The sequence below is a fragment of the Balaenoptera musculus genome, chromosome 16, assembly GCF_009873245.2.
Source record: "Balaenoptera musculus isolate JJ_BM4_2016_0621 chromosome 16, mBalMus1.pri.v3, whole genome shotgun sequence".
NCBI lineage: Eukaryota > Metazoa > Chordata > Mammalia > Artiodactyla > Balaenopteridae > Balaenoptera > Balaenoptera musculus.
The window spans coordinates 9,428,449-9,490,527 of NC_045800.1; the positions used below are offsets into that span (position 1 = coordinate 9,428,449).

The window sequence follows — 62,079 nt, forward strand, 5'->3', positions numbered from 1 at the left end:
CTGCCAAGAGCAGCCCGCGCAGGTGTGCACGAGGGGGCTGGCCCTGAGAAGTCTGCACGGTCGCTCGGTGACAGGGCCAGACTGCCCCGAGGCTGGAGGCTTCAGCAGCTGTCTCAGTACCAGCAATTCATGCAAGACTTCCTTCAGATAAAAGAGAGCTTTGCACTGATTTTCTTATCCAGCACTGCAGTCTGTGCATTCCAGGATAAGCCCAGCAACTGGCTTCTCCTGCCAGGTTCAAGTCCTAGAACCTCAGAGAGAGAAGGTCTTTAAGAGGGACTATTCCAGTGGGTCCCAAGCCTTGTTGCATGTTAGGATCATTGGGAGTGCTTTAATAAAATTCTTAGGACAAGACCCCATCCCAGACCAATTGAATCAGAATCTCTGGCAATGAGGAATTGACCTTAGTATTATTTATTTCTTTTTTCTTTTGTTTTGTTTTGAAGTATAACTTAAATATAGTGTTATGGGCTGAATGTGTCCCCCCCAAAATTATATGTTGAAGCCCCCATTCCCAACGTGACTATATTTGGAGATAGGGTTTTTACAGAGGTAATTAAGATTAAATGAGGCCATAGAAGTGGGGCCCTGATCCAATAGCATTAGTGTCCATACAAGAAGAGACACCAGAGATCCCACCTCCCCAAAATGTGAAGACTCAGCACAAAGGTGGCCATCTGCAAGTCAGGTAGAGAGCCATCACTAGGAATGGAATCAGCCAGCACCTTGATCTTGGACTTCCAGCCTCCAGAACTGAGAGAAATCAATTTCTGTTTAAGCCACCCAGTCTGTGCGGTATTTTGTTACAGCAGCTGGAGCTAAGACACATAGTAAAGTCTACAGCTCTTAAATATAAAGGCCAATAAGCTGTGTAAGCACGATCCACATCAAGATACATTTCTCACACCCCAAAAGTCTTCCTGTGCCAGCCAGACGTAACCACTGCTTGATTTCTATCACCATAGATTAGTTTTGCCTGTTCTTGAATTTCATGTAATTGTAATTACACACCATATTGTATACTCTTTGGGGTCTAACTTCTTCTGCTCAACATTGTGTTTGTTTTTGTGTTTGAGATTTATCTATGTCATTGGGTGTTGTAACAATTTGTTCTTTTATTGCTGTGTAACATTTCATTTTGCGAATAAAGCACAATTTATCTATTCTATAGGTGGCCATTTTGGTTGTTTCCCCTCCTATTTCTTTTTCCATGTTGCTCCCTGTGCCCAGAGTGGCTTTTCCCTCCAGCTCCATTTGGCCCCCTGATCTCTTACAAATAAAACTTGCCTACCACTAAGACCCCAGTCGAAACTCATGGTCTCTTAGAATCTCTCTGACCTTTCATAGAGAAATGACCCTCTCTCCTCTGTGACCCCACTGCTCCACAGGTTGAAATTATAGGGGCATCTCTGTCAAGGGACCATGATTTCCTCAAGTGCAGGGACCATGTCTTAATTATCTCTATAGTCTCAGCACAGTGCCCTGGAGATAGGAGGGGTTCAAGAAATAATGGCTGACATAACACTGTAAATTAATTAATTAATTAATTTTAAATTAAATTAATTAAAGAAAGAAAGAAAGAAGGCAGAAAGAAAGAGTGGCTGGTTTCTGGGAGGCAGGCCCCCTACCAGGGACGGTGGGGACACCTGGGGGCAGATCTGGCTTTGGGAAGGGAGGCCCGCAGAAACTAAGCAGGTTCCAGGCCTAGAAATGGCCCAGAGACCACGAAAGACACCTGACAGGAAGTCCAGTGGGACAGACTGGGTGTGAGCACAGCATGCAGCTGCCCAGGGCTCACACCCAGTAGCGGCCCCAGTGTCCTAATTCCAAGCCCCAGGCTTAGCTCTGGATGCTGAGCCCCACGCGGCACCTGTGGAGATGGGCTCAGGAGGCTGGGAGAATGGAGCCCTTAGGCAGGGTATCAGTGGGCCCAGCCAGCTCCAAGGGACTGGGAGCTCCTAAGTCCTGACATGGCCCGGAGCTCTGTCTTAAGAACTGCCACATGGCCCTTGATCCCTCATGATTGCCACTCCCCTTCCAGTGGGACATTTGGAGTTACCCAGGAAGCTGGGTTAGAGGAGCTGGGTTAGTGGGATTCATTGGATTTGCTGCTGCAGGATTCCTTTTTCTGATTTCTCTCTTGTCCTTCATTTAAGTCACTTACATAAGGCCACCAATACAGTTCTCAATCCAGTATGGCAACTCAACAGCACTACTTAGAAAGCTCAGCCTCTGAATTAACAGCTCTTCGACAATTCATGCTTTTTGTCACAGAAAGATGATTAGCATTGTTTAGAAAACCTGCTTTCACAAAGGCTTAAATGATTGCATGTCTTAAAATGATTAGCTCACTAATGGTTTATAATTTTATGTCCTTCACATGTCTGTGATCTAAGTTTTTGACCCACGATTTTGTTGCAAAGGGATGCTGTTGGTGCCAGACAGACCTGAGTTCGAATCTACCACTTGCTGGCTGTGTAACTGAGCCACTCAATTGCATGTTCTGAGCTTCAGTTTCCTGTTTGCCAAATGATCCCTCTGCTGTGTAGCAGTTGTGAGGATGGGGCTTAGTACATGGCAGGTGCTCAATAACAGCTACCATGATGGTGTCCACCTGGCCATTGAAGAAGGCTCACGCCCCTCCCCTCCTCAGCCCCATCCCTGGATTCATCATTTTTATTTCTAACAACAAACAAGCTTTGCTCTGGAAGCTTTCCTGGTTATCCTGAAATGCCCTCCCCCATTTCATTCTCCTGCCCACATGCTGCCCACCAGACTGTTTGTTTTGGATGCAGGAGGCCAGCCAGGGAGTGGCAGGCCTGCCCATGCAGTTCCTTGAAACCAAAGTTGCTCCCTGAGTCATTGCTGGGAGAAGCCAGTACATCCGAGCACCTACACAGGCATGTCAGAGGTAGGATACCCTGTGGGTGCACAGGCAGAGTTACGGGGGACAGAGGGCCTATAAGCCAAGCACATGGTGTAGGCTTTATCTTGGGAGATTCGGAGAAGGGGCATTGAAAGTTTTTAAATAAGAAAGGGACATGATCAGATTTGTGGGTTAGAAAAGTCCTCCGAACTCTTCGATGACTCTTTCCGGAAGGGAAAACCCCACCTATATTCTAGCATCTTCTTCCTTTGCCCAGTACAGGTTTTCTGCTCTAGCCAACCCCCTACACAGACTCTCTGCACCTCTGCCCCATTGGAGTGCTCTCCACATGGCAACGTTTTCCCTGTACTTCAAGGCCTGGCTTGGTTCTTCCGCCTCCAGAAATCCTTTCCTGCCCCTCAGCACATGTTCACTGCTCCCTTCCCAGAACCCAGGGTTCTTTCCCACACACCCAGCAGCCAGAGCCACTCAGAACTTGCTACTCTATGTGGCTAATTCTTGGTGCACACAATGCTGTGGAAAGAACAAAACTTTGCAGTCAGAAAATCCAAGTTCAAGTTCAGATTCTGTCCTTAGCAGTTTGTGATCTTCAGCCTCTCACTCAGCTTCTCTGAGCCACACTTTGCTCATTTGCTCTATAGGCATCTCCCAGGACTGGGGTAAGTATCAAAAGAATGTAAAAGCACTCTGGAAACAGTGATTTTAAAAATAAATAAATAAATAAAATGATCTTTATTCCTAGATAACATGATCGTCTGTCCACAAAATCCAAAGAAATCTACAAAAAAAGCTAGTAGAATGAGTTTACGGTGGCAGAATACAAGACCAATACCCAAAACCAATTTTATTTCTATATATTAGCAAGTGAGAGAAGCCAGACCCATACGCAAGAAAAACATAAAGAGGAAAAGAACATTACTCTCCCATGAACATCCCCTGGTGGTCCAGTGGTTAGGACTCCACACTTTCACTGCCGAGGGCCCAGGTTCAATTCTTGGTTGGGGAACTAAGATCCCATAAGCCGCGCAGAGCAGCCAAGAAAAAACAAACAAACAAACAAAACACTAGTCTCCCTCCAAAAAACATACTCCATGATTCCTGTTCTACTGTATAAACTGTAGAAAATGCAAATGAATTTATAGTTACAGAGAAATCAGAGGCTGGAAAGGTAAAGAGGGGCAAGAGGAGGGATTACACAGTTTTGGGGGCAATTAAAATGTTTACTATTGTGATTGTGTGGTTGTGTAAACAGTGATGTTAAACAAAAAGGGGAAAAGGCATGGGCTGTAGAGCCAGGGAGACCTGGGGTGGGACCTTGGCTCTGTCTCCCACTGGTTGACTGTCTCTAGGCAGGCCATCCAGTGTCTCTGGGCTAACTAATTTTTCTCCTCTGTAGGTGGGAAGCTTAGTACTTGCCTCCAGGATTAATGTGAGGATCAAATATGTCAAGAGGTCGGCACCTTGCCGGGCACATAGTAGCCTGGCAATGGATGTTAGCGCCCTGCCCTCCTCACTGCCAAGCAACAGTGCTTTGGACATGGGAGTACGGATATGTGTGCTGATTGCCCCGCTGATTTAATTACTGACCAACCAAATAAAGGGATGGATGTATTGGTGGATAGATGGGTGGGTAGATGGATAGATGAGTGGACTGGGAGACAAATATCTAACTGAATCAACAAATAAATCCATGAGTGGATGACCAAATGGATAGCTGAAAAAATCAAGGAGCAAACGAATGCCTGAATGAATGAATAACGAATGGAGTGAGCACATCACTAAATGAGTGACAAGAGGGACATGGCAGTAAATGACTGTTCTCCTTCAGCCCAGAGGCCCACCCTCCCCTCGGCCTTTGTGCTGTGAGTAAGGCATCAGTTACCTTGCAGGCTCTCTCTTAGTGGCAGGCAGATGTCCCTGCCAGGTAACCAGGGTAACCTGGTGCCTGAAGAGGAGCAGCATTTGGCTCCTTGGAAATCCCATCTCGGCCTACCTTGGCAACAAGGACAAACGTTCTGGGACTGCACAGACTGGAGACAGTGCCCCCTCTGAGCGGCCAGTGGCCAAGCTCAGGCCAGGTGCTTGCCCACTTGGGCTGGGGTGGTGTCCTTGGTGGTCACCGACCTCCTGCTGAGGAAGGGGGGCGTCACTTGTTCCACTAGAGAAGATGCAATGGCCTGAGCAAGCTAGGGAGGTGGGTTAGACTCCCAGGAAGGGGGGATCTGCAGAGAGCTGGGGCGTGGCCCCATCCTGCTGATGGTGAGCTTGTGGGTCAGGAGACGGCTCCATCAGTCACAGCATCGCCCCTGGGGCGAGGAGCAAAGACCCATCTGCGAAGGCACCCTGACTGAGAGCCATTCACAGCGCGGGCCTCCTTCTTATAACCTCACTGGGAGGCAGCTGGGCAGCGCTTTCCTCTCCGTCAACCCATTTATAGATAAAGAGGCCCAGATAGGAGAAAAGGCTTGCCCAGGGTGCGAGAGAAACAGCAGAGAATGAAAAAAATTCCAATCTCGATACCTCCACCCTTCTCTACGGGCTACAGGGGACTCAGTTACAAAGGGGGAGGACGACACCCTCTGGCCACCCCAAAGAGGTTGCTTTTTGCTGCTGTTCCTCTAAAACTGTACTGAATCTGTTGCCTGGGTCACTCCCCCAACTAGCTGAGAGCAATCTGTCTCTGAAGTCTCAGGTCACTTTGTTCAAGTCCCTCTTTCCTCCTCCCTGACTTGCAGTTGTTTAAGTCCTGTCTTCTCTGTGCTGCTGGGCGTGAGCACTTCAGTGGAGAGCACGGCCTCTTCCCCCCCCCATCCTCCCCCCACACCTGGCACGTGTAACACGGTCCGCGGTAGCCACCAAAGGTTCCACAGCAAGTTAGGGAAAGAGCTGGGTGGCCCCGAGATATGCAGCCCAACAAGACATAGTCCCTTTTGTCAGGAGGTGAAAACAGAAGACTTCTAGAAACAACAGTGTCTTAACCCAAAAGTACAGATTTCTTTTTTTTTTTTACTTTTATTTGCATTTATTTTTTGCAGCATTTATTCCCAGGCCATAAGTTTTTGTTTCTTCAGTTTCTTCTGGGATAGTTTTTTCTTCTGGGCAACCTCCACTTCTGGTTTAGGAACAATCTGTTCTTTTTCAGTAAGGAGCATCTCAATGTGGCAGAGACAGCTCATGTATGGGTTGATCCGACCATGAGCTCTGTAAGTCCTGCGCCACATCTTGGGGGCTTTGTTCACCTGGATGTGCTCAATGACCGGAGAATCTACATCTAAGCCCTGAAGTTCAGCATTACTCTCTGCATTTTTGAGCATGTGCAGTAAAAAATTCAGCACTCTTTTTGGGCCACCGACCCTGCGTCCAGCCCCACTGTCTGGCCTGGGCACATCTACCAACTCCACCATTGTAACAACAGAATGGCACACATTGCTTCTTTAAAGTGACATCCTTCAGATACTTGGTGGCTTTTTGGATATGCATACCCTTAATGGCCTGGGCAGTTTCACGAGTGTTCTTAAAGTGAACACGAAGATTTGAACCTCTTGACTTGCATGATTTTGTGGGGTTTTCTAGGTCAAGTGAGTAGCGAACCATTTTTAGAGGTCACCTCAGGCCACTTACTGGAAAAAGCCAGATTTCTAAAGGTGGGCTTCTAGGCAGTTGGATGGGCCTGGGGACAGATAATTCGGCCACAGGCTCTTTTCAGAGGTTTCATCACATGGTCATTACTAACTCCGTCCAGGCATAATTCTCCCTCAAGTGTATCACTTTCCATTTGTCTTAGGACAGACATGCTCTTTTCTGTGCTCTATTGGCTTTTCATTCAGGAAGAGAGGGCAAAAATATCCTTTAATTTACCAAAATTGCTTTTTAAATGCATCAGCCAACTCAGGACTATCGGGAAGATAATGGTTCTTTCCCCTCATAATGATGGAGTAAATTTCAGCCAAAATGAATTTAAACATTGTTCGTGGGCTATAGTTTTTTATTAATTTCATCAATCATGAGTAAGCCATTGACCTTCCACGGCTCCAAGCTGTTCTTAGAGCGTCTCTTGCCTTGTTCAAAGCCAGCCTCAAACACAGTTTTCAGCTGGATAACAAGAGGTGGGTCTTTTTCTCCAGCAGGGCAGTGGCTGAGAGCTCTGGAGTCTGACAGTCCCAGGCTCATGTCCTGGCTCTGCTGCTTCTTGGCTCTGTGACTTAGAGATTGCTCTGTGCCTCTCTCCTTCCCTTATTTGTCAAGTGAAGATAAAGATGTTATCTGGAACTTTGCAGGGTTGTTTAAAGATTAAATGAAATGATGTATGTGAGGCACTTATCAAGGGGCTGTCACATAGTAAACTCAATGAATCTTAGTTATTGTTATTATTCTAATACAAACACGGCATTATTTTTATTTTGTTGTCACTAGGTCTCATGGTGTATCTCTCCATCCTTTATCCCTTTATCAAGCCTTTATCTCTTACGGTTTGGCTACTCTCTCCCCACATCTTCCAGTGGTGGTTGGGTTGCTACTGAGGGCAGGAGAACCAGGCAATGTTCCCTGTTGCATAGAATAGGAGGTGCAGCTGGAAGATGGGCTATGGGCCCTGCCAGTGGGCTAAACGGGTGTCCAGCATATCCTGGTGCGTGTGCTTGGAGCTCAATTCCACAGGCGCCCAGTGAGGCCAGGTGCACCCAGCTCGGAGATCCTGCAGGAGAATCCTCCAGTCCCAAGCTTCTCCAACCACTAAGTACATCACTTCCCACCAAGGAGCCGAGGTGGTATGTTGGGATACAGGAAAAACACACAATAAATGTGGTTGCTTTCCCAGAACACTGATGACTCTTAAAAGTTGGGGGGACAAACATAATTATTAATTTTAAAACAAAGGGGCAAAAATGATGGCCTGGAGGGCGGAATGATGATGACTTTTGAAGATATTAACCTGGAGGATTTCAACAACACTGTATGCACATGGGACACTGGCCTCTGTTGTACATCAGGGTAAGGTCCATGAAAGGCCAGTCCGTGAAGCCTCTGCTGGGGCAGGGGGATGAGTTCCAGAAGCGTGGCTCTCCTCCATGCCATCAGGCCAATTCCAGGTCAAGGGGGCACCAGATGACTTTTGATGGGTTGGACCTCATCGCAGCCAGCTAAAGCCATCCTGCCTCTGGAACAAACCTTGCTGAAGCACATAAGCCTTGGTGGGAAGGATGGTTCTGGAGATGGGAGAGCGTGAATGTCCCACAGAGCATGCCCACAGCATTACTTTTGTTAACAGTCTGCGTTAACAGCCCTCCATGTGATCCTGATACGTGCACTCTCAAGTTAGAGAACAACTGCTCGAAGAGAGGTTACTTGTGTGACCCGATTCTTGCTCTAAGTTTCAAGGCGCAGAGGTTATCTTTGACTCGGTGGAGGCCTAAGCCAGGGGATCTTTTCCCCTGATCTAGAAGATAGCATGATGCAGTGGGTAAGGGTGCTTGGAAGCCAGGCAGTCGGCGTTCAAATCCCACCTCCTCCTGGGCAGGGCACTCCGGCTCCTTGAGGTTGGATCTCTGATCTGTAACGTGACATGATGACAATGGAAATAACCTAATTGGGTAATGGGGATAAGCCCTTAGCACTGTGCCTTCCACATGGTAAATGCTCAAGTCATCCTAACTATCAATAGACATTTTGGAAATTAAGGTTTATGCCCACTGGGTTTTCTTATAAGAGCAGCCACGACTTTGGGGCCAGTCTTCATCCTGAGCCTCAGAGCAAATATGGTTATGAAGACTCTTCTTAGGTGAGCCAGCTTCCCTGCCAGGACCTGGGCAGAGGACAGGCCCACACTCACAGTCTTTGAACCAAACCCACCTCCAGTTTCCCCTCTAAGCATGAGTGGCGGCTTTCTCCCTTTCTTGGCAGTGCCAGACAATCAAACCCAACAAAGCCACCTCTGTCTCCTGCCAGGGAGATGGCAGCCCTGGTGACCCTCCGTTTGTTGGAGAACATTCCCTTGGCTCTTGAGCAAGCCCAGAGCGAATAGTAAACCATCTGCACTGCCTTTCTTTTCCCTTTGTCTACTGAGAAAGTCTTTGGCTATAGATTCATATACCAAAGAATAAAAAGCACTTTCAGGATTCGTACCTTAAATAAATGAGCTGTTCAGTAATCTGTACCCTGCACTCCAAGTGTGCAGACATTTATAACCCACCCTCAGTGGGGTATGTGCAGAAACCGAGAGCATTTAGAAACATGTATGGCATGTTAATGTTGTTGGACATGTAAATGCATGGCACTGAGGTTGTATCTTATGAGTCTTTGTTTTTCTAGGCACCCATTTTTCATTGTATATTCTAGAAGTGTCAGTCCCACATGGACTGAGGGAAAAAATAAAATGGGTTCCCACTGCAGGCAAGCATTGCCTCTGAAGGTCTCCGAGAGGCTCAGATCAAGAACGTTTGGCATTTTGACGACTGGCTCCCAACTTCCAGAAGGAGATGACCTTGTATAAAAAAAGGGGTTCTCAGGCTCGCTCCCCTGCCCCTGGCCTCTCGTGGCACCACAAATTTTGAAATTCTAGAATAGCTCAGGATGCCCTGTTCTGAGAATGGTGTTCAGAGGAAAACTCATAGTGATGCTAAGACCCTTTTGTGAGATCTTCCTAAACACCGAGTGACCAGGAGGAACTTTCCAGAGTCTCCTTAACATTTGACTAGAGGAGCCAGCCAAGCTTGAGAAGCGAGAACAGGCAGGGTGGTGGTGAGGACAGAAAGATGTCATCTGTGACAATGCTACAAAACAAGGCTGCAGAGGAGGTGGGGAGAGAAAGACCCTGAAGGAGACACACTTCCCTCTCCCGCCCCAGTCTCTCCAGCCCCTCAGGGAAGAGGAGACTGTAGTGTGGCAGGAGTACCCGGTCGACTCTTGCAGAGCTTTCCACTGACCCTGGCTCAGGCCATCCTGATGGAAAATCACTTCCTGGGCTTCTTGTGCCTTTTCCACTTGGCTAGTTTCTGAGATTTTCCAGCCCACTGAGCAGTGGATTTAGATGTGCAACGAGAAGAAAATATGAGAGAGTGATGGGGCAGAGAGAGCCTGGAGGGATTCAGGAAAGCCACCCTGGGGGTGACCCGGAGCTGAGACCTGAGAAGTAGAGGCCAGCTGTGTGAGGACCCGGGGAAGAATGTTCTAGGCAGAGAACAGAAAGTGCAAGGGCTCAGAGCAGGGATTCAATGTTCAAGCAGCAGGAAGAAGCATGGGGTGGTGGGAGGTGTGGGGAGCAGGTGAGGGCATAACGTGAATCCACCAGGATGGTGAAGCGGGCCCCCCAGGATTGCGGCGGCCAAGGCAAGGAGTTGAGATCGCATTCATCGTATTCGATAAGGGTTACCAGATAAAATATAGGACACCCAGTTAAATTTGAATTTCAGATAAGTTTTATACTAAACAATTATTCATGTGTTATCTGGAATTCAAATTTAACTGGCATCCTGTATTTTTATTTGGGAAATGTATTTCCAAGTCCTATTTGAAAGGCAGTAGAGGGTTTTAAAGCAATGGAATGACAATCTGATCCAATCTATAGCCTAGCTGGGTTGTTGGACCTGCCATGTGGATTGTGGGCTGTGCTGGGGCAGGAGGAGAAGTAGGAATTGCAGATAGGGAGGGAGAAGAGGCTGCCTGAGCAGGCGCCTTGACCCAAGGAATGCAGGTGAGGTGAGTGTACGCTCACAAGGAAGAGGCCCGAGGCCACCCACTTGGGGTTTGTTGACTGAATAATTAAGCAGAGGGGACCCCAATCCTTAGTCCAGCCCCTGGTTGGCAGGGCGCCCTTGCCATCAGATGCAGTGCTGCTGGATTAACAAAACTGTCCGAGACACCTGGAGCATGAGAAGCCTTATGACATCCAGCATCCCGCTCTGCCACCGTGGTGGATGGTTCTCCAAGTGGACTCAGAATGCGTGTGGCCAAGAGGAGGAGGAATTCCCAGAGACTCATACATGAGTTCCAGGGAATAAGCTACGTTATGAAATGTTAGGTGTGGTCACACCTGTGCAGGGAGTGGAGGGGTGGCCGTGAACCAGGTCAGTGGATCTTCCAGGGAACAGGTGTCCCGGAGAGAAACTTTGATGGGTGACAGGAAGGCCAGACAGTAGCCTGAGGGTCCCAAGGCCTCATCAGCGGCGCCATCACACGCTGTCCAAATGCCAAGAGCTGGTGTTCACCACCCCCGCAGGGCTCACTTCATTATTTCTTTGAGGAAGTTTCAGGGGAACTTTGCGTCTTCTGGCTCAAACCTCTTAGTGATGCCTGCTGCCCGCAAGGCCCCAAGGGGGACGTTTCTCCACTGCCACCTGGACAGTCACCCAGGTCGAGGTTGAGATCAGCCAGAGGTCTTGAGCTGCAGGCTTCAGGGTACAGGACATGCCAGGCAGTGTCTCCTGCACTGCAGCCAGGCCATGGTGCGTCTAGAAATGGGGCCAATGCTCCCTACTTCCTCTGTGTCCTGCCTTGTCGCTGGGCCTCAGAGCAGCACAGCGGGTCCCCATGAGGCTCTCTCCAGAGCCTCTCCCCGCTGGCCTGAGGCTCAAATCTGGTGACCAGGCCGGGTCAGGCAGCAGATGTGCTCCAGCCGCCCAGACGCTCACAGCCCTCCAGGGAGGCACGTTCCCTCCCCCAAATAAGCTCATGCAAATAGACACCTGCAGGCCGACACCCTGCTGGCTTATCAGCCACACCCACCGACTTTGGCCTCACCTGCTCTGGCGATATTACAGCAAATCCTTCCATTTGTGGAGGGCTTTATATTTACACATCATCCTGTATTCATTTCCTGTGGCTGCTGTAATAAATTACCACAATCTCAGTGACATAAAACAACACACGTTTATCCTCTTACAGTTATGACGGCCAGTGTCACTGGGGTAAAGTCAAGGTGTCAGCAGGGCTGGTTCTTCCCGAGGGCTCTAGGGAAGAATCTGTCCCTCCCCTCCTCTACCTTCTAGAGGCTGCTGGCATTCCCTGGCTTGTGGGCGCATCACTCCAATCCTGCTTCCACAGTCTCCTCACCTTCCACCTCTCCGACCTGCTGCCTTCCTCTTATAAAGACCCTGATGCCTACTTCAGACCCACCTGGATAATCCAGGATAACCTCACCAGCTCAAAATCCTTCATTTAATCACACCTGCGAAGTTCCTTTTGCCGTGTAAGGTAACATTCAGAGGTTCTGGGGATTAGGACATGGATATCTTTGAGCCATTATTCTGCCTACCACATACCCCCATTCATCATATCATCTCTTCTTCGCAGTGGCTCTGGGAGGATGAAAAACTGAGGCTCAGGAAAGTTAGGTGAGTTGCTGAAAGTCACACAGCTAGAAAGTTGTAGGAAAGGGGAGGTGGAATCCAGGTCTTTGTGATTCTAACTGAATTTAACAGGTTATATCGTCACGTAAGAGGAAAACAAGGCACTTCAACATGAAAGAGGTCTTTGGCTTTTCCCTCTGAGATTTCTGCTGCTCAATGTGCCCGGGCAGGCCTTTGTCCCTCCTTCTTTTTTCAGGGGTTAAGAGTTGAGTGTCTGTCTGAGCACAAAGGGAACACCTGCAGCCTGTCCTAGTTCAGGGAGTGACCCACATTTGAAGAAAGAGCTCAGCAAGCCACAGCTGGGTCTCTGGTCTTTATGGCAGTTCGAGGGTTTCTCGCACGCACGCTCACATGTGGTTTGGTAAATGATTTTCTCAATTAACCCATGAGTTAATAAGCTTCCTGTTACTTAAGGAGATGTCCCAGACCCCAGGGACCTTCAGCCTTGATTCAACGGCCAGGAGAAGGGGGAAAAATGGTGACTCATCTCTTAGGTACTGAACCGGCAGAAAAAAAAGACTCGGGGGCAATATTATTTTATTTTAAGTAAGGCATTATAGATTCAATATTTAGTTGGTGTTAGAGGGGGGACAGCAAGTATTATTCACTCCTTGGGTATCTCAAGGGCGCATAAAGGAACAGTTGCACCTGCCTGCCAGGAAACATGCTCAGGCCACAGTAAGACACTGGGTGACTCATGCAGAGCTTGCTGGGGAAGCCAAGCAGTTGGCCATGCTGTTCAGTGATGCAGAGATAAAGAGAAGTTAATCACTGTGTTCGAGACTCGCTGAGCCCTTTCTGGCGTTCTGGGTGGACACATGACAGCTCCCCTGCCGCCAGCTGCCATCCCATCCCACGCCCATGGGGCCTGGCTTCCTGCCGGTTTTGTGTGACGCTGGGCCCGATGGGTCCCTCTCCTTAAGGGCGTCCAGGAGCCTATCAGGCCCCTTTGTTCGGGTGAGAAATGGGTCAGGGGAAGATGTCTCCGGGTGGCCAAGAAACCAGGAAATCTTGTTCAGTGAAATAAATGTTGAAGCTATCTTTGCTTTAAGTCACATCAGCTCCGAGAATGGATTGACCTGCCTCCCAAACGTGGCTGGCAGGAAGTGACTGGGACACAGAGAAGCAGGAAAGCTCATCACTGCTGGCAGGAAGAAAAACTGTAGCATCCACTTTAGAGAGCGATTTTATGTGATCGAACTGAAGTTGCACATGCCCTTGGACCCACCAATTTCATATTAAAATATATTTAAAATATGCATATTTTAAGGGGATCACACATGCTTTTAGAATTTTTGTTTTTCCAATTATTGGTATATTCTGGAAATCTTGCCACTAGAATGCTTCAACAATAACTTCTCCATGATTGCATAGTGTACAGTATTCTAATTCCTACTGTTGGACAGCTAAGATCATGCTGATGTTTTGCACTATAAACAATGCTGCAGGGCTTCCCTGGTGGCGCAGTGGTTGCGAGTCTGCCTGCCGGTGCGGGGGACACGGGTTCGAGCCCTGATCTGGGAAGATTCCACATGCCACGGAGCAACTAAGCCCGTGCGCCACAACTACTGAGCCCGAGTGCTGCAACTACTGAAGCCCGCACGCCTAGAGCCCGTGCTCCGCAACAAGAGAAGCCACCGCAATGAGAAGCCCGTGTACCGCAACGAAGAGTAGCCTCCACTCGCCGCAACTAGAGAAAGCCCACATGCAGCAATGAAGACCCAACACAGCCAAAAACAAATAAATAGAGTAAATAAATTTAAAAGAAAGAAAAAAACAGCTTTGCTGAGATGTAATTCATGTATCATACAATTCACCCATTTAAGTGTCCAGTTCAATAGTTTTTTAGTGTATTTACAGTTTTGCAACCATCACCATCAGTCAATTTAGAACATTTCCATCATCTCAGACAGAAACCCTGTACCCTTTAGCTGTCACCCTCCCTCTCTCCCCAGCCTCTTCCTCCCTCCAGCCCTAAGCAACCACTAATCTACTTTCTGTCTCTGCATATTTTCCTGTTCTGGACATTTCATATGAAAGGGATCATATAATATGTGGCTTTTTTGTGACTGGCTTCTTTCACTTAACATCATGTTTTCAAGGTTCATCCACCTTATGGCATGTATTGGTACTTCATTCCCTTTTACAGCTGAATAATATTCCATCGTATGGATCTACCACATTTTTTAATCCATTTGTCAGCTGATAGACATTTGGGTTCTTTTCACCTTTTGGCTACTACGAATAGTGAACATTTGTGCCCAAGTTTCTGTATGGACATATGTTTTCGTGTGTCTCAGGGATATACTTGGTGGGATTGCTGGATCATATGGCAACTCTATGTTTAATCATTTGAGGAACTGCCAGACTGTTTTCCAAAGTGGCTGTACCATTTCACAGCATATGAGGGTTCTGATTTCTCTACCCAAACCCATTTTAATTCCACTCATGGGACTCCACTGGTGGTCCAGTGGTTAGGACTCTGCACTTCCATTGCAGGGGGCATGGGTACAATCCCTGGTCGGGGAACTAAGATCCCACAAGCCACGTGGCACGGTGAAAAAAAAAAATCTCACTCATACTTCAGGTCTCAGCTTAAGCACTACTTCCGTGCAGAGAACCCTCCCTGGGCCTTGCACGCCCTCCTGGGGTCTAGGTCAGCTTCTTTGCTTCAAGCTTTCAAAGAACTGGGCTTCCTCGCTTCAGGGCGCTCAAGCATTGCTTAGTGCAATGATTCCATCAACACCTGTCTCTCCCCACGCTGTGGGCTCCGTGAGGGCAGAGGCTGTCTGTGCTGTTCACCTTTGAAGCCCTAACCCACGCCTGGCCCACAGCAGCCAGTCGCCCATGAGAAATCTGTAGAATGAATGAGTCAGGGGCTGAAAGTGCAAAGGGCACGTAACTCATTCAGAGTCACCAAGTGGAGCCATGGGAGCCTTGTGTCCTATGCCACCCTATCCAACTGGTAGCCACCAGCCAAATGTGGCCACCTAACACTTGAAATGTGGCCAATGCCACTGAGAAATTAAGTTGTTGATTTTATTTCACTTTAATAAATTGAAATTTAAATAACTGTCAGTGCAGGTAGGAGTGGGGTAACACTGGTACTCCTGACACAGAGCTGAGTTCTGCTTCCCTGGCATTAGAACCTTCCTTTCCCCCAACATGCTTCTCTCTGCCCCTGAGGAGGTAGCCTTCGCCCAACAGTCCAGGAAAATGTTTGTGTTGACTGCAGGCTGAGCCTCAGGCATGGCCACTGATGCTTCCTTCTCCGGGCTTTGGGGAGGGACTAAAAGACTCAGTACTCTGGAGGGTCTCTAGAAATTGGAAGGTGCCAGTCCTGTTCCGTGGTTGGTACCTTTGCTACCCTGTTCCTTCTACTTGCACTTATGGTGATTTAAATACATTAAGATGAAATAAACTTAAAAACTCAATTTCCTAGTCACACTAGCCACATTTCAGTGCTCAGTGGCTACATGGGGCTAGTGGCCACCATATTGGGCAGGGTGGATAGAGGACATTTCCATCACTGCAGAAAGTTCTACTGGATAGCACTGCCCTAGAGGTTTCCCTACAGAGGCTTCTCTCCTCTCTGTCTCCCCCAGGATACTCTGTCCTCACTGCTTCTCAGCTCTCAAGGCCTCAGATCCTGTGGGCCAGCCTCCAACACATCCTACGCCATCCTCCTGTGTGCAAATGGGACTGGGACTTCCCCCACCCAGTTCCTGGGGAGCCCGTCCTTCTCCCCAGCAGCTTGGCAGGCCCCAGCACATCCCCTTCTCATCTTAGGCTTACAAGAGCAAAAATGTCCTCTCTCATCTGGTACTCTAGTCTCCAGGATACCAAACCCTCTAAAGAAGAGTGAGGAAAAAAGCACCTCTTGCTCTTCCTGATGAGCTCATAGGAAAATAAGACAGTTCATTTCTTCCCCAGGTCCTACTTTTCCTGGTCATAGGCACAAGCCATTCACTTCTGTTCTTCTGCTCTCCTGGAATCAGAGGACTCAATGAATGATTGCAGCTGGGAAGGTCTACCAAGAGTGCCTATCTCAACCTTTCATTTTGCATAAGGGGAAGAAGGCCCAGAAGAGAAAAAGGACTTGCCCAAGATCACAGAGCATCCATCTTGACCTAATAAATACTGAATGACTCCAAATAATGAGGAGGAACAGAGATAAATTGTATCAACCTCCTACTATGTGTCGGGTGCTTTACCAATCACACATCAACTTATTTAACACCACAGGTCTTATGGCCCACTTCAGATTAGACTCTGAGGTTCAGAGAGGTTAGGTGACTTGCCTAAAGCAACACAGCTAGTAAGGGACAGAGCTAGGACTCAAACCCTTGTCTTGCTACTTCATGACCTAAAAGAGTTGCTGGGCCATCTTTGTTGGAGGGGAGGGTCTGGGGAGGTGAGCCAGATGGTGGGTGATAGGAGAAGCAAACACAGAGAAGGTCATGGACATGGCACATAATATGTTAGGCTGACCGACACTCATGGTCACTGCTTTTGGCCTGGTGACTGTGGACTTTTTAAATTCTAGTCTAAGAAGTTCTCACTTGTAAGGAGGGCTTCTAAGATCATCTTAAGAATTTTTGTCTCAAGACTTCTACTTCCCAGGTTCAGAGATTTTGTGATGTGAACACTGTGGATGTTTGAATGACCACAGTCTCATGTGGGATGTAAAAAAAGTTCACTTTGAACCACTAAGCAAGGAAGACTCTGCAAGATGAGCTTTTAAGTTGCAAATTTCTGCCACTGAAATTCTGGTTCCCACTTTTGAGGCAGACCTCGCCCCCTAGTGGAAAGCAGTGGACTCTGCATTATAGTAAAGGGTCCACCCACAGGAGGGTGCCTCCTTAAAGTTCTATATTTCATAATACAGGAAATTTGGTTTTAAAAATAAAATCAGCCAGTGTGGTGAAATAGATTCACAGCTTTGTTGTTGTTATTGGATTTTTTTTTTCACTGGAGAAGAAAGACAGTCGGGTATGTGGGGTACGGTGGAGACCCCTGCTATGGAATCAACATTTTCAGGTCGATCTGAGTTGTTTCTGGGTGTGATCCCAGACCTCCCGCATCACGACCTCCCCAAAGCCTGGGAGTTAAAGTGCAGGTTCCTGGGTGTCTCCTAGGCTGCAAAGTCAGCCTTCACAGCTGGGGGGCCAGGGGTCCATTTGCACCAGCAACCAGGAGATTCTGGTGAAGGTTCAGTCCAAGAGTCCTGGACCTGGACATGAGCCTGCTCTCAGCTGTTTCAGCTTCACCTGTACCATTTCCCAGCATCCCTCCACCTGCAAGGACACTGCTCATCCTCCACGGCCCATTTATGTGCCACCTCCTCAGTGAGGCCACCCTCGCCCTGTCCCAGCGCCCCCAGCGGAATCAAATGTGATTTCCCACGTGACAGCACCCTGCCCAGCACGGCCCAGCATGCCCAGATGCTCCGCACACAGTTCTGTCAGGCATGTAGTAGGTGTTCAATAAATACTTGAATTAAGCACCTTAAAACTTTTCCCCTCTGGACTTCCCTGGTGGCGCAGTGGTTAAGAATCTGCCTGCTGGGCTTCCCTGGTGGCGCAGTGGTTAAGAATCTGCCTGCCAATGCAGGGGACACGGGTTCAAGCCCTGGTCCAGGAAGATCCCACATGCCATGGAGCAACAAAGCCCGTGCACCACAACTACTGAGCCTGCGCTCTAGAGCCCACGTGCCACAACTACTGAGCCCGCGCACCTAGAGCCCGTGCTCTGCAACAAGAGAAGCCACCGCAATGAGAAGCCCGCGCACCGCAATGAAGAGTAGCCCCCGCTCACCGCAACTAGGGAAAGCCCGCGTGCAGCAACAAAGACCCAACGCAGCCATAAATAAATAAATAAATAAATAAATAAATAAACTTTTCCCCTCTTCTCAGTGGCCTGCGGAGGGAAATGGAAACAGGTGAGTCCTGTGGCCAGGCCCGTGGTGGCCCCGGCTCTGCCACTCTGAGGAACCTGGATGTACAACTGCCTTACTCTCTGAAGCTCAGCTGCCACTCTTTTTTAAAATTTAATTAATTAATTAATTAATTATTTTTGGCTGCGTTGGGTCTTCGTTGCTGCGCGTGAGCTTTCTCTAGTTGTGGCGAGCGGGGGCTACTCTTCATTGTGGTGCTCGGGCTTCTCATTGCGGTGGCTTCCCTTGTTGTGGAGCACGGGCTCCAGGCGCGTGGGCTTCATTAGTTGTGGCACATGGGCTCAGTAGTTGTGGCTCATGGGCTTAGTTGCTCCGCGGCATGTGGGATCTTCCTGGACAAGGGCTTGAACCCATGTCCTCTGAATTGGCCGGCGGATTCTTAACCACTGCACCACCAGGGAAGACCTCAGCTGCCACTCCTACTGACGTGGAAAATACACCTATATCACAGGGAGGGGGGGCAGTTGGGAGGATTCAGTGAGAGGGTGGGCGTCAAGTGTAACATCTTTAAACCAGAACTGTCACTCCAGCTCCCTGGGCCTGATTTCCCCCTCTTACAGTAAGGAGGTAGAAATGACATCACCTCCTGTCCCTGACGCCCCGAGTCCTTCTGCCTCGGGTGCCTCCATTCTCTGGCCCTTGAGGCAGGAGACGCAGCCCGGCCCGACAGGCCCTTACCCCATCCTTTCTGGGGTTGCCTTTCTCCTACACCCCCGCCTTTTGGACCCTCACAGTGTGACTGGTCACCTTAGGGAGGCATTTTTGGAATTGCTGTTCTGCCAGTTTTTCCCAATCCTGCAGACTCCGGGAGCTTGACATTGCATATTCCAAATAGCTGAGCCAGGACAGTGGTTTCCCATAGAACGTGGACAGTCATTCACGTTTCAGCAGCGCTTCCAAACAGCCTCTTCTCTCTTGGACATCTATGGACTTGCTTTTCAGAAGTTTTCTGTTCTTATCCTCTCCGTTATCCCCCAGGACCCTGGTGAAATGCCACGAGGCTGCTCTTTCTCCAGAGCCAATAAGTCGAGCCGCACCCCGACATCTGCCCAGGGGCTGCTCACCAAGGGGCCGTTACACGAGTCGTGGCCGCAGGGATCATAGCCCCGAGGGAGGCCGAGGGGCTGCCTTATCCCCTTTTTATAGACAAGGAAGCACAGTTCACAGAGGGGGAAATGACAAGTGACTGTTCCGACTTAGCACCATTAGTTTGGAGGCAAGGCAAATTCATCATCGCCTTCTTCTCCCAAGGTTGTGCTTCTCTGTTAAAAAAAAATCATCTCTCTGGAGAGAGAAAAAAATCAGGTTCTAAGGAAAAACGCATTGCATAATCCCATTTTGAATGGGAAGAAAACTCCAAGTGCATCTAAAGGTAATGCGGGAAGGTCACCTGCCAAACTTCTGAATGATGGGGGTCCCACTGGATTTTATTCTCTTCTTTGAATTTTCTCATTTTTCTTCAACAAGCTTGTTATTATATAGAAGTAACATTTCGTGTCATAAAAGGGGAAACGATCCTGCTTATTTGAAAGCAAACTACTGCTCCCTATGAAGACGTGGATGAATCTCTTAAACATGATGTTGAACCAAAGGATGCAGGCATGGAAGAGAGCAGGCTGCATGATTCTCTTCATTAAATATTCAAACTAAATGGCCATTGTAACGAATGTGATAGTCAGATAGCGTTTACCTTCGAGGAGCAGTGACTGGGAGGGAGTACCAGGCGGGAGGGGGGCATCTGGGTGGTGATCACGCACTTCCTGGTTTTGATCTGGGCACTGGAATATGGGTGTGTTCATCTGTGGTCATTCATCAAATCAACCTACGTCATAGATTTTTGGCATTGATTTTGATTTTTTAAGATAGTCCACTAAAATACTATTTATCTTAATGACGGTGCATTTTGACACAAGGAGAGTGTCTCACTTGCCTTGCCCTGTCCCGGCCCTGCAGGGGTGGCAGGTATAATTGAGGCTGTGTTTTCCAACAGCCTATGCACTGGGTCACGCCTGCCAACCCCTCAGAACCCTTTATATCAGGGACTTGTCTGGAAAGCTTAAAATACTCCAGGGATTTCAAACAGAATAAATATAATATAGAGAACAGATCACACAGATGAAGGAAGACCTGAGAAGGCAAACAGGAGAATGAGGCAACCCAGAGACCGGCAGGAAGTCTTCACCGCCCTGGAGCCGCAGGGATACACAGATGAGGAGGTGTCACCAGAACAGAAGCAGAAGCAGGGCCATTTGATGGATCTGGAACCACGGCAGGAGGCTGCCAGGTAGGAGCTGGGACAGCAGAGCAGAGCTGGAGCCATAGGGGAGACACAGCCACTGCTGGAAAATGCCCTCTGCGGCCGAGAGGGTGAGAAGTCCCCTGGCTTCTCTCAGTCTCTTATTCTCCAAGCTCCCATCACCACTTCCTGTTGGCTGGGCCTGGCCAGATGCAAGCTAGGGAACAGAACTTGCAGGATGGGGGCTGGGACAGACCCAACTCCCAGTTCCTTTGTCCAACTCTTCCACTGGGTCCCCTTGTCACCTTCCCACCAGCCTTCCTCTCTGCCAGGTCACTCTGCACAGGGCATCAGTCCTCTGCTGGGAAGGAGGTTCCCTTAGCCCATGTCTGATTCTAAGGTGATCATTAGACTAAATTTACCCACCTTGTTGTCTATACAGCATCAGCTGATGCTCCATCACTTTCCTAAAGACACTGGATAACAGGCTGTGGTGGACACACCCTAAATAATCACACACCTTGTATAATCCTCTCCCCTTGAGTGTGGGTAGAACATATGACTTACTTCTAGCCCCGAGAACATGGCCAAGGTGATGATATGTCACTCCCAAGATTACCTTGCGTTATGGACGGCTCTGTCTTAGCAGATGACAGTGAGAGAGACTCTCCTGCTGGCCTTGAAGGACAAACAGCCATGCTCTGAAATGTCTATAGAGAGCACCATGTGGCAGGGAACTACAGGGGCCTGTAGAATCTGGGTGGTCTCCTCTCAACAGCCAGTAAGCAGTCAGGCCCTCAGTCATACAGCTGCAAGGAAGTGAATCTGCCAGCAACCTCATGAGCTTGGACGTGGGTTCTCCCCACTTGTGTCTTCAGATGAGAACACAGCCAGCTGCCACTGGATTGTAGACTTGACCCTGGGCAGGGGACCCAGCAAGGCTGCTTGGACTCCTGACCCACAACAACTGTGAAATAATAAGTATGTGTTGTTTAAGCCACTAAACTTTTGGTACTTTGCTACACTGCAATAGAAAACTAATCCACACAGTGGGAAAAAAGACTCTCTTGCCTTGCTTTTTCCAGAACCTAAAGTTCCATTTAAAAAGGTGGGACAGTAAATAAGTCACTCCATACCTTATAACTGTTTACTTCCCTTCCTACCTCTTGTTCTGGCTGAGCCAAAACTGCCAGGGACAATGGCAAGGTGTGTTGTTCTGTGTAGCAAGCAGAGATGTATCACAAAAAGGGGAACGTTGATGCTTCCAGTTGGCGTATGTTGTCACTGCTGGTGCTCCCATAGGAGGGCTTCCGAGAGTGCATCAAGTTAGGGCTGGACTCAGGGAGCTTTGGGGTCAATGATGGCAATGGACTCATGGCTCTGATACTTTCCATCCTCAAATGATATAAATGGGAGTGCTATGGTCTGAATGTGTCTCCCCAGAATTCGTATGTTGAATTCTAACCCCCAAAGGTAATGTCATTAGGAGGTGGGGCCTTTGGGAGGTGATTAGGTCATGAGGGAGAGGCAGGGCCTTCGTAAAATGGATTAGTACCCTTATTAAAAGAGGCCCCAGAGAGCTCCCTGCCCCCTCTACCATGTGAGGACACAGCGAGAAGAAGCCGTCTATGACCCAGAAAGCAGGTTCTCATCAGACACCACGTGGAATCTGCTGGCATCTTGATCTTGGACTTCCAGCCTCCAGAACTGTGAGTAACAAATTTCTGTTGTTTATAAGCCCCTCAGTCTGTGGTGTTTTGTTATAGCAGCCCAACAGACCAAGACAGTGGGCCAAAGTTCTGAGACCATTACTAACTCGGAGAGTCAGCTGAATACTTGAGCAGTCCCTTTCATGTCGTTTTATTTCCTTTTACATGGACCAGTGGAAGAAAAAAAATCCCATAGATTCTTCTGAAAACTGTTAAGATAATGAGAAGACGAATGAAAAACTTGCATAGATTGGGATGCCCACAGTTTGGATTTTCAAGGCCTAAAAGACGAAACAAAACAAAACAAACGGGACTTTCAGGATAAAAGCAATCATCCTCTAGAAGGGGAAAGAGGAAGGCCTAGCAATTGTATAAGATGCTGGTTCTCAACTCTGGATGTACATTAAGAATCATGTAGGGAAGGTTTTTAAAATAAACCTTAGGGGGCTTCCCTGGTGGCGCAGTGGTTGGGAGTCTGCCTGCTAGTGCGGGGGACACAGGTTCGAGCCCTGGTCTGGGAGGATCCCGCATGCCGCGGAGCAACTGGGCCCGTGGGCCACAGCTGCTGAGCCTGCGCGTCTGGAGCCTGTGCTCCGCAACGGGAGAGGCCGCGATAGTGAGAGGCCCGCGCACGCGATGAAGAGTGGCCCCAGCTTGCCACAACTGGAGAGAGCCCTCCGCAGAGATGAGGACCCAACACAGCCAAAGATGAATAAATAAATAAATTTAAAAAAAATAAACCTTAAAAAAATTAAGTATAACTTAAAAAATACAATAAAGTGCCCCAATCTTAAGGATACAGCTTGATGGATTTTCACAAGTAAGCACTGCTGTGTGACCACCACCCTGATCATGATAAAGAACATTTCAGGTACCTCTGAAATCTCCTTCCTATCCCCTCCTGGTCAATATCCCAGCCTCCCCCACTCCCACCTCCACAAGGAAATTGCTATTCTGATTTCTAACATCATACAGAATAATTAGAGGAGTCTTAAAAAATACTGATGCCTGGGTCCCACCACGGAATATCTGGTCTTATCTGGGTGGCTCTCAGGCCTGGGGAGTTTGCAAAGGGCCAGGTGATTCTGATGTGCAGCCAGGACTGAGAATTACTCACTGGTTTAAGGTCAAGTCCCATTTCTGGCAGGGCAACGAGGGTTTAAATTCACAGCCCAAAGAGCTCCTCCCAGCACTGCAGACAGGCTCTCTAGCAATTTCTGGATTGCAGCTGTCAGGAGCCAAGCCAGGTACTGAATCCACCGGGATGCTGTGGTGGCCCACTGAGGCAGATGACCTCAGTTCTCCTTGGACGAGCCAGGGGCGGGTGGGCTGGGCCATGGATTTTGGTGGAAGGTGATGTCCCGGCAAGAAAGGAGGTGTTGGCAGCAAATACGCTCCACCAGACATTCCACCTCCCGCTAAAAGTCCCCTTTGATATTTAGAAAATGATTCTGGTGTGACCCAAATCAGGCAGTCTGGTTTGGCTTATCGTTTTCAGTATGCCCAGATTTCATCCTACAAGGTTTTTCTTTAGCATTATTTGGAGCTGTGAAAATCCTTAAGAAACTGAGCAAATTTCCCCCCGTAGATCACTGGAGCTATAAAATCAGTGATCCCCAAAAAAGTGTGGAGGGGAGAACGAGCAAAAGAGCAATCAAAGAGAAAAGAAAAGGTAAGCACTCACGTGGCTTTTGCAGGACGACTTGACCAGCCCAAACTTTTGCTTGATCTGGTTCGTCGTGAACTCTTGCCACTTGCCGTCCACCAGGGTCTGGGCTCTGATCTCGTACGTCACCAAGCGCTCTGCTCTCAGGCTGATGGGGCTGTGCTCATAGACGGAGGAGGCAAATTCCAAGTCGGTGTGCCTTATTCTCTGCAAGGAGGGTGACCCACCTTAGGTGGAACTGAAACCAGGGTGACCCGGAGTTAGCGAAACCTGGTCCCTGGCGCATCGGGCCTCCTGTCTGATGTGTACAGGGCAGAAGCGTTTCCCCATGGCCCCATTTCCTGCATGCAGCTGCTGCTGAATCGGTTGGCATTTGAACCCTCACCAAACCACTGGCCGACGGACTGGGGTTTGGCCAACTCAGGAAAACGCCATGAAGTCAATCTATATTGAATTGGAAGGTCTTCACATTGCTTTGCCAGAGTTTAAAAAACCAACAGTATTCATATGAGCACTTCGACTCCTGTTGTTACATAATTCATCTCTTCCATCCAGTAAAATCCATTATGTAGGGAAATGCGTGAGTCACTGAAGACCAAGGACTGGCCCAAAGAAGAGATGTGACTCGCTCAAGGACACATAAAGAGGTAGTGGCCAAGCTGGATGAAACCCCAGGTTTCTCATTCATGCATTCATTCATTTATCCACTCATAATACAAACATACCACCCCTATGTTCCTGTACTGTGATTGGCAGTGGTAATAAAAAGATATGGTAATATTAAAGATATGGTTTCTCAAGGAGCTTAAAGTTTTTGAGACTTATAATGAAACCCTAAGTGGAAAGTAGGGGTCCACCATCATAGTTGTCATTATCATCAACATCATCAGGGCCCTGTTCCAAGCCCTTTGCACAATTTAACACATTTAATACTCACAGCAACCTAGGAAGGTAGGTCTTATTACCTTGTCCATCTTAAAGGTCAGAAAGTGGACACAGGGAGGTTCCTGGGCTCACCAAGATCAAACGGCTCACCAGGTGGTTTGAATTCAGAATCTACTCTGAAACCCAGCTCTCCTGCCTCTCCTGAAAGTCCAGCAGGAGCATGGAGGTGAAGGCATCCACCTTCCTGACTCTTCCAGCATCCCGTTCACAGCCTCTGCTTTGCCCCCCTAGAGAAAACCATTGCCTCTGCCTTTATGGGCGCTACGCCTTACTTCCACAGAAGAATGGCCATCTGTAAAGCATCCCCCAGCATGTACAAACTGAAAATGAATTGAGCCCCACATGTGGTTCCGGAGGACTATCATTTAACCTTGGCCTTACCAGTAGAGGCCATACAAACATGAAGACACTCCATTTTGAGATCCTCATCTATTGAATGGGTTAATAGCAGCAACCTCACAATGTGGATGCAAAAATCAAATGACATCACGACCATGAGCATGATTAGCACCAGGCTAACGACACATTACAAATGAATTAGTAATTAATGTTTAATCAATTATTATTAATTCTATATGAATTGATTCTGAATCTCAAAGGCTGTTTCAGAGACATATCTCTCCTGTGCTCTGTCCTTCTTACCTGCATATGAAAACTATATGAAGTAGTATCATGTTTGATTCCCTTTATCTCAAAGAAGAATCCATATATGGCAATCACTTTTGAATGTGTAGTATACTCCTAGACGGGGAAAGATAAGCAACAAAGTGACAGGGGTAAAAATCTTCAGTATTCAAAGGCAAGAAGACATAGCAAAACCAATTCTAGCTACAACTACTAAAGTGACTAATTTGTGATTTAAAACACAACAGCAATGTTAGCCTAGGAAACAAAAGAAAAGACAAACTGTAGTGACTTTACAAATCCTTACAGGTTGGCACTCAGTGGCAATACTGTTTGCTCTGCATGCCCCTTAGTGGGGAGAAGAATGAGTTAGGCATATTCTTAGATGACCCGTGGTCTGCAGACCTTTGAAACAAAGCATTTTGCTCCAATCTGATGGGGCTAAGAGACCCGCCATGCCCACGGTATTGCAGGGTGTCCTGGCCACTGCGGTCTGCAATCTGTCCACTTGGGCAGGTCCCTGCAAGCACAGCCCATTCAGGCCTGACCCAGAGGGGAGTCTCTGATGATAGACTCAGGGCCCCAAGCCCGTAAAACAAGAATTCTTTTGAGATCACTACTGGGGTGGCTTTAGTGATGTTGGAGGATTGCAGTCATTTCTTGAAGAATTGTACCTATCGAGGGAGCCCAAGACAGAGGGCAGGCACCAGCCGCTCAGGCTCCCCTGGTGACTGAGCGCCCAGAGGCTTTGCAGCCGAGCTCCCTAACTCATTGCCGCTTTGATTCTGGGCTCCGTCTAAAGAGCTGCTCAGAATAGTCGCCCTTGCAACCTTAACCATGAGCTCAGAGTGGAATCTCTTCTTGAGCAGTTGGCAGCTCACCGTGTTTGTGGGGAAGAGGATGACCAACTCATCCCAGGTTGCCCAGGCCTTTCCTGGTTTTAGAACAGAAAGGTCCTGCATCCCCAGGAAATACCTCCAACCCTGGAAAGCTGGGACAGTTGGTCACCCTCATGGGAATCGTAGATGTGCCCATCAAGGGACTGAATGGCCTGTCCCAGGGCCCCGTCTTGTGCATTTTACTTCTAAGGGGGTGGCAAGTGTGCAGGAGAGACCCCTGTGATTTCCTCTTCTGCCCCGGCCTTCCTACCACAGGGAGGAAGTGAGCATGGCCCTTGTACAAAGGTCTCTAACCAAGCACGGGACGGGATGGTTCTTCCCCTGGCTCGGGCCCAGCGGTCAGTACCTGGTTAAAGAGCAGCCCGAATCTCACCCCCTGGGTGGTAAGATCTTTCACGTGGGCCATGTCGCCCCCATTCTCCAGCTGAAAGGAAAACACACACCACTTACCAGCGGCCCAATCCCCCAACATCATCTCCACTACATTGATCCCTACACCCCATCGTGCTCGAAAGAGTTCTGTCTCTGGAGCCTCCATTCACCCATGAATCCAGGCCACAGCATTTACTGAAAACCTACTAGCCAGGTACCATGCTCAATGCTTTCAGAAGACGCAAAGATGAGAACAAGAAAAATGCCCCACCATTTTTTTCTTACTTGAGAAATAAAATGTGTACATCAGGAACCTGATCACAAGGCAGAGAATATTCATAGCTATAAAGTCAAGAGCAAGTATGGCCCCATAGTGCAGTCTCCACGTGAGGGCGGGGGCCGGGAGGGAGCAAATTTCAGGAGGATGACATTGGTGTCAGGGGGCAAAGGGCAGGAGGTGGGCAGGGCCAGAAGGACATGAAAAGGGAGGTGGGGGACTTCCTGAGGTGTCCAGCCCCAGCCCCGAGACTGTCCCTCCTCTCTCTATTGCCCCTTCCATCCTCTGCTCTGTTAGAACACGATTTTGAGTTATGTCCCAGAGAAGCACGGCTCCACGGAGTGGTTATCTACTGCGTACGGGGCACTGAGCCCTGTGCTTTGTACATCACAATAGGTATTTGTTGAGCTGAATTTAATTTTAACCAGTGACTCATAAATCTTCAGAACTCAAACACTGCCCTACTTCATCTCTGAAAATGCATGATTGGAAACACATAAGAAGCACAACAGTTTGCACAGACAATTCACAAAGGGGGAAATGCCACATGGAAAAATATTCATATTTACTAGTAACAAAGGGAATGCATATTAAAAAATGAGATGCCATTGTTCACTTCACAATTGACACAAGTGATCTGAAAGGAAAGTGCTCTGTGTTGCTGAGCTTGTTCAAAGAAAGGCACCTCATTTATCGCTGGAGAAGGAGTCATTTGGTCCAAATTTTGCCAATATGTATCAAGAACAAAAGTGCACATTCCTTTTGGGGCCAGTATTTTCTACTCTTCAGATTCTCCTATAAGAAAATAATTCTAAGTATAGTAAAATAAACCATTACGTGCAAATGCATTCACCATGCAGCCTACTTATAATAGTTAACAATTAGAAACACCATGACTTTTCTACAATAAAGGAAAGGCCAAGTAGCATTGTTTGTAGTCTATCCTCTTGGTGGAAGAGTTTGCAGCCAGTAAAAATGGTGATAAGAAGCACATTTCATTAAGTGTATTTTTTTAAAAAAGACCTGAAGGCAATAAAATGAAATGAGATGTTAGCAATGGTTGTTTTGGGGTGATGGGTCTGAGAGTATGTGTCTTCTTTCAGTTTCTCTGAATTTTGAAATTTTTCAATAATGAGCACGTGACATTTGTATCTGTGAGGGGACTCGGTTTGGAGGGCCGTGTGGCCAATTGTCCCCAACTCTCCAGGTCAACAGGGCAGATGTTCTAAACACCTGGGCTCCAAGGAGGGGCCTCCTCTCTCCTCCCCTCCAGGCTTGGCTCTTCCCACTTCCCCTGGGGAAGGATCCAGATACTTCCCGACCTCAGAGGCCCAGAGGTTTCGAATGCAAAACACATCTCCAGAAAAAACAAAGGCAATAAATTTCGATAACTGTTTCCTTGCTGAGCTGGCGACTCACCGCATGGTAATGGTTGGCTATAACCTGGACCAGCCAGGATTCAGGGAAGAAGTTAATGTGCCGTAGCTCCTCCAGATCCTTGCCTGGGAAGAAGCACAAGGGGAACATTCTTATGGATTTATTCACAAGAGAACTGCAAAAATCTCATTTATGGAGGGAAAAAGGAGGAAGTTGGGGGCTGAGGACTGGCGGGCATTCCCGGGCCCCAGGAATTGTTAGATGTGTGGAACCCAAGTGGGACGTCCCACGGCCCTCTCTCCCAAAGGGTCCACAGCCCCTGGCCACAATCCTGCCCAAGGAGGGAGGGTTGAGATCTGATAAACAGTGTCTTTGGAGTGTCTAGAAGCAATTTGGACAAACTATCTGGGCTCCATCAACCATTTGTGGGTTTTGGAGCTACTCATTCTATCTGGATAACTGGAAATGGCTTTGAAAAAGTTCTCAAATATCCTTTCACATGCAAAGCTCTCACTGGTGGCCACCTGGGCTGCCCCAAACACACTCCCCAAGAGTTCCCTCTCTTTCCAAGTCACAGCTGCCTTGTTCTGGGCCCAGAGCATGAGGAAACTCAAGCCTGGAGCACAGACCCACAGTTTTCTCCCAAACTGCCGAGCAAGCGAGCAACCCAGAGGGGACGCCACTCTAAGAGGCAGGGCACGCGGTTAGATGGCAACACGCAGCCCTGGGCACTGAGTACACTTTCATAATCGGTAAGCCCCTTCCATCCATCATCATGTTTTACAGAAGCTCTGATTATCCCCATTTTACAGACAAGGAAACTGAGACCGGGCAGCTAACTGACTTTCCTAAAGTCACACACCTTGGAAATGACAAAGCCAGACCTCAGCTGATTCCTTTGGAAATGTCTGGTGGGGCTTCCTCAGGAGTGGCTGAGGGGTGTGGCAGGTCCCCAACAGCCTCCCCTGGATGCACTCCCACGGGCTGGGGCTTACCTTTGGTGATACCGTGCAGACGCAGGCAAAGGAAGAGCGGCATCCAGTTCTGTCCCACATCCCGGTCCAGAAAGCAACACTTCTTGGGGAAGCTTAGCAGAGGTGCAAAGAGGAATAAAAGGCCTTCAGAACACTCCTTTCTGGAATTGGCTGGGGCTCGTGAAAGTCATGTCAGAGACTAGCGGTTTCACCAGCCAGGGGTAGATGGCGCCTGGTTCTCTCTGGATGGGTGGGGAGTGTGGAAGCAGAGGGCGGCTGCCCCCCGAGGTTGTAATGAGACAAAGGGTTATATTCCACTTGCATCTACCACGTAGTAGCTGCCCGACAAATACTCATTAAATGATGATGGGAACGCATAACTGTACAGAGGATTTCAGGATACGTTTTCTCCCTTGAGTCTCACAAACTTCTCAAGGGGCAGACAGGACAAGTATCATCGGCTCCATTTTACAGATGAAAAGACAACGGCTCAGCCAGGACTTGAACCCAGGGTTTCTGATTCCCCCTCTACACATGCTGCCCTTCGAGTAAGTGGCCAGTTTAGGCACTTCAAAAGCACTTTCTAGTAGAATCAAGAAGAAAGAAAGGTCGGATGAGTGGGTAACTCGTTTTAGCAGCTGGTTCCAGGATCAGTTCTGGACAGTGTTAATACTAAACTCTGGTTAATTTCCACACGTGGCTGAGGTCAGGGATGGGTTGAAATCAGACTCCCCTTGAGAAGACACGTACACACAGGCACACATCCACTCTTGTTTTGAAACAACTTGCTCATAAAATGGTCACTTTTGACAAATGGGGACGACGGGGGATAATTTTTCCAATGACTTTGAAAACACAGTCATTCCCTCAAGTCAGATCCTGTATGAGACCGGCCAAGGGCACTTTTAGAATATTTTTCCATGAATCAAGAGTGATGTCCAAATCACACCCTGTCCCAGCCAGACTGAACACTCCATTGGCCCCGTGTCCCGCCTCTGCTGGGGGTGCCCACCAACCTGCCTGGGGACCATTTGTTTTCACAAGATCTGGGAACTCCTGGGACTCCCCAACTCCTCCTCATGGCAGTGGCCCCAGGAGAGAAGTTTAAGGATTCTGAGGTGTTGTGAGAGGGGAGAGGGGCACGAAGACAAATGAGTGAATTCAAATTCAATGATTATTTATTAGAATCCACTGGGGACCTGTCTCTGGGGGTGGACGGACCAGGCGTAAATAAAGGAGGGCTGATACTTCCAGGAGTGCAGGGCTATTGATCCTGGAACCAGCCCTCCATTACCCAGGGCAGGTGGAGCTGGGCTAGTGTGGGCCGTGCCAGTGCCCTGAGAAACACGGATCTCTTAGCTGGACAAATAACGCTCACTAGACTCCTTTCCCAGACGTGAATGCCTCCTCCTTCCCTGCCTCTCTCTCACCATTTAATGGAAGGATCAGCTAGGTGGCATCATGGCGGGCGCAGGCGTCAAGGAAGAAAGAAGGGGCTGAGGTGGTGCAGAACCCCCAGCCCAGCTGCGTGCTCTGGGGAACGAGCCCGGACCCTCGGCAAGGGCTCCCACAGCCCGGAGTGGCCCCTGAGGAGAGAGAACTTGCTGGAGCTACAGGTTAATACAGTTTCAGCCCAGGAGGGAAAGGACCATCTAGAGGACAGATTTCCCCTCCAGCTCAGAAGCCCCCAGGCGCCAACTCCACAGCTTTGTGGGAAGGATGCTGGGAGAGTAGGAGGGACCCAAGGCCCCTGAGTCTCCCTGTGAGAGGCGCTCAGCCAGACGACCATCAGCCAGGACCTCTCCAGACAGACCTCCTCCCAGAGAAGATTCTAAATGAGCTTTGCTGAGACAGGTGATTGGACTTCATGACCCCTTTGGATGACAGGAAGTGGCACTGATGGTGGCTGATTTGGACAGGTCACAAGTCAGCTCATGCATCGCCCAACCATGCTTGGGGTCCCTGAGCTTGGGCCCTGGAGTCAGACAGACCAGGTTCCAGTCCTGGGCCAGCCGGCCGTCAGCCACGTGACCCAGCCTCCCCAAGCCTCCATCTCCTTTTCTGTCCGGGGGCACAATAGCCACATGTGCTTCCCTGGGTAGTCGGGAGAAGTAAAGGTGACAGAGCTTGTGATACGTCGGGCACAGCTGCTGGTCCTAGCGGTACTCCGGGCTTCACGATTGCCACCATTGTCCTCTCACCCCAAGGAGAGCGACCTGAACTTGAGCCGGTCAAGTGCATGGCCGTGTTCTTGCTGGCGTTCGTTATTGCTGCCACCCTCTAACTCGCTGGAACCATGGGCCACCTCAAAGGAAGTAAACGGGGGGCCTCAGCTGCTGATTTTCTGAAATCTCAAAGCATCTGAGCAGTGTGGTCCAGCGCCTTGAACCAATGGGCGTAACCCTGCCCCTGGAGCCGGGCGGGTGGGTGGCTGCAGAGCTGGGACGCTGCCCGGGCCTCCCGAGAACAGCCCACGTGTCTCCATCTAACCGCTGCTGGGCCGCGGCACCTGGGTTCTCTGGGCCAAGGATGGGCACGCTCACCTGATGTAACATAAAGTGGGGACAGCTGGCTGCTGCGTCGGGACCTCTTTGCACAGCTGTTTGGCGGAAACAAAGGCTGGCATGGCTTCCCCGGGCGCTGAGCTCTGTCTCTGCAAAGACTTTGGGTTTAGCTCTGACTCTTCTGGGACAAGCTTCAGGCCATGGTGTCTACCTCCTAAAGTTCATGGGAAACCCTTGGGGCATGACCCCCTTAGGGAGGACAGTTCATAGGTCCTTGATACTGAAAGATACACCCAGGTCGGCTCTGGGTTCCGCTTGCAAGACCCTGGGGACAAATCCTCCCTTCTGACCTCCTGTAAGGCGGTGCCGGGGACAAGTCTCTGTCAGACTGGCACAGGTTGGCATTTTAGAGCTGCCATCAGCCACGACCTTCTTGCTTCCTCCAGCCTGTCATCTGTCAGAGTCATTTACCCTTTCAGACTCAGAGCCCCATTAGCCCAACACTTCAAATTTTAGCCTGTTAAATGCACACTCTAGAATTCTGACACGTGCTACAGCACAGATGAACCTTGAAGACATTGTGCTAAGTGAATTAAGCCAGACACAAAAGGACAAATACTGTATGATTCCACTTATGTGAGGTTCCTAGAAGAGTCAAATTCACAGAGACGGAGGTAGAAAGTTGGTTGCCAGGGGCGGCGGGGAAGGGCAGAGGGGAAAGGGGATTCATTGTTTAATTTGTATGGAGTTTCAGTTTAGGAAGATGAACAAGTTCTGGACATGGATGGTGGTGATTTTTGCACAACAGTGTGAATGTACTTAATGCCCCTGAGCTGTACACATAAAAATGGTGAAAATGGTCATTTTTATGTTATGTATATTTTACCACAGTAAAAAAATTAGAGTTAAAAATTACTTAGTTTCTATGAAAAATATCTGAAAGAATAGTTTATATTTTGAAGTCAGGTTTGAAAAAAATTACACACTTGGGGGAAGGGAACACGGCTTTTTTCAAAAGGTAACTCGGTGTGGAAGACCTGGATGCCTTCTGAAACCCAAGAAGCAGGAAATGGTCCTCTTGGCTCCTGACACCAAAGTGTGGTAAGGAAACAACAATTCTGAATGTCGCTGCCACCACTATCTCCTAGCAAATGTCACCGCCATTCAGGACGTCCTGCCAAGTGCTGTGCTGGGCCTTTTCTTTGAGTCAGAACGAACCTACGTCAGACCCGACGAGGGGGTATTGTTGACCTCTGCAGCCAGTAAATGGCAGTAGTGGGACTCAGACTCAGGGCCGCTACCTGCTAACACACGCCTCATTTACTGAATGTGTTGTTTGTCTCTGCTTCCTAGATTGTAAACTCTGTGAAGATGGAGATTTTTGTGTGTTTTGTCTCCTCTTGTATTCACAGCACCCTTTACAGTGCCTGGTTCTCAGGCAAGTCAGCTTGCAATAATGTTAAGTGAATTAATTGGATGAATGAGCTGGTCCCTGCCAACTCACCAGCCTCAATCCTACCACCCCATCCCCCTGCTCACCCATACTTCACCTTCTAGGAATGCAGTTCCAGCCCAGTGCATGTGTGGGCAGGCACGCACAGACACACCACACACACACACATACATGCACAGACCAGGCTATCCTATGCCAGTTTTCTTATGCTCACGGGGTCCTGTCTGTTGTTACCACGATTATTTGTCAGGCCAAGTCCTCTGGGTCATTTGTCAAGACCCAGTCAGTGTCATCTTGACTATGAAGATGAAGATGGTCCTGACCTTTGCCCAAAGGCAGAACTGGGTCTAGAAATTCCGTGTAATGATGATGCTACCTGCCCTTTGCAAGAGCCTCCTGCATCCAGACACTCATATTCCTTGTGTTCCTCCAAAGTCTCCACTCGTACCGTTGAAGAAGACGTCTTGGGGCCACCCAATTTGGGTGAAAAGCCAAGAAGCCACATGAGGGAAGTGCAAAGGTAGTAAGGAATAGGAATCAATAATATTTAGGGACCTTGAGAAGAGGGAGATTCAGCTTCCAGGGAGCCAAGCTAAGGGGGATGGGAGCACTGCTGGTCAGAGACAGAGAAGAAGTGAAAACGGCAAGAAACACAAACACAAAAGAAATATATCAACCTCCCTGCACAGGGCTTGGTGGAGAGATTCTGACAGAGAACAACTGAGCCACCCTCATGTCCATGACTCATGGACTACTTCAAAATGAATGTTCTGGTAAAGAGATCAGAGTTGTCACACCAGGGGTGCCCCGTTTCACGATGACTCCGTGGTTATATCTGCAAATGCCATCCATTAATCACAAGAGACACATGCTGTGTGCCCGCCCTGGCACACAGCATCGCAGTGCATTTCCTTCAGACACCTGTGGGCTGGGACGCTCGGAGTGCAGGGCATGGCCGGGCCGCTCTCCTCGGAGGCGCCCCTCATTTTATATATGGGAAGGTGGTGCTGGGTTTGTCGGGCCGGGGCTCACCCACACAGCCGGCACATGCTCTTGTTCTCTCTCCAAGAAGCTCAGAGAAGGAATCTGTCCAGTGCACAGGTGGGATCTAGGAAGGCTTCCTGGAGGAGTCCTTGGCCAGCTCCGTAAAAGCTGGGTCAGATTTGGACGGGGCATAGGAGGGAGGAGACTCTGCTTCAGAGGTCAGGGAAATCTAATAGTTGGGATGGTATGGAAACTGGATTCACTGACTGCTTTCAATGACCTCTTTCTGGTGAGGTTGCTGGAATCCACCTTTGCAGTGTCTGAAAGGGACCCATTTAGGGATTAACAAATCAGCTAAGGACTAGAATTACAGGTCATGACTTGCCCTTAACTCAAAGACCTCAAAGTAAAAGGATGTGTCTGAAGATCTAGGAGCCCCAGGTCCACCCAGCTCCACCACCAATTTGCAAAAGGCTCCCAAGTAAGCCCCTTACCATCCCTGCATGGATTTTACAGACATACTGTTGAGTGAAAAAATCCAGACCTTTAAAAGTCTATGCCATAAGAATCTATTTAAAATTCAGAAGGAGCCAAGACATCTCCACAGTAAAAGAAGCCAGGATACCCATTCACCTTGGTGTGCGAGAGGTAGTGACCGAAATAAGGCACAGCAGGGGGCCGGTCAGGTTCTGTTTCTTGGTCTGGGTGCTGGTTACACAGATGTGTGCACTTTGTGGAAATTCATTGAGCTGTTCACTTAAGGTTTGTGCACTTTGCTGTATGTATTTTATATTTTGATGAAAAATGTACTTTAAAAAAAAGTGCCAGAACTTCCCTGGCAGTCCAGTGGGTAAGACTCCGCCTTCCAATGCAGGGGTTGCAGGTTCGATCCCTGGTCGGGGAGCTAAGATCCCACATGCCTTGGGGCCAAAAAAACAAAACATAAAAAACAGAAGCAATATTGTACCAAATTCAATAAAGACTTTTAAAATGGTCCATATCAAAAAAAAAAACTTTAAAAAAAAGTGGAAAATTTGCCTGTCTCTGGCTCTTCTCCAATTGATGAATTTTTACAGCCCCCCTGGACTTCTCAGACTGCTAAGTGGAACGAAATGATCACTTCCTCTCTGGACGGATGAAGGCAATGGTTTTGCTTACATTTTTTGTTTTTCTTACAAGGAAATGTTCTGGACAGCCTATTTGTATTTCTAAATTAACCACTGCCAGGAAAACAGGCTGTGGGTGCTGAGGTGTGTGTGTGTGTGTGTGTGTGTGTGTGTGTGTGTGTGTGTATACACACATGCATGTTCCCTTTCTGTATTGATGTATTTAGACAACAATGAAAATAAGCTTTGAAGATGTTCTTAAACATGGAGCTAGGCAGAGAAACTGCCCCTTTCACTGTCCATCGGTGCCCCTGGCATAGAGCATATGTTCAATAACTATTTGTTGAATGAATGAAAAAAGAAATCAATGAATAAAAGAACACAGATGAGAAGAAAAGGCTTGGACATATGTCTTTACTTGCAGGTACAGCGGTGCTGAAGGAGTTAACTGTTCAAATACCTTCCCTCCTAGCTCAAGACGTTGCTAAGACAGCTGAGAAAAGGAGTATCTGATCTATTTTACTCAATTGCTGCTCTAAACCCTCCTTTTTGGATGCTGGGCCAGCCAAGGCCACACCCAGAGCTGCAGCTCAGCCTCATTCCTGGCCGGTCTAACATTCCGGCAGCTTGTCGCGCTGCTGCCACATTATGAAAGCACAATCCCATTTTGGAGGTCCCCATATTGTGATGGTCCACTCTGACCTCTGTTCCCCCACCTGGGAGATACCTTATAAACCACACTCTGTCATTTCAATTATTTCATCAACAGATGAAACTTTAAAAATTGGGCCAAACAGCCAACTTCCTTGGTTCTCATACCCAAGACTGTGTACTGTCTCCCAGGGTCTGCTCATCTGCCCCACCTTCTAATGCTCCTGGAATGTCCCTGTCAGTGGCTGTGGAAACTTCCTTGACTAGCTGTTCCCTCTGTCTTCACTGAACTGTGGAGCTCAGCTCCTCTGGTGACTCAGTTCCGGCCCGGGCTGACCGTGACTTCCCACACTTCCACCACTTCCACCCCTTCCACCACTGGAGCAGAGATGCCTTCTTGCAGCCCAAGCCCTCAGGCCAGCAACTCTGAGGCTCAGCCCCAGGGATCCTCAGGCCAACACAGAGCCTGGGCACCACCGCTGCCCCCTCCCATGTCTAGGTTAGGCATCGCCTAACTATCGAGACATTATTTCTCACTGAGCCTCTAGAAAGCCTTAGATCTCTTCCTAGTCTAGCCCACCAAACAGGCCCTACCCATCAGTAAAAATGGAAACTTGTCTGCCATCCCTCCTATTTCGAGCTGCCACAGACATGGAGTTCTCTGAATTTGGCATTAGCATGGCAAGACCCATTTCTCAGCTGGGGCAACCCAGCTCTATAGAAATGGTTGATGGAATTTCATCATTCCATAAGCTGTTATATGCTCAGCACGGTGCCAGGTGAGCTGAGGATGCAATAAAGGATCGTAAACCCTTCCTACAAGCTGCTCACGACGTACCCAGGGAGACAGAACGTATGCACCCACCAAGGTGTTCGTAAGGGCCTGGTTGGCAAGGCTCCTGGGGAGGCCCCGCCGTGGATGGACTGAGAAGAGGAGGCAGAGCAGGCTGGGGTCAGGGGAGCTGGGGCAGCAAGTGCTGATCCCTCAGCTAAGGAGTCCCTCAGGGACTCAGGGGACAAGCACTTGGGAGGTGGAGGCCATTGACCAGGGAGCACCTTATGGGTGCCACTGTTCTGGGGCAGAAGAGTGAGCTGGGACGGGAGGCGAACCACCCGCAATCCTAAAAATGGACCACGGACCTCAAAGTCGGGGGTGAGCCTGGGTGACCACGGAGGGGAAGAGCATCTGAGTTCCAGACTGTCTCATCTTTTCTCCCAAGGGGACACCAAGCCTGCTGGAGGGAGGGAGAGGGAGTGAGGGAAGGAGGGACGCAGGGCAGGACTCAGAGAACACGGCTCCAGGTAGAGGACACCATCCCAGCTGCTCAGGTTGGGCAGTGAGACCATTTGGAGACACACGAATGGTTTCCAACAAGGGAAACCTTGCAGGCTCATGGGGGCTTGGGGAAATGCGTGTGGAGGGCTGAGGTTTGGGGTCAAAATGGAATCAACGTCGATTCAGGAGTAATGCAGAAGCTATGATGGTAAGAAACACCCGAGGATGGGAGGAGCCTTGGAGACCCCAGCTCAGGCAGCCCCAGGAAACCCTGCTTTCAGGGCCACACGCCTTCGCTCTCTCACTCCCACTTGTTTCTCTCACAGTAAAAACACAGTTCCAATGAATCACCCCCATTCTAGCTCATTTCCTATCTCCCAGTTCTAGACATTTCCAGTAGGAGGGCTAACCTGGTGCCAAACAGCGACTTTTCCTGGTGTGCATGACTCAACAGAAAAAGTGTCTCTTGGGCTATTAAAAGAGTGGGAGAGGGCGGATCTAAGACATTTGGGTTCAAAGCAAATTATATAGAAACTAAGCAAGGACATGTCATTCTGGCAATGAACATTGCTTTCCCCAAATAACGAGACAGGAAAAAGGGGCTCTTTACTTGACATGGTGCACAGATGTTCCAGAAAAGGATTAACTGCTTCAGAACAATGCAAGCGAAAGTTGGCTTAAACAGGTTGATGTGCTGATGAACATGTGGAAGATGTGTTTATCCGTTAAACTCACATGTGCAAAAGAAAAGGAATCTCTTGACTTCCTTGAATGCACCTTATCTTGCTTGGAAGCCCCCGTCCCTGCTGATATGGGGACAGAACGTAAATCTGATCATGAAGGTAAGCCTGCCCATCTAGGGCAGATCCTCCTGGTACTGTCTTTGGCTACAGGGCCATCACACTCTGCAACCAGCTTGGATGATGCGAGTGTATTTACAAAGTTTTAATAGAAGCTAAAGAGACACCAGATGGATTACTGTTTTCACCCTCAACCCCACTCTGTCCCCCAGTCCCAGGCTGCCACAGCTGACATTGCCAGTGGGGTTGAACAGACAGAAAACACAGGCAGAGGAGGACACGGGGAGGGGAAGAAGATGCACTGCCAGGCAATTTTAGAAGTAACTGGCTAACAACAACACTGAACCTAGAGGCAGCCTCAGGATCTTTCTAGACACCATGCCCAGGGATTCACGACTGAACCAGCTGCAGCGGGCACAAGAGAGGAACCCTCCCTGCCATCCCAGGAATGGGCAGCAAAGCGTCTTGGGATTTGGCAGGTCTGGGTTCAAGTCAGGCTCCATCCCTTATCACTTGTATGATCTCTGACAAGGTATTCATCTCTACTTCAATTTCCTCACCTGTAAAATGGGAATAATAAAACCAGCCCCTGAGTACTAGGTAGATTAAATGAGATTACAAATAGAAAGTGTTTATCAGAATTATTGCATTTAGTAAGCATAATTAAATGGTGCCCATTCTTATACTGTAATTGTTATTTTTCACTTAAATGTTGAGATATATAACTTTTAGAATTTATAAATTTAGAGATTCTAAGAGACTGGATTAGTGCTATGAAATCTTTGTACATTCAAATGCTTTTTCATTTGTCCAGAAAATTCAGAACGTTATATGCTAACTAGTGAAATATAAATGAGAATGATCTGGGCTGATTTAGGTACATTTTAAGTATGAAATTTTTAAGGCCAGTACGGTATGGTAATTTTCCTGAATAAAAAGCATACCTTTTGCATCAGGTCTTTTACTGGACACAGAACACGTGCTCAAAGGCACATGACTATCTCATATTATAACACCTATTATTCACTTTTTCAAGTAATCTAGTGGTTCAAAGTTATCCCATAATCTTAGATCCCATAAGAAAACTGCATTTTATGCACTCTGAATAATGCTATGAAAAATAATATCACTGATGCTTTCCCCCATGATATTATGAGCAAACAAATAGTGTATGTACTATTCATCAATCAACACTAAGTCACGTTACCTGCTAAAAAATGAGAGCACAGTTTCGTACATCGGAATTGTCTGAGCTTTGTTGTTTAGTTGCAAGTAGACCCACAAAAGAAGTGTTTTCAGAAGGTGAAACTCGCTAAAAGTAAACAACCTGGCCAAAATAAAAGATTGAGAAGTAATTTTAGGAACAGCCAAAACCACACTGTGTGTAAAAAACTGAAAAATTAAAAGTGAGTTTAGGAAGGAGGCGATACCACCCTGAGTCTGTAGGTGCACTCACATACAGAGATATCGAGTGACTTGCTCAGGGTCACTCAGCTGGTAACCTGCATGGCTGGACCGTGAACCTCAAGTCACCTGTCGCCACCAGAGCCTGTGTTTTCACCCACTGGCTGTGCTGCTGTTAAACAATGGCCATCACTGAATGAGCTCCTACTAGGAGACAGTGTTCCCAAGGCGTTTCCGCACTTTTAAAATTTAATTCCACACAGCAACCCTGCAGTTGGGATATATTCCTTACTTTTATAGATGTGGAAATTGGACTGACCCTACGTTTATTTAAAAATTTAATGTTTTGTTCATCATGGGTTTTTTTTTGCATTAATTCTCACTGTAAAATATTGCATTAAAATACATTTTATCTCAATGACTGAGGTTTTTCATGCCCCTTAAATTTTGCACCTGAGGTGAGTGCCTCACTGGTCATATTCCAGTGCTGGCCCTGATTGAGGGCTGAAATGTGAATAACTTATCCAAAGTCACATAATTCTGAGGTCAGACCTGGGCAGGGGTCAGTTCTGCCCCAAACTGGCTGTGGAACCTCCTGCAGGCTGCTTACTGGCCCTGCAGCTGCAATACCCTCATCTGTAACATAGTGATTATAGCAGTTGCTCAGAGGATACTGTGACGGCTATGTGAGGTGACACGTCATATGATTTTTCTATTGCTGCTGTAACAAATTGCCACAAACCGAGTGGCTTAAAACAACACAAATTTACTATCTTATTGTTCCAGAAGTCCTAAGTATAAAATGGATCTCACTGGGCTAACATCAAGGTGTGGGCAGGGCCGTGCTCCTTCCTGAGGGTCTAGGGGAGAATCATTTCTTTGCCTTTTCCAGCTTCTAGAAGCCACTGGCATCTCTTGGCTTGTGGCCCCTTCCTTCATCTTTGAGCCAGCGGCACACCATCTTCAAACCTCTCTCTGGTTCTGACTCTTCCTCTTGCCTCTCCCACATTGAAGAATCCTGTGATTACATTGGGCCCACAAGGATTATCCAAGATAACCTCCCCATGCCAAGCTCATTCAATTAGCAACCTTAGTTCCATCTGAAAACTCAATTCCCCTTTGCCGTGCAACCTAACGTATTCGCAGGTTCCAGGGCTTGGGATGTCGACATCTTTGGGGGACCATTATTGAGCTGACCACACATAGAGCAGTGCCTGGGCACAGTAATGGGCTCAGGGGGGCAGCAGCTCTGACTCCTGGGTGGCAGGGCTCCGAGTGGCCCACCGAGAGGTCTGGGTCCTGGCTCCAGAGCCCACACTGTGCCTGCAGCAGCAGGAGACATCTCATCAAGGAAGAAGGGATGAGGAGGAGTGGGGGCTGCTCTCCACGGAATCAGCTCTGTAAAGGATGTTTCCCAAACAGGTCCTCTAAGAGCCACCGATGACTTGGTTCTCTGAGTCATTTCAATGTTTCTTAAACCCATTGATATTTTCTGTCTCTGACCACGGAGATGCACCCTGGCTTCAAAATATATCACAGCCTCTTCAACCACCACTTTAGTGGTCACGGTGGGTGGAAGCCAAGCTAAACCGTGACTCAAAGAGCAATGGGAATGTCACCCTCCTGCCCCTCTCGCTATTTCTGGACACAGTAGAACGGTCTCTTTCCTCTTATTTTTTTTAGGCACCTACAATGCGTGGGCGTTGACTCTGGCCAGACAGTGACCAAATTTGTCACTGTCTGGGCAATAACAGTGAGCCAAGAGGGGAGACGTCACAGAACCACTTGGTATGATGTCCCCACAAGGAACTCTTCAACTGCTGGGCTGGGGAGCTACGTGTCTTCTGGTGCAGAACCCACGCTTGAGGTCCTCAAGCCCAGAAGGTTCTTTGAGATCTTACCAAAGAGGAGCTTACCAACACAAGGGGAGTAATTGGGAGCTCCATGAATCAGAACCCTGGTTTTACTTTTATGATGAAGGGTAATTATTGAAATAAAGCCCTCTGTCTTTAGGCCAAGTATTAGTACCCTAAAGTATGAGTTCCTACAGGAAATAATCACGCTGAGGACATTCAAACATATTTTCATTTACCTAAGAGCTCTGATGATCTGAATCAAGATGGAACTCAGAGAGATCCTAAACTTCCCTCCAACACAGGCGAACATCTGGGCTGTTCTACATGTGTTTATTGGGGCTCACAAGTAGCCACTGGGATGTAACTGGTGTAAAAATGCCTTTAACAAGACATTGTCCTCTATCTTTATTGAGAAAACTGTGTATAAACAATAAAGATCTCCTTTTGAACACAGACCACAGAGAAAGCCGTGCCCAAGTGAACAAGAAAATATGAACAAGGATGTCCACTGCAGCTCTGATTGTCATCGCAAAAATGAAGCAAAATAAAACAAAAGGCCATTAGGAAGGGAATGAAAATACTGTTGTCTATTCATTCATCAGAGCCCTGTACAACAATTAAAATTTAAGATGCTAATTAGGTACATACATATCAATACGGCGAGAACACATCGCGTGATGTTAGTGAACAAAGTAAGTTGCAGGAAGTCACAATCACTGCAATCACTATGAGAAAGTTGATTTGAAATTTAAACCTTTGCAAAACGAGACTGTGCATTATTTTTGCATGTACATGTATGTAACAAGAATAAAATCTCATGGACTGGATTCACACAAATCCTCCACTTTAGGGAGGGAGGGAGGCCAAGAGGAAGGAAGGGGAATAGGGCTGGGCGGGGGGTTGGGCGGAGCACACAGCTGACTTCTGCTTTCTTGGTCATGTTTTATTTCTTAACTTACGACAAAATGCTACCATCTGTTCATTTGGGGAGGTGGGTCCAATTGTGTTTTGCATTATCCTCCTACCTTTGTAACTTTTTTTTATAATCAAAAATATGACCTTCCATGTCCTTATTGATCTTGACCATCAATAAGGAATAAGAAAGCTTGGAGCAGAGCACACCAGTGGGCTGGTAATGACCACGGGCATCGAGGCCACTCAGACCTGGGTTCAATTCCCAACCCTCTTGCTGCGTGGCAGAAGCAATCCTTTCACATCCTATAATCTCCATTCCGCAGGGGAAAACACAAGGAATACCTCCCTGGGTTGCTGTAAGAATTAGACCTGAAAACCCACTCAGCGTGTTCCGTATACCCCAAGTGCTTCATAATTGATAGGTATTGTTATTATTAGCCAGAGAAGCATTAGCTGCAGGAAATACTGTTTGAGAGGGCTGCCCAGTGGTGTTCCAAATGCCGTGGAGGACACGGTGGCTTTTCTCAGGGAATTCCTGAGCCCTCGAGACTCTTTGCATCATAGACAGGAAGCCTGGGGGTGGTGGGACACGTGCCCCCCGGGCTGCAGGGCAGCCTTTCGTGCAGGTAGAACTAGACAGCCCTCTGAGTCCTCCATTCTCCTAAGTCTACAAGGAGCTTGGCTTCCAGAAAAACAGAATTCAGAATGAAGTTTTCATAATATTAGAATGAGTGAAACAGGGTCACTGAGTGGTGACCTTTAAGGAGAAAACTGACTGAAAACCAGAGGCCCAGGAGGTCAGGGAAACTGTGTGTTTTACCACAGGTCATTTACAAGATGGAAAGAAAACCCAAAGGAAGATGAAGTCAAAGGGACTTCGGATGGGGAAGGTAAATGGCCTTGAAGTTGAAGCACCTGCTGAGACAGATGTTGTTCCGACAAGGCTTAGAGACCCAAACACCACGCCCACGAGCGAGGGATGCCTCACAGTCTACGCTAAGTGGGGGCTGAGGGACTCTCCATCCCTGACCCCGGGCTGGCCTTTCCACACAGATGCCCTGGGGCCATGTGACTTCCCCGGACAACCCAGCACTCGCTGAGTTCTGTTTGCTGGGAAACCTGGCCTCTGTTACAAATGAGGAGACGGTGCAGCAGTGAGGGTGGGACCTGGACCTTGGAGCCCGGAGCCCTGAGTTCGAGCCTAGCCCTGTCTTTTATCATTGCTCTTATCTTAGGGACAATAATTGTACCTACCTCACAGCACTGTGGGGATTAAAAGGGACAGTGCACACAGCACAGCACACACCCAGAAGCGCTCAGTAAAAGTTAATTCAGGGCTTCCCTGGTGGCGCAGTGGTTGAGAGTCTGCCTGCCAATGTAGGGGACGCGGGTTCGAGCCCTGGTCTGGGAAGATCCCACATGCCACGGAGCAGCTGGGCCCGTGAGCCACAATTACTGAGCCTGCGCGTCTGGAGCCTGTGCTCCGCAACAAGAGAGGCCGCGACAGTGAGAGGCCCGCGCACCGCGATGAAGAGTGGCCCCCGCTTGCCACAACTAGAGAAAGCCCTCGCACAGAAACGAAGACCCAACACAGCCATAAATAAATAAATTAATTAATTTTTTAAAAAAAGTTAATTCACTCAAAGGTCCTTTCTTAAGCAGGTGTGGTCTGTGGTGTCAGGTCCACCAGCCACTAAGATGAGGAGCCCGAGCCTGGTAAATTTCTAACCATCTCCCCGGGCACTGGGTGTGGCCCAAGGCCCCTCTTTCCATGCCCTCTGTTCCCCTCCTCCCTCCAGCTTCAAGGCAGCTGGACATCAACCAGGCGAGGAGAGTTCACCTCGGAAGACAAGACGGCAGCATGAGGTCCAGGAGCCCAGGGCCTGGTCCCTCCAAGGCACACGCGCTGACGACATGCCTGAGGCCCCACAGGCTCTCCCCTCCCTCCAGGGAGCCCGGCACTGTCTGTGAAGACAGACAGCTCCTGGGGTGGGGCCAGAGGAGCAGGACCCCGGGTCCACATCAGTCATGTCTCCCCAAACTTGTGAGTCTAGACGCTTGACACGTAATGTTCTTGACCTCTTTTCCTGCCCAGCCAGCCTTTTCTAGGGCGTATCCCATCGCTAACATTCTGGTTGTGGTCAGACATTCTTTTTCCCTTCCTTGGTTAAATGTTACCAGGGTGAGACAGCTCAGTCTTTCGAAGGGAGGGACAGTGTCATGAGAAGTCTAAGGGCTGTCATGTTTATCTTTTCTTCAAGGGTTGCACAACCTTTGCTCCACGGAGGGTGGGGAGCTTGCACTTGTGGAAAAGCCATGGAGAGCAGGGCAAAACGACCCTGGGAGCCCCCGGCTCCCCCCTGCCAGGGCCTGGCATTGCTCTTGGGGCCCAAGTTCCTGAGGTCTTCTTAGATAATACAGAGATTAGAGGTCTCCCTCAACACCAGAACCCAGAACGTTGTTCTACCAACCTCATTTCCCTGTAAGTCTGAGGGCATTGCAAGCTACTGAGTCAATTCAAACCAACAGGAGAACAAATCTTTCCAAGTCTAATTCTTGGAATTGGGACGCTTTCCACCACACATGCATGAGGAAACATTTATTTCCTAATATACCATTACAATTTTTCATAGAATTTTGTCTTCATGTTTGTAATTCACCCAAAGGGAATATCATCTTGGTAACTTGGCAGTGGGTATCAAGAACCTTTTAAAAAGTCCCCCAAAGACACAACAATTAAATGCAATACGTGGTCCTAACCTGATCCTGCACTGGAGGAAAAAAGATGCTATAAAGGACAGTGTCGAGTCAATGCATCACACTGTGTAAGGTATCACATCAATGTCAAATTTCCTGAAGTTGTTAACTGCATTGGGATTATATCAGAAAAATCCTCTTTATTAGGAAATATACATTGAAGCATTCAGGGGTAAGGGAACATGATATACGCAACTTGCCCTCAAAGGGTTAAAAAATGTGTGTTAATAGATACACACACAGATGCAAATGATAAAGCAAACAGGACAGAGATTGAACGAAGCAGGGTAAAGGGTACTGAGATATTCTTTGTACTTTTCTTGTTACCTAATTTGTTTGAAATTATTTTCAAATAAAATATTTTTTAAAATAGTAATAAAAACAAAGTCCTTTTGGCTTAGTAATTTCACTTCTAGGAATTCACTGTGGGAAAATAATCTGAGATGAAGATAAACATACGTTGAAGGATGTCAGGAAGGTACTATTTATATCAGTGAAACACTGGAAATAACCCAAAAGGCCAGGCGCTGGCCGGAGTCTAAGGAAAGCCCTGTGGTTGCCACGTGGGTAACACAGAGGAGCCGGATCGGCAGAGCCAAAGCCCCCTGGGTTAAAGATGTGATTGGAAGGGGGTCAGGAGCAGACCAAGACCCTGAGTTAGAGGGCCCTGTGCTGGTCCAGATGAGACACCTGGAAGGTTGGCCTCTGGCTGGTGCCCACGCAGAGGCCCACAGAGACGGGTTGCACTTGTGCGGGAGGATGAAGTGGTCTCCCAGGGGCTTGAGCAGCTCGTCAAGGAACATTGGGCGGGAGGTGCAGTAAAGGGCAGGGCACCAAGAGCTGGGTTTTAGCCTTAATTGTCAGTGAGGTCATACCGGCAGTGGAATGTCTGAGTCTAGAGCTGTTCAGGGCTGGAGATAGAAACTGATTTCGGGGGCTTCCCTGGTGGTGCAGTGGTTGAGAATCTGCCTGCCGATGCAGGGGACACGGGTTCAAGCCCTGGTCTGGGAAGATCCCACATGCCGCGGAGCAGCTAGGCCCTTGAGCCACAATTACTAAGCCTGCGCACCGCAACAAGAGAGGCCGCGATGGTGAGAGGCCCGCGCACCGTGATGAAGAGTGGCCCCCACTTGCCGCAACTAGAGAAAGCCCTGGCACAGAAACGAAGACCCAACACAGCCATAAATAAATAAATAAACAAATAAATAAAAATTAAAAAAAAAAAAAAGAAACTGATTTCGGGGTGAGAGCTTTTTCCTTTTTCCCTTTTCTCTGGTTTCCAAATTTTCCACAATGAATGTGTCTTAATATTGACAGAATTTTAAAACATTATTTAGGCAATTAATTAATTACCAGGTGGGTAATGAGACAGTGGGCACCCCGAGGGTCCCTATTCTGATGAATAGCACCCCTCCCCATGCCCGAGCACAGTACCCACGTTTGGGCCCCCCCGAGGCCAGGCTGTCCAGGAGGGAGGGACGTTTGGGACGGAGAAAGCACTGCACACTGGGCATGTCCAGCAGGGGTGTGGGTGCAGGCCCCCCTAACACCTCCCTCCCCCCATCCCAGGGGAAGCTCGCTGGGAGCCAGCTCTGACCTGGGGGACCTCAGCACTTTGTGCAGCAGCTCCTGCGGGATTTTCCGGAGGTGGATCTGTGTCCCCACCAGAGGGACCAAGTTCGTCTCCATCCACTTCTCGCAGGCAGTGGTGAGCGGCTCTTCCTTGTACTGCGAAGGCAAGAAAAGCGCATGGAGAAAGGAGTCCCTGAACTCTCAGCGCCCTCTGCTGGAAGGCGACGATGCTACACGCGTGCTCTCGGGAAGGCCGTGCTGCAGCCCTGCTCAAACCGCTTCTTCACAACAGAAACTGCAGCAGATAACGTTTTCTGAGTGTTTGCTATGCTCAAGGCACTGCACTAGGTTGATTCAAATCAATCCTCACTGCTACCCTATGAGGTCGGTTCATTATTATTCCTATTTTACCGAGGGAAAAACTGAGGCTCCAAGATTCCTGCTCTTGCCTGAGGTCACACAGCTAGGTAAGTGGTTTGCCACAGGGCTTGCAAGCTGAAATCTCTGAACTGAGGTCTGTGACTGATCACAGACGCTCCCGCCTGCTTGGGTCTCAGTTTTCTCCTCTGATAATGAGAGTGTTAGATTACATCATTTACTGCCAACCCTGACACCCTGACTGAGCCCAGGGGGGACGAATTTCCCTCAACCCCACCAAGAATGTCCTGGAATGTTGTCTGCTGTTTTGGCGAGAAACGCTGGCTTTCCCCTCCCCACCCCCTCGCCCCCCAGATGAAAGCTTTTCTACCTTTTGGAGTGTTAAAATATTCTTTTAAACATAAAATGATTTTTAAAGATTGTTCACTTGGCACTGTTAGGTTGGTGGCATCAGATTTTTTGGAGCTGGGCCTGGTGTGTGAAATCCCAGAGTCTGGGTGCTCCTGAGGGCCCCCCAGGTGCCACGTGCCCTGTGCAGGTCACTCTCACCTTGCAGCCGGCCAGGTAGAAGTTCTTGATGGTGCCTGGCGTGAGTCCGTTCATCATCGTGGTCACACACCTGCAGAGAGACAACTGCTGTTCCTGGAGGCCCCCAGGCTGCTTTTAGGGAAGTGGGCAGCCCCAGAGGTTTTCCCTCAACTCTGCGCCGGCAGCAGAGACCTTTCAGGGAAGGGAAGGAAAGGAGCCTTATTTTAGGGATGTGGACATTTGGCTGGAGGACAAGACCGGCAAGGCTTGTTGCAAAGAGCCCTGGGCTGAGGGAGGTGAGGCCTCAGGTCAAATCATTCTGAAGGAAACAACGTAGCCTTGGCACCAGGGAGAAGTATTACTGTTTAGAGATTAAGCACCTAAAGGTGCCTTACTGAGTTTTAATTTTAGCCAGGGTGACCATTTGCTTGCCCCCCTGCTGGAGGTATCTTCTTCCTGTACAGACCATTGCGGAGCTGTAGAGGGGCTTCCAGACCTGTTCCTCTCTGTATGAGAGTAGATTCAAAAAGCAAGTTTCTGATGAAAATCTCCGTCCTTTTCACGACTAGGCGTCATTTACTTGCTTCACTTACTCATCAAAGATCTATTTACTGAGCAGGTACTATGTGCCAGGCACCCTGCGAGGCCCTTGGGTTACAAAGAACAAAGCCAGTGGGCCCAACACACGTTAAATAAACATTTAGACGTGTAACCACATTATTACAGTTGTGTTAAGGGTTAAAAAATCAAAGAACAAGGTGCCATAGGAATGTGAAAAAGGGGGAATCTGACCTAGTGGGGGGATGATCAGAAAAGTGACATTTAAACCTTGAAGGAGGAGAACAAAGAACTGTTCAGACCAGGAATTGGGAGGCCAGCATTCCAAGAAGAGGAAACAGGATGTGCAAAGGCCCTGAGGCAGGGACAGGGGCCGTACTTTGAAGGAACATCAAGGAGATGCCAGATGCAGTGCAGTGAGGGGGAGCAGGACTAGGAGATGAGCTGGGGTGGGCAGGGTGTGTGGTGGGGTGGATATGCTGGGTTAGAGTTTCAGTGACTCACCTGTCACAGCTGAGATTAGTCTCCAGCACAATTTTCTTAAGGCATGTTCATGTCATCAAACAGGGCACCAGAGAATAGCTACTGAGCTCTCATACAGAAGCAAAATCTTGAACTCATTATTACTCAATGGTTATCCTAAACTCAGTTGAGATACATGTTGCTCTTGGACAAAGGCTTAAAGGATATCTGGTAAGTCTTGCACATATTCTAAAATGTATTCTTCAATTAAGCCAGATCAGCAGAGAGCTGAGGAGCTCATTACCACCAACACCCACACCCCTGAAGAATAGCTTTTACTCTGTTGCATTTTGAAGTGAAGACTTTGCCAATATCAAGAAAGAACATTATTAAATTTATCGTTGTATTTACTCTGTGGATATAGTTGAGGACATTGATCATCACATCACTCAATGTCATCTGATGAAGACACCCAGGGTTTTATCTCCCAAGTCATTTTTTGGTTTCTTTGTTTTATCTAATGTCATTGATCAGGTTTCCCTTTTCATATTAGCTGCTAGGGAGCTCACAGTCAAAAGTTATAGAGTGTAGGTTTGGTTATGTAATTTTAGCTTCTCCAGCCTTGTTTTCCTTTCTCCTTTTTCTTTTCTTTTCTTTTTGAACAATTTGTGCCCTGTTATTTTATGTATTCTTTTAAGCCACCAAAAACTTTTACTAGAACAAAGCAAGAAATAATGAATGAAAAACAATCTGGTCATGGTTAAGGCACTTTACGCCCCACCCTCCTTGGATCCTAGGATGGCCCCTTCACCACAGTGAGACTGATCATACCCATTATAAGGAATTGTCCTGAGTACTGGAAAAATCTGTGCTGGGTAAACACCAGACTCTGCTGTCATCTCTCAGGCATGCTGGCAGGTGAGATTGCTGAGTCCCGTCAATTCTACATCTTCACCGTCTCCTGGAAGACCTGCCCCCTCCCCTCCCTTCCCACTTCCCCTGCCTAGTTCAGACCCTCCTCTCTCTCACCCAGGCCTCTGCACAGGTCTCCCTGCCCACATCAGCCCCCCGCGTCCCCACCGCATCCTGAAGGTCTCAGCCCAAAACACAGAGGGGCTCTGGTCACTCTCCCCGCCCAAGCTTCAGGTTCTCCTCTGCTGGCAGAACCACATAGAACCTGCTCACATGGCCTTTGAGGTCTGCATGACCTGAACTCACCCTAACTTCCCCACCCACCTTTCCCTTCATCTTTCCACACCCCTCCCCAACTCCAGCCGCATTGGGTCTTAGTGGCCAAGCATGTTCCAGTTTCTATGCTCTCCTCTGCCTGAAGTCCTCTTCTCTCTCACCCTTTGACAACTGGCATCCTTTCAGGCTCAGCTCAAGTGCCACCTCCTCTTGGAAGTCTCCCTGATTGCTTCTCCTCACATGCTCCCTCTGCTTTGATTTCCATGACCTCCTTCTGCCTGATACCTCTGCTTCCTCCCAACACTCCCCCCTTGAAACTAGAGACTGCCAGGAAGCAGCCCTCCCAGCATAAATTCATCCCCCGAGTGTCTCCTCTGTGCCAGCCTCTGTGGCTGTTTCTGGAAATACCTGCCATGTACAGACAAAACTCCTCTCCTCCTGGGGCTCCTGGCCTCCCTGTGAGCCGAGCTCACCAATCAGCAAGGGAGAAACCAGGTGTGAAAGGGCCTGTGTGCGAGGTTCAGGTCCCACACCTCACCAGGCACAGTGTTCTTTAGGAGCGGGTTTTTGCCAGTAGAGATGCACGGGCAGAATTAGCTGGGTTTGAAGTTGGGATACAGAAATCAGTGCTCCAGGAGGCTGACACCTTCACCTGTGCTCCCCCTTCTCACTGGCAGACTCACTGGCTGGGCTTCCCAGACTGGAGGACACAAAGCAAGCCCTGGGGCCACCCAGGCCACTTGCTTCTGGGCTCAGGGAGGGTGGGAATTTTCACTTGCAGAAGGTCTAAGGGCACCAGGCAGTTGCCCACAGATGGAGTTCAGGCCTGCATGGAAGGAAATGCCCTTTCAGCCCTGTGAGCCTGGAGGGACCCGTGACCCTTAGGGAGGTTGTGTGTGTGTGTGTGTGTGCGTGTGTGTGTGCGTGTGCGTGCAGGCAACAACCAACAACCATGATCCCAGTTGTGCCAAAGCAGACATTGATGCATGAGTCTAACAAACAGCCCTCTGTGTAACCCGCACGCACACACTTCATCCCCTAGAGATGGGCGGCCTCAAGTGTGCGTGATTCAGACTCAAGCAGCCATCTGGGTGATTTTTGCACTGGCTGGGGGTTCAGCCAAGATGACCTTTGGGATCCCATCCAGCACCTGGATTTGTGATGCTATCAGAGTGACCCGGGGCACTTCTGTTCACGCACGCACGCACGCACGCACACACACACACACACACACTGAGGCTTGCGCTGCCACACCCCTGCCAACTGTACCATCAGCCTCTCAAAGGCAGGCGAGACCCAGCCCAGCTGTGTGCCAGACCCGCCTGGCTCCGGCCTCGGATTCCAGCCCCACCACAATTATCTGTAGAATCTCGGGCAGGGCCCATCAGCCCCAGGCGAGCCTAGGTTTGTTCGTCAGTGGAATGATAGGCTTGGCTCAGTATCCAGAGCCCTCCCTGCTCCGGCATTCAAGACAAGGCATGTGAAGGAGGAAGGAAATGAAGCATCTGCCATTCTTGGTTCCACCCCAGATAAGCCAGGGCTACGGTTCCGGAAGGAAGGTGGGGCTTTGAATCTGGGCCTCCCGTAGGGCAGCTGAGGCTCACAGACAGAAGGTGGCCAGATGCCCCACCCCAAGAGGGAAGCTGGCCTTCCAGGTTTGGGGCCAGAGATATCTTCCTGCACGGCACCGGGAAATAGCCGCTCAGAAATGCGTGCGTGCAGAAGCTGTGATTTAGTAGTGATTATCAGTCACAAGGTTATGCGGAGCTGAAGTCATGTGACACACAATGGAAGGGGAGTGGGGATTCTCAGGAAAACCCAGACTTTACCCCATCACCTGCAGGGTCAAGGCCAGACTCCTTGGTTCTCCCTGAGACTCTACACGACCTGTCCCTGCCTGTGACGGCGGGCCTCCCATCTCTCACAGCCAGCGCCCCACCCCACAGTCTGGCCAGGCCGACACACTGGAGTGCCTTTTCAAGACGGGTCCCCTCTGCGTGTCTTCTGTGGCCACGTCCAGGCCTCTGAAAGCCTGCGTCCCTGGGTTCACGGGGCATCTGCATCCCCAACGAGGCTTCGAGATGCTCCAGATTGAGGATCTGGCCCAAGTCATTTCAGGTGCCCCCAGGAATGAGGCACCAACCCCAGAAAAATCTCTGGGATTGAATGTGGCTGTATGGATTCTATAGAAAGTGAGTTGAAACCTGCAAGGTTCCTGGAAGAGATCCTGCCCCTGCCTTTTACAGAGCAGCTGATGTCCTCTCTGGGCTAAGATGGGATGTTCGTTCATTCATTTATTCATTCATTCATTCCCTCAAATGAAGAAACTGAGGCTTAGGGTGGTGAAACAAGCCAGGCAGAGCATCCCTGCCCTAAATCTCCTCTCTGTTGAATTGCATCAGGAATTAGGAACTCGGAAGAGTGATAAGATACCACCTCTGTGTTCAGGACGTGAGTGCAGTAAGCACACATCCCTGAAAAAGCCCAAGAGAAGGGACAAAATATTCTAGAAAAATTAATCCCATCAGTGCTTTTCCATTTGGTTCATTTACCTTCCATAAGCATTAATGGCCGACTCAAACTTGTGTTCTATGCAAAGTAACCCCAGATGTCCCAGCCCACGGAAGAGGGATGCTCCGTGAGACGGGCCAGGGGGGCCCCTTTGGATCCCACCTGGGGCTGGCCCTGGCCGCGCCTGGCCATGGTTCCTTACCTTTGAAACAGGCTGCGGAACTGAAGAATGTGGGCTGCAGCCAGCACACCCAGCACGTCGTCCACGCTCACCTTTACCTCGCGCAGGTAGAGATTCTTCAGGGCCACGGCGAAGGCTGGGGAGGCAGCATCGAGGGCCAGCCGTCAGCGTGGGGCTCTGCAACCCCGCATCCCTCACGCACAGGTGCCCTCCCGGCTGGATGAGTGTCCCTGAGCTGGGGGTCAGGGATGCATTAGACAAAAGGCAACAGCTCTGACCTGGGCGCAGATGCTGCCTGGGTTCCCAGCCCCACAAAGGAGTTGAGGATGAAGCTAAAGAACATGGAGCTCCTGTGAAAGAATCTTCTGTGAGCCTGTCCTGAGTCTGTGCCTCAGGGGTTCTGTCCTAACCTGGGGTCTGTGACCTGTGCGGGGAGGTGGCCACCCCAAGGTGTGCCCAATGCTGTGTGCATGAGGTGTGTTTTGTGTTCTCTGGAGATGACATCATTACAGCAGGTTTTCCTCAGAGTCTGGGGTCTTCAGAAAGGTTAAGGACTCCTGGGACGAGCCAGGATAAATTTGCTAGTCCGTGGACTCAGCTTATTCCGAGTTCCACCTGATCCCCAATAGCGCTGTAGTGCAGTCCCATGGGCTCTGAGGACAACTGGTGTGGATAATTATTATGTGGATAATTTCCTGATGGCACGTGACAGCACGGTGCGTTAACACCTGTTAATAGGTGTTTCTAGGCAGCCGGGATGGGATGGGGAGGGGCTGAGCCCAAGGGAGCCCCCTGGGGGAGGTCTCTGCTGCCAGCAGCCAGCCAGGGAGGGGCCCTGGTGGGAAGGGGCGGGTCAGTGCTGCCTACGGACAAGGGTGGGCCTGAGAGCTTCCCTGGGCATCTGCGCCCAGAAAAGCAGTGACATCTTCCCTGGGTCTGTCTGGGTAGCCTGCCTCTTCCTCCCTCCTCTGCATTCCTCTCTCCTCTTTACAAGGACGAGGACCTCTCTTTAGCAGAATGCCCCCTTCTTTTATTTCCCTACATTGTGCCAGCCTCCTTCCCCTCCGCCCTGTGCTGCTCAGCTATTTTTAATAAGGAGGCACTGAACACCGTGTGCCTTCAGTTTGGGGTGTTTTGTTTGTTTTTCAAATCTGAGAGGCAGTTTGTTCAACGACACTCTCAGAATACAAGGACAGGTGCACATTACCAGCTTCGGTGACCAGAGGGTCATTGATCTTCAAGGAAATGATCATCTTCTTTATGGGGCGTTGTTCTTTCATCTTCCCGGGCAGCTGAGCTAGCGAAGGGAACGGGACGAGGGCACACGGGTGTGACAGCCACAGTGACCTGCGCAGGTACAGCGTGAGGCCCCACAACCACTCGCGCAGCCTTGATCTTGGCGTGGATCACGCTGCATTTTGTTCATTTCTGTTTGCTTGTTGGTTTAGTGGATGCATTGTTGAAATGATTATTTGTTTTGAAATAGTTGAAGACTCACAAGAAGTTGCAGAAAGAGTACAGAGAGTTCCCGTGTCCCCCTGGGCCAGCTTCCCCGATGATCTGACACAGCCACTGTGACCGTCGCGACCGGTACACTGATGCTCACACTGACACAGAGCCCCCTCCCCCTCTCCCTCCCTCCCCCCCTCCCCCCTTCCTCTCATTAGGCTGTGAGCAGCGAGAGGGCCAGCGGCGGGTCTCCATCATCCCTGCGCCCCGAGCACCTAGCTCAGGCCTGGCACCGGGCAGGAGCGCAAGGACCATCAATGGAAGGATGAGTGCGGGACCCAGGCGTCCTCCCAGCGGCCCCTGAGACTTTGCCCCACGGAGCTCCAGACAAAGGACCCCCGCCACACAGGGCTTCCAGGAGGAAGGGAAGGGGCAGCCCACATCACCGCCAGCCTCCATCCACACTCCACTCAGAGTTACTCTGAAATGTGAGTTACGACACACGGTGCCCTCAGGCCTCCAGCGGCGTCCCACGCCTTTGGCACGAAGCCAGAGCCCCTCCAGCGGCCCCAAGACCCTCCCACTAGTCTCCAGTTCACTAGGTCCCAAACCTGCCTCTTCGTGGTTTGTTGCCCAGGAGATTTGTGGAGCTCCCTCTCTTCCCCATCAGGGGCCCGCCTGACCCTCTGCTATGGAAGGGAGCTCCACACCACCACCTCCCCCGAGACTGGCTTTATGTTCCCTCCTGGACCAACCACCTGCCAATACACCGAGTATCTGTTGGTTTACGATCGGCCGGGCAGGCACACTGGACGGTGAACCTGCCACCCCACCCCAGGCCCCACACAGTCTGGCACACCCTGGTGCTCAGTAAGTATTGGCCGAATCGATGGATGAATGGATTCCATGGCCAGTGAGCTCAGGGTGCCAGGTCATGCAAGTGACATGAGTCAGGAGCCCAAAGTATGTCACAATTTGCAGCTACAAAGAATGCAGAAAAAAGAGAACAAAGGGCCCACTTCCCTCAGGCAAACAAGGCCATAGAGGCTTCCCTCACCACATTCCCAGCACCTGGCTCTGTTCAGGCTCTCATTCGGCCAGTGTTTATTGAGCACCTACTAAGTGCCAGGCCCTGTTCCTGGCTCTGGCTCACTTTCCTCCCCTGGATCTCTGCACAGCCTCCCCTCTGCCCCACTCCATTCTGTCAGTCACCCCCACTGGGGGCAGTAAACAAGAGGATGCTGGCAAGTGCCTGACACGTAGCGGGTATTCAGGAGGCATCGTTAGGATCATTATGTATCACACGATTTCTCATGCTTTATCGTCACTTCAAGTGGGCTCGTCTGTCCCCCACCCCCCGACATTAAGTTCCTAGCACAATGCCTGGCACAAGTTAAGTACTGAACATCTCTTGAAGGGAGGAAGGAATATTATCAGCTAGGTCAGAGTACGTGGAAGACAGTTTCTGTAAGTAAAACTTCACAATCTGATAGGAAAGTGCTAATTTGATCATATGCTTCTGAGGTGCCCCCAAACCAAAGTGGTTTGTTTTTAGTAAAAGAGGGTCGTTTGCTTTTGGATCCTCCTAGAGAATAAACACATGCTGCTATGGTACAGCCGATCCTGGACTCTGGGTGGAATGAACATGAACGTGAGTGGCTAGGACAGCCCCGTGTGGCCAGCACAGGGTCGCTCCAGGGGAGCTGTGTGTCCTCAGCAGCCACCACTCCAGGGCTTGGTCAGAAACTTCCTCTGCTGCTAACCCCAGGAGAATGATGCTTATGTTCTCAGGAACAGAAAAGCAATAACTGTGAGATGCGTATAGAAACCATCATCGAAGGCACATGAAGGGCTGGGACTGTACCCACTGAAAGCCTTGGAGACACGAGTCCCAGGGTCTGATGCAGTTGGTGGTGCCTGCAGGGGAGACCCCGGGAAGCTGTGACAGCCCAGGCACTGAGGTTTCATCCCTGCACGTGACATGATGTCCGCCAGCCGGGCCCAGCCTCTAGCAGGGTGCTTGGATTAGAGCAGCTGTTTTAGTAGGGCCAAATCTAAGTGGGACCATTCTAGACTTACTAAAAACATGACAACTCCATTTTTCCCTTCCATATTCTCTTGATTTTCATTGTACTCAGTGTCTGGACCCCAGTGGCCTTTCACTGGTTGCCCAGGAAGAGCTGTGATCTGGGCACAGGGGCCATGGGAGAAAGAGCTCAGTCCCACGACTGAAGACACTGGGACAAAGGCTCAGGAAGATCATAAGTGTGAAGCCTGTTACAGTTCTGTGGGGATGCCATGGCCTGCTCTTGGCTCCCAGCTCGGCCGGGAAGGGCTGAGTCAGAGGCCCTGTGGCCGGGAAGATGCCGGCAGACAGCCAGGCTCTCTCTTCCGACCGGGGGCTCCGGCAGCCCGTCTGGCTCCAGAATATCAGAGCTTTACTGCCACGTCCTGGAAATGCAATCCCATCCTGACTGGCATGCCGGCTGCTTGGGAGACCTTGAATTTTCCATGGCACCTGCTTATGAGTTGTCCGGAGACAATGCCAATCTATATGACCTGAGAAGAAGTTGGCAAGGCTGCAGGAGAGGAACTTATGGGACAGATAAGGGGCAGCTGGGGATTATTAGGATTCAAAAAAGAGAAAAAGAAAGACGTGACCTAAATACTTTTGGATATGAGGTGGCGTTAAGAAAAGAGAAAGAAAAGGAAAAGAAAAACTGAAATTGATGTACACTTGTAAACCTCCAACCAGCAGACTTAGAGCCAAACAAGCCACAGATGTCAGAACTATGCCTTCTTTCTAGAAAGCCCATCAGAAGACTCAACACAACCCACTTTCTCTTCTCAAAGAAGTAGGGAGGGCCTCCATCATAGCTGGTGGACAAGAATGGGTTATTATGAGAACAGAACTGACATTTACTGACTACTCACTATGTGCCAGGCGTTATTCTAGAACTTCACACCTGTTACCTCCTCCACAATGAAACACAATAAGAACCGTTATCCCATTTTATAGCCGAGGAGACTGAGGTTAATCCTGTAATGAGATCACACCACGAGCCTTGCTCTTAACTGCCAGAGTGACCGTGGTCCCCAAACAGATAACCAAACGCCAAGCTGGGGTCTCTCTAACCAGAGAGCCCTTGAAGGTCCTGCTCTGGGTGAGAACGTACCTGGCAGAAGCTTCTCCAGCTCCTTCTCAGGGTTTGCGTTGCCCCGGGCCAGGGCCATCACGTAAAGCTTGGTCAAGGTCTTGGACTGAAAAAGCTGGGGCTGATGGAGTTCCCATCTGAAGCCAAGGCATTCGAGAATCACACCTGAGGAGAGGGAAGGATGCTGAGCAACAGTTTAACGACACCCCGACCTGAAGATGCTTTCACTCTTTCTCCCATGTACTCCCCGTCCATCCCGTTATCGAGCAAACGAGTGGGCAGGCGGCTTTGCTAGGCCTTTCAGGAACAAAGTGCCAGCCACGGGGAGCTTCCTGGCTCCCAAGCGGATACGATTGGCACAAGGTAACTTAGAGAGCGGTAAACGTCCACCAGAGCTGCCGACCAACAGAGGCACGCAAGCTGCCCTCCAACTTGAGGACTGGAAAAAGCTTCGTGGGGCAGGGACGCTGGCTGTGACACTCTTGGAGGGGGCCTCACCTTGCCTCCCCCATTGCAGTGTTTCCTAGCCTCGGCACTGTTCGTATTTGGAGCTAGATAATTCTCTGTGGAGGGGTCTGTCCTGTGCTGTAGGATGTTTAGCAGCATACCTGGCCTCCGCCCACTGGATGCCAGTATCACCCGCCCCACCCAGGAGTTGTGACAACCCAAAATGTCTCCAGACATTGCCAAATGTCCTCTGGGGAGCAAAATTGCTACCTGGTCCCCTGTTGAAAAATACTGGGCTGTTAGTGTCTAATTATTACCCACCTGAATGGCATAGAAAAAACCCCATCACCAGGGAGCAGAGATCTCATCAGCATTGCTTTTCTCGAGGGAATGGAGATCATCAGAAAGCCCAGCTCACAGGCATGAAATGGGATTACAGTGTGAGGAGGGTTCCTTGCAAACTGTAAAGGGCTTTATGCTGGGGAGTCTCACCCGGGGTGGCGTAGATGGTAAGAAAAAAAGAAGAGACTTGAATAGGAAGGTAGATGGAGGATCCAAGGATGCCTGGCCAGGTGAGACATGAGAGGCTATGGGCAAGGGGGGCTCTGCAGGCTGGACCCCTGAATTAGCACAGAGCTGGGGGGAAGGGAGCCATGCTCGGGGTGATTCCCCCCAAACCCTAAATCCCAGCGCCGGACAGGACCTTGAGCTTCACTAACCCCATCTACGTATTTCTTGGCTTTGCTATTATTTTGACTGCATGACTTTGGGTACCTGTTTCCTCTCCTGTTATTATTATCGTTATTCACCAACTTTATGATATTGTTTGGTGCTGGGAGTTGAGAACCTGGGTTTTCATCTCAAATCTCCGGTCACCTCAGGTGACAGTCTGGCTATGCTGGATTAAAAGGAATCTTGCCCCATAATGGTGATTTTAGGCAAAGGCAGAATTGCGATGAAGTGTGTCCCCCGCGCCCCCTTCCGCTTTCAGAAGGGCAATGCAGGGCAGACATCACAACCAATCTGGAACTCTTTCTCCTGAGCCCAGAGGCGGCCTCACACTACTTCTCACTCCCCGCTCCCATCATCAACCAGAGTTGACGGGCGAGAAGAAATCGATTAGCCTCTGCCGGGGAAGGAGGCTAGCTCTGACCTCAGACAGTCACACCGTGGGGTGGGGTTTATCCAAAAAAGCGCCATCAAGAAGCTGACCTGTCCAGGCTCCTCATGGGGCTCAGTGAGCCTTTCCCAGCTGGACAGACCCGGTCTGACTCCTCATCCTACCTCAGATAAGTCTTCTTGGACGAGTGCAGATGTGGACATCCAAGTCATGACTGATTAAAGCCCAGAGGGACACAGAACAGCTGCCCCGGGCTTGATGGGCTTCTGCTTAGTCTTCCAATCCAAAGCCTATTTATTAACCTCGGTAGGTCTGTATTTATCATGGCCATTAGCATATGAAAATATGTTTGCCAAGCAGTTTCATTCATTGTGCATTTGGGAAATATTTACAGTCACCTATTACACGTGGGACATTGTGCAGTGGGCAGGAACAGAACTTACAGACTAGTGACCAGGCCTCTGGTTTGGTTTCCTTCCATAAAGACCATAAGCTACCCCTGAGGTCAGCAACATTCTGACGAATCCATTGGTGACAAGAACTCACCTGCCTCCCCGCTTTGGATGGCCTTGTTCTTCAAATTCTCAGGGAAATTTTTCTGAATTTGTGAAATGCATAACCTCAAGAAAAAATACAAACAAAAAATCCAGGCGTTAATACTGACATTTTTCTTCATCTGCAACATGTATGATTCCAGTGTAAGCATCCCTAAAGCATAAATGAAGCAGTCTTATCATATCTCTCCCTTTGGGACAGTTTCCTCAGGTCACTATGTGTCTGCCAATATGACAAACTGTAAGCTCTGTCTGATGACCGGCTCAAAACATTAATTCCGGTTTTCAGTTTGCGGGTAGATCTTACCAAGGAGGTATTTGAGGCTACATCTGGCTGCCTAAATGACACCTCTTTGGGTGAGTGTTTAAAATGGTGCCTAGCATATAGTAGGTGCTCAATAAATAACTGCTGGAGAAAGGGAGAGAGAGTCCTGGCATGTCTGGAAAGTTAACTCAGCAAAACTTGTGGTTAGGGTCATGCATGCCCCAGTCTCAGTGTGCCCACAATCTAAACACAGAATCTACTCTGAGGGAGTTCCCTGGTGGTCTAGTGGCTAGGAGTCTGGGCTTTCACTGCCGTGGCCCTGGGTTCAATTCCTGGTCAGGGAACTGAGATCCTGCAAGCCCTGCAGTGTGGCAAAAAAAAAAAAAAAAAAAAAGAATCTACCCTGAACTGAGCCCCAATCCTCTGCCAGGAAATGGCATCACCAGCCTCCAGTTGCCCAGGCCAGCATCCTGAATGTTGTCTCACCTGATCTCTTGCCCAGATCTAATGAAATGCCTTTTGAATTCATCCATCTCTCCTTGGGTGAATTCTTGCCCTTATTGCTATGATCTTCATCCAAGCCACCATTTTCTGCCCCCAGTCACTGCCAGTCTCCGGGCCTCCATGTGGTCCCCTCTGATGCACACCCCACACTGCAGCCTGAGGAGCCACCTGAAATGCAAATCTGGTCTTGCCTCTCTCCTGCGGAGAATCCTTCCTTGTCTCCCCATTGCTCCCGGGGGAAAGCCAACCTCCTTCACATGGCTAGCAGGCTTCTGCCTGTCTCTGCAATCTCATCCCTTTACACTCCCTGCTCCAGCCCTTTTCAACAGCCTGAACCCATCACCTCTTGCTTCCAGTCTCTTGGACACACAGCTCGCTCACCTTTTCACTGGATGAGCTCCTACTCATCCTTCCAGATAAGCTTAGTTGTTGTTTCCTCTGGGGAGGCTGGGCTGGTGGCCCTCCCCAGCCTGCCCTGGGATTACCCGTTAGAGCTCCTTCCACAGGGTCTTCTGGTCACCTGCTTCCTCACGTACCCTCTGCACCAGGCTCTGCGTCCCACAGAGTCGGCGTTTATTTACCCCGGCAGCCCTAGCACAGCCATCATGCAAGTGCTCGATAAATATCAATGCTTGGATGATGACAAAGATAAGACGCTTTTCCATAAACACTATATTCACCCTGCTAAGCAAGGAAATGAAACAAAACTGGAGTCACGTAGTCACAGCTTGAAGACAGTCATCCCAAGAAAGCCAACAAGCCAAGGGACACTTGACCACACCAGCCACTGTCACATTTGCCATGCTGTTTTCCAGTGATGCCAGAAATCCTCATGGGCCAGGGTGTATGCAGGAGGGCTTGGGTCGGAGAGCCTGTGTCCAGAATAATATTGACCACATGCTGCCCTTTCCAAGCAGAGATGGTGATTACAAGTGACTCAGCCTCAGGAAGGTGGTTGGCGCTTGAGTTGTTTATCCCACAGGAGCAGTGGGCCTGACCCAAGCCAGACTCAATCCCCCTGGTGGCTTGGGTCACACATCTGGGAAGAGCTGGCTAAGGTCAGGAGTTCAGACTGTGGCCTCAAAATGGAACGACAGACTTTGTCCTGTTGGGGCAATAGCCATGACCTCAACTACCCTCACAAACCTCACTGTCATCAGTTGAGCCAGGAGATGCCGGGCAACAAAAGTAACCACATTGCCTCCTCCTGGTGTATTGGCTGCTTGCCAAGATATACCATGTATCCTGTGGACTCTGTAGCTCCCAAAGCTGAGGCTCATTTCAGGACCATCGGAAAAGCCAATGGAACACATGGCATCTGTGAGTTGTCCTCTTCATCCTGTGGGACCAAGTGGCCTGGGATAAAGTGGGGATGCTGGGAACATGCCGTTAGTCTGGGGCTCACTACCTTGATGGGGAAACAGAGGGTAAAAGGGAAAGTCTATAAGTTTCTCATGGACATATGGACTTCCTGCGGCAGACCATCCAAAGGGCTTTTGACTTGATACCTTCAACATGCAAAACTCCAATTTGGTTTACTGGGAAGAGTCACGCAGACCTTGGGCCTGCCTCTGGTTCTTGGTGCTTTCCTCTGTAGGAGGGAAATGAGGACCACGTGGCAGTCACTGGGGGAGTAAAAGAGCTAGTGCTCGGGACGCCTGGCACTGAGCAGGCACTCTGGTCTCCTATCAGCTCTACACCGTGGATCATGGGTCTCTGGTCCCAGCTCTCCTGAAACTGCTCTCTGATAAAAATCTAGGGGTCCCTTCTTTGCATCCTTGCCTCTTAGCATGACCTCCTTCCAACCTCAGAGTGGACTTGGCATTGCAGTCAGAATGGGAAAAAACATGAGGCAGGGTCACCTTTTCCTAGTGCCCAAGCCCCCTAGATCAGCGGTCCCCAGCCTTTTTGGCACCAGGGGCCGGTTCCGTGGAAGACAATTTTTCCATGGACCAGGGCTGGGGGGATGGTTTCAGGATGATCCAAGCGCATTAAATTTATTGTGCACTTTATTTCTATTATTATTACACTGTAATATATAATGAAATAATTATACAATCCACCATAATGCAGAATCAGTGGGAGCCCTGAGCTTGTTTTCCTGCAACTAGATGGTCCCACCTGGGGGTGATGGGAGACAGTGACACCTGAAGTGTGTTGTTTATGTCTAGTCTACTCCGTAAGATGCAGCTTGTCACTTGCCACTCACTGATAGGGTTTTGATGTGTCTGCAAGCCA

General features: G+C 49.3%; 1 protein-coding gene and 1 pseudogene across 1 annotated transcript; both read right to left on the bottom strand.

Annotated features, from left to right (window-relative positions):
• Nucleotides 1–5,896: 5,896 nt before the first annotated feature.
• Nucleotides 5,897–6,481, bottom strand: LOC118882796 (annotated as a pseudogene).
• Nucleotides 6,482–22,219: 15,738 nt separating this feature from the next.
• On the bottom strand, nt 22,220–59,870 carry BTBD16 (BTB domain containing 16). The gene is made up of 14 exons (XM_036829256.1): nt 59,824–59,870; nt 59,065–59,138; nt 56,973–57,116; nt 53,555–53,644; nt 52,369–52,483; nt 47,469–47,538; nt 46,567–46,697; nt 39,245–39,364; nt 29,285–29,376; nt 28,332–28,414; nt 26,610–26,687; nt 25,383–25,481; nt 23,814–24,002; nt 22,220–22,410 (listed from the first exon to the last, which is right to left on the bottom strand). The coding sequence occupies exons 1-14, from the start codon at nt 59,868–59,870 to the stop codon at nt 22,342–22,344; spliced, it is 1,401 nt and encodes a 466-aa protein (XP_036685151.1). The 3' UTR covers nt 22,220–22,341.
• Nucleotides 59,871–62,079: the final 2,209 nt, after the last annotated feature.

Excerpts from the sequence above, each read along its gene's own strand:
- BTBD16 (XM_036829256.1), bottom strand. The coding sequence starts at position 59,870 with ATGGATGAATTCAAAAGGCATTTCATTAGATCTGGGCAAGAGATCAG. Across the intron at positions 59,139-59,823 it reads AGATCTGGGCAAGAGATCAG|GTTATGCATTTCACAAATTC; the intron begins GTGAGACAACAT and ends TTTTTTCTTGAG. Across the intron at positions 52,484-53,554 it reads CCCTCTGGTCACCGAAGCTG|CCTTCGCCGTGGCCCTGAAG; the intron begins GTAATGTGCACC and ends CTGCCTCCCCAG.